Source organism: Carica papaya, chromosome 4 (genome assembly GCF_054855325.1).
Source record: "Carica papaya isolate Zhongbai chromosome 4, ASM5485532v1, whole genome shotgun sequence".
Classification (NCBI taxonomy): Eukaryota; Viridiplantae; Streptophyta; class Magnoliopsida; order Brassicales; family Caricaceae; genus Carica; species Carica papaya.
The window spans coordinates 21,199,236-21,260,220 of NC_142312.1; the positions used below are offsets into that span (position 1 = coordinate 21,199,236).

A 60,985-nucleotide genomic window follows, 5' to 3' on the forward strand; every position below is an offset into this window, starting at 1 on the left:
TTTGTATCTGAATGTGTTAAGCTTTGCTAGTGGTGAAAATGTCTCTTGATAACCAATTCAATAAAATTGAGTAAAGTATTTGGCTACTAATCGATCTTTGAACCTCTTGATATTTCCATTAGCATTATGCTAGATTGTGAACACCGATTTATAGCTAATTGGGTGTTTTTCAGGTTATAATTATTATATTCCCAAGTTTCATTCTTTTTAAGGATTGAATTTCCTCCATGAGTATAGTTTTCCATTTGGGAACTTTTAACACTTCATGTATCATCCTTGGTATCTGTATTTTATCAATATTACTAAAAAATACTTAGTGAATTAATGGCAGTCCTTTGGATGAAATAAAATTGTGAATTGGACGATCAGTGCATCTTGTTTTTGTTCTCTTAAAATAATAAGTTTATCATCATACACATTATTAAGGGAGAGATTTGAACATGGATTACCTAAAGTATTCAGTGATGTTGGGTGTAGATCTGGATTGGATTCATGACTTTGATACGTGGTTGTGGCTTTTTCTCTTGCTGGTTCTTGTTTCTTATGGTGTAGACTCAAAGTTTAGGTTTTTTGGTGTGATGAATAGGTTCAGGGTCAAGTGTCTCGTCTCGATAAATGTGTTCTAAAAACTAAAAAAATTTAGTTGGAGGAGGATTAGGATATCCAATGCTAAAGCCTCAAAACTAGAATTCTTGTTTATTTTTCTCTCCCTAAATACCAATTTAGCATGATTGGTTTTCATGAAATGTAACAATCATAGAATTGTAGAACTTCTAGATGACTGGCGAATAACACTTATACCCCTTTTGGTTTGATGAATACTCAATAAAAATGCATTTTATTGATTTTAGGTCTAGTTTGCTTCTATGATGGTTGTTTATATGAATAAAAGCTGAACAATCAAAAATTTTAATAGGTAAGATAGATAGAAGTTAGGTGGTAGGAAAATATTGGAGTACAACTTAATAGGGTGTTTGAAACTCGAGAACCGAGATTGCATTCTATTGACGAGGTATTAACTTCATGTCCTTAGTTCATCAATGCAATATCAAATCCCATAAAAGGTGCACGAAAGACAAACATTGTTGGCAAACCATTCCCCAGAGTGGAGGTTAGTAAGCTATGCCGAATTGTAGGATCCAACATTAACTGGCATTAAATGGAATGTTATGAAGATAATAAGAAAGTCTATGCCTATGCAGACTAATAACAGTTCATCTTCATGGTTCTTTACTAAAACATACTATTTATGATAATCTACAAAAATTTTATTGTTTGGATTTATTATATTACTGATCTTATCAGCTGTATAATATTCTAACTTTTTTTAAAGTACTAATGATCCCTGTTCTCTACAACATTTTCTTTTAATAAAGCTTCTACATTTCCCTTTTGTAGGTCAAAATTGTAGAAGATGAGAGTGAAGGTGATAAAAGTGGAGTGGGTGAGGTCTATGTTAGAAGCCCATCACTGTTTAGGGAATACTAGAGACTTCCTGAAGTAACTAAGGAATCATTTACTCATGATGGCTTCTTCAAGACTGGAGATGCTGGTCGAGTCGATGAAGATGGATACTACATCATTTTGGGACGTAAAGAGATCTAAGTCCCAGTATGCATAGTATTTTCATCATTTATTGTTTCTTTATCACAGGGCAAACATGCCATGTATAATCTGTGTAGTATGCTTGTAAACCTAGAATTTTGATAGTGGAGGACAAATTAGGATTCATTGGCTTCTTTAGAGATTTTAGGATGAAAACATAGACATTATACCTAGTATCTGTTCTAGACATCATATCTAAAAAGTGTTAAGCATCACATTTCATGGTTTAATAGCATTACACAGCTAGAAAATTGAGAAAAATCTCAAAATTATTTTAGTAAATAACCAAAATCTATTTGAAAGTGAGATTAGGGAGATATTCACAATGTTTTTGAAGTAGTACTTCTTTAATAACATTCCATTAAGAAATACTAATATTAATAGAATTAGAAAATAATATTACTATAACAAATAAGAAAACTAAATACCAAAAAAATTAAAATTTTAAAGTTACAAAATTATAATTATATGCTCTTAAATAGGGCAATAGTTTTATATTTGAGAGGATTATAATTTTTAATCTATTTAGCAATTTAGATTTGACCTATCCCGCATCATTCTCTCCTCATTGAAAAAACTCGGCCTTAAGTTTTAAAGTAACTAATAATGTAAAACTTTGATCTTTGAATTATCCTATAAAAATTTAGCATAGTTCTGCTATATCATTCTTTTCAATATGAAAAATAATTTAGGAGTATATAATTTTGTTGGTAGAATGAAGTGAATATATTGACCAATTGAGTTATCAAGTTTCTTCTTGCATAGAGCTTCCATGGAGGTTTCTTTTAGGAAAGAATCTTTAATAGGAACATATGATGTTCTTTTTCCTTCTCCACTTTGTGTCTTGCAAGTGTGCACCTTACTACAGACAAGAGAACAAAAGAGAGTTATTTACTTATTCACTGGCAACTAAATAATCATCCTTATAAGATTCATAACCATCATCTCTTTCCTGCCTCTACCTCTTTTATTGCATTCACTGCACTGTAGCCACAATCTTCGGGTAACCGTGGAAGCTTTTAATGGGAAAGATTTCACTAATGCTCATTGGGTCAAATAGTGCCTAACGGGGCGAAGAAGACAACACCTGACTCGACCGGGCTCCATTTAATGAATTCTGAAATTCAAAATTCAGCCTCCCTGAGCGGGCACCAAATCTTCTCAAAGTGGGCTGGGGATGGCAACCTTGGTCCATTGTTGAAAGAGGCCATGGGGAAGCACATGTTCACCTAGCAAGAGAAGGGAAAATGGGTTGATCAGCCTGGCTGAGCAGGGAAGCAAAGATGTTAAAAAACCCAAAGAAAGAAGCCTTAAGGTTAAATGGATGTTGAGGCCTAAGAAGAAACTCTAAACCCTCTCTTCGAGCCCGATTAGGAAAGACCATGTCTCTCATTCTCTAGACTTGGTTAGTTAGGTAGAGGCAAATTCCCATGAGAGACAAAATTGATCTGATGTCGATAGAAAACTCTAGCAAAGAAGAAACTTCTGACATGGCTATCAATTTGATGCGTTTTGACAACTAGATCGTGGATTCCTTTGACCAGATGGATCCCGTCTTAAACCTAGAGACTGACAATTGTCTCCTCTCGCAGCCAATGGTTCCTTCCACGAGTTTAGAGATCGTGTTTTAACAGACCTACGATGGTGGTGTCTTCTTAGGGAAGCCATTTGACCAAAGCATTTGTGATGTATCACTATTGCATTCTGAGATTATCCCTTTGGATTCTGTAAAAGACCCACACAATGAAGCAAAATCATATTCAAAATGGGTTATACAAAACATTTTAAGCATCAATAGATCTCTGGGTGAGTCCTTTGAGGGTTTTGAAGCTCAATCTATTTCTATATCTTCTGAATTAGAAAAAAGAATGGAAGGTGAGAAACCTGGGGATGAGTCATCCAAACGGGTTAAGAAAAACAGTCGGTAGGGGGAGCAAGGGAACTAAAACGGTTACAATGTTATGCGAACTACAAAGGAAGAAGCAAGAAAAATAAGGGAAATGAGGGGATGGCAAAAATCATCAAATGATTGGCAAACTTATTTTTTGGAATGTTCGTGGAATCAACGACACGAGGAAGAAAAATATTATCAGGAGTTGTCTGAATCATTGGAAACCTGTCATTGCCTATCTCCAAAAAACAAAATTTGAATCCATTAATGAAACCACTATAAAAAATCTTTGGAGTGCAGCTCGGATAGGAAAACAGTTCTTACCAGTCAAAGGAACTGCAAGTGGTATCCTTCTTGTGTGGAAGAAAGACAGTGTGGTGTTCCAGGATGTTCATATCAGTAAGATCACTCTTTCCTGCCAGTTCTCTAACATTAGCAATGGTGCTTTTTGGTATTTTTCTGGTGTTTATTGTAAAGATAATGAGCTGGAACACTCCTTATTATGGGAAGAATTGGCTTCATCAAATGGGGTAAGAAAGTAGTGGTTGGAGGAGACTTCAACATGGTTCTCAGACTTTTCGAAAGATCTGGAGACCAATTCTCTTTTCATTGGCAGAAGAGTTCAAAAAAATATTGATAAATTAGAGCTGGTGGATCTTCCCCTGAAGGGAGGGAATTGGACCTGGAGTAATCAACGTGATCCCTCTTCTTTCTCCAGGTTAGATCACTTCTTGATCTCCATTAATTTTCTGCTAGAACTTCTGGACCTCAGTCAAAAGATACTCTCTACACCAATCTCTGATCATTTTTCAATCTGTCTAGTCTAGGATGAGATTTATTAGGGGCCTATTCCCTTCTAGCAAGACAATAAATGACTCTATGTTGATAGTTTTAATTCATTAATTGCGGATTCTTGGAAAATTTTCACAGTTAAAGTCACTGCCAGTTTTATATTAGCCAAGAAACTCAAAAACTTGAAATCAGAGATAAAAAATAGGTCAAAGACTTTGAGCTAAGTGGTGATATGAGCACCAGTGTTTTATTGGCTGAGATTCATATTCTTGACAAACAGGAGGGGCTTACTGGACTGACTCCTGCAAACATAGAGAAATGAGAATTGCTTAAACTGAACTTGGCAAATTATTTATATAAGGAAGCTGTCACTTGGAACAAAAAGTTAGGAAAAAATGGCTCAAAGAGGGGGATAAAAATGATAAATATTTTCACTATTTAGCTAATCATAGGAGAAGAATCAATTATGTTAAGGAACTTATTGTTAATGAAAACAGTGTCAAAGCGAATGATAACATGAGAAAAAGTGTCAAATCTTATTTCAAAAGATTGTACACTAAGAAGTTTGACCAAAGGCCTAAGTTGGATGACCTACTATTTAACAGATTACAGGATTTGGATAGTATACAACTTGAGGCTGCTTTCACCGAAGAAGAGATTCTTAGCTGTCTTTGGGACTGCAATGGGGAAAAAATAGACCAGTTGGCTTTAACTTAAAATTTATATAAAATCGTTGGGAAGTTGTTAAAGATAATGTTTTCAGTTTCTTTAGGGATTTCCACAAGAATAGCTCCTTTGTGAGATCTCTAAATTCCACATTCTTTCTAATGATCCCAAAAAAATTTTGTGCCAAGAACATCAAAGATTTTTGCCCCATAAGCTTGGTAGGATGTGTTTATAAATTCATGTCTAAAGTTCTGACTAATAGATTATCTAAAGTCATCAATTTGATCATTGGGGAAAGACAGATTACGGATGCCATTTTCATTGCCAATGAAGAAGTGGATGATGTCTTCAAAAATAAAAAAAAGTGGAGTCTTTTGCAAATTGGATATGGAGAAGGCCTTTGATCATATTTCTTGAAATTTTGTTGACTACAAGCTTGAGAGAATGGATTTCAGTAAGAAATGGAGAGAAAGGATTTCAGTAAGAAATGGAGAAAATGGATTCGCACTTGCATCTCCACATCCAGTTTTGTTGTCATGGTAAATGGTGGACCATCTTCTTTCTTAAAAGCTTCAAGGGCTTTGAGACAAGGTGTGAGGGTCACCTTTGGTAAAAGGTAAGGATGTTAAAAGGTACTAATGTTGGCAACTTTGGTAAACAAATGGAAATCACTCATATATTTCTTGCAGACAATACTTTACTCTTCTATCAAGCGTATGTTAACTCACTTCTTATGCTAAAATATATTTTTCTCTGTTTTCAAGCAGTTTTCAGTCTCAAAATTAACTTGAATGAATCTGAACTAGTTGGGATTGGTACCACTAATAATGGACATTTCCCCTCTCGTGTATTAGGCTATAAAGCAAATCAACTCCCTACCAAGTATTTGGATATGCCTCTCGGTGCTAAGTTTAAAGATGGAAGCAGTTGGGAGCCAATCATTGATATTTTTGAAAACTGGCCAGTAAGATAGAAAAGAAAATTCATTTCAAAAGGGGGTAGATTGACTCTAATCAAAAGCACCTTGTCTAATCTCCCATTTTATTACTTATTCGTGCTCCATATTCCAACAAAAGGTGTTAAGAAACTTGAGTTGATCCAATGCCGGTTTCTATGGGGAGATGATGAAAATGATGGGTGTCGAATCCACTAAAAATAATTTTCTATTATAACAACAATTTAACACTCGTTGTAGTGGCGAATAAGGTTGAATTCTCAGGGAATTGGGAACCAATATTTTTTCATGCTAGTGATAAAAATAAAGGTTGGGGGATTTTGTTCCAACACAATACAAAAATTAAAATGAATCAATAAAACTTAAAACATAAAGACAGAGAATATTATCAGTAAGTTATTGAAGTAGCAAACAGTTATAAATGGATTCCGATTAAAAGAGTAGTTTTGATTCTAGTTAGAATAGATAGAGCAAATCACTAACAACTAAAATAACTAAACTTCACAATAAAAAGAACAAAAATCGAATTTGTTGCCTCTCATTAAACGTGCTTGTTTATTGTCCTAGGCTAGACACAACCCATTTCTGTTTGGCACTTTCTTTAAGAATGCTCAGGGTGAGTTCTTCAACCTGTTGTACAGAGAACCCCTCATAAAAGGGCTTCAGCTGATTGCCATTTACTTTGAAAATTTTGTGTGTCCAGACTTTTGATATCGACTGCACGATGAGGGAATGTGTTGATAACAATAAATGGGCCTAACCACCTTGAATGTAGCTTATCGGGAAACAGCTTAAGAAAAGAGTCGTAAAGTAAGACCTTTTATCCTATTTAGAATTATTTTATGGAGATCATCCGATCATAGAAAGCCTTGGTCTTTTTCTTTATAGATCCTCGAGTTCTCATAAGCATCATTTCTTATTTTTTCAAGTTCTTACAGTTGTAACTTCCCGGGTTCCCCAGCTGCTTCTTATTGCATGTTGCAGCTTTTAATCGCCCAATAGGCTCTGTACTCTAGTTCAATAGGAAGACGACAAGTTTTGCCAAAGATCAGACGGTATGGCGACATTCCTATTGGGATTTTGAAAGCTGGTTGGTATGCGCATAAAACATCATCTAGTCGTAGGCTCCAATCCTTCCTGTTAGGATTGACTGTCTTTTCTAGGATCGACTTCACTTCTTTGTTGGAAATTTTCTACTTGCATGCTAGTTTGCGTGTGGTAGGCAATGGAGATGCAGTGGGTGAGATGATATTTCTTAAAGAGAGCTTCGACAACTTGATTACAAAAGTGCATTCCTTGGTCACTTATCATCGCTCAAGTTATTCCGAACCTAATAAAGATACGCGTTTTGATAAAACTTACAACACTTTTAGTATCCTCAGTTCTGGTAGTCTTGGCTTTTATCCATTTAGAGACGTAGTCAACTACAAGTAGAATGTAGGAGTTACCAAACGAAGAAGGGAACGGTCCCATGAAATCTATGCCCCATACATCGAAGATTTCACAAATTAGGATGGGCATTTGTTGCATTTGGTCTCTGCGACTTAAGTTGCCATTCTTTTGGCATTTTTCACATGTTTTGCAATAGATGTATATTTCATGAAACAGGGAGGACCAAAACAAACACATTCCAACACCTTGGGGGTTGTTCATTTAGGGCCGAAGTGCCCCCCGCAAGCATGAGAGTGATAGAAGTTCATAATGGAGGAGATTTCAACTTCAGGTACACAGTGGCGAATGATCTGATCGGCATAATATTTCTACAAATAGGGATTGTCCCACACATAATGTCTAGCTTCTTTCTTGATCATATCTCTATTTGTTCTGGACAGCTCACGAGAGAGTGTGTTGGTGACTAAATAATTGACGATATTTGTGTACCATGGTGTTGATTGTCAGACTCAGAAAAAATGTTCATCCTTAAGTCATCCTTTAATGGCGAAGGCTTTTCACTCAGTGGTAGGTGGCTGAGGTGGTCAGCAACATGATTCTCCATGCCCTTTTTATCTCGTATTTCTGTATCAAACTCCTGTAGCAGGAGTATCCAATTAATCAACCTCGGTTTTGCCTCTTTATTTTTGAGTAAGTATTTTAATGCTGCATGGTATGAAAGCACAATCACCTTAATACTAAGCAAGTAAGAACAGAATTTTTTTGAGACAAATACGACAGCCAAGAACTCCTTTTCTATAATTGAGCAATTGATCTAGGCACTATTAACAGTTCTTGAGGCATAATAGATCACATGTGAGTCTCTACCTATCCTTTTCCCAAGGATTGCACCCACAGCTTGGTTGCTGGCATCACACATAATCTTAAATGGCAGCTCCTAGTTCGGTGGATGCATGATAGGTGCTGTCACCAACTTCTCTTTGAGTACGTCAAACGCGTCCTTGCAAGATACATCAAATTCGAATACAACTTCCTTTTACAGCAGCCACTATAGAGGTTGGGTAATCTTGAAGAAATCCTTGATGAACTACCTATAGAACTCTACATGTCTAAGGAAAGATCGCACTTCTCGAACACTCGTGGGGTAAGGTAGGGATTTAATCACATCAACCTTTGCCTTATCCACCTCTATTCCTTTTGAAGACACCACATGTTCCAAGATCAATCCTTAATCATCCATTAAATAAAACTTTTCATAGTTCAAGACAATGTTAGACTCAAGGCATTTTTTAATAATTTTGTGAGGTTGGCGAGACACTCATCAAAAGAGTTACTGTAAATCGTAAAATCATCTACGAAAACTTTTATTATGCGCTCCACAAAATCGGAAAAAATACTGACCATGCATCTCTAGAATGTTGCTGGGGCGTTGGAAAGGTCAAAAGACATCCTCCTCTAGGTAAAGGTGCCAAAAGGACATGTAAATGTAGTTTTTTCTTGATCTTCAGGTGCAAACGAGATCTAGTAGAAGTCAAAATAGCCATCCAGACAGCAGTAATGCATTCATCCGGCTAATCGTTTCAGCATTTGATCAATGAAACAGAGTGGGAAGTGATCTTTTCTGGTAGAAGCATCCAGCTTTTGGTAATCTATGCAAACCCTCCAACCATTCTGCACCCTAGTGGATACCTACTTACCATCCTGATTTTCAAACACCGTTATCCTTGTTTTCTTAGGCACCACCTGCACCAGACTTATACATTTGCTATCTGAAATTGGGTAAATAACCCTGACATCAAGTAGTTTCAAGACTTCTTTCTTCATAACCTCCATCATTGGCGGGTTTAGGCGACTCTGTGCTTGTCTGCTAGGCTTGATATCCCTTCAATATCAGCAATAATCCATCCAACTACTTCCTTGTGCTCCTGGAGCACTCTGATTAACCTGTCTTCTTCTGTTATGCTCAACTTGTTGGAAATTATTACCAGAAGAGTCTCTCATTCTCCCAAAAACATGTATTTCAAATGTTTGGGTAGTGGCTTAAGCTTCAGCTTGGGTGCCTGCAAAACATAAGGTAAAAGCCTCATGTGAGAAATAAGAAATTCAATATTTGGTGCATTACATTTTTGTTGTTTAAGCGCTTTTAGTTCAAACACAGTCTCCTGCAAATTCCTCTCAGCAACATAATCTTCCTTCAAAATCTCTAAGCTATCTACATTTATACCATTACAGAATACAACATTTAACTCATCACCATGGCACAAGTTAAAGCATTTCTGATTTATAGAATCTATAATATTGTTGATAAGGATTCTATAGTAAGTAGAGTATTAGGGTAGTTAAAGTTCTAATAGTAAATATATATCATGTAATTAGAATCCTCTTAGAATAAGGATAATTACTCTATACATATCTCTTAAGTGTAAACGCAAAGCATATAAGAAATAAAATTAGAAGATTATTTTCTCCAAAATCTTCATAGTATCAGAGCTAAAGTAAGACTATTTTAGGGTTAATTTCAAAATTTTTTCAAAACCCTAAAATAAGTAAAATAGGCTAAGTTGGTACTCAACTATCAAAAAAACCAAACCCAACATCACCCAAACAGAGTCACTGCTAAACCCCGGCTTGCACAACCATAGTTTTTGTGCGCGTTAGCCAGACACGCCGCCGGCAGCAGTGATAAAAACTACTATTGTAGTAGTGGTAAATAGGATCAAATACTTAGGGAATTTAAAACCACTATCCTTTTATAACAGTGATAAAAATAAAGGCTATGGGTTTTTGTTCCAACACAATACAAAGAATTAAAATGAATCAATAAAATTTAAAACAGAAAAATAGAGAATATTATCAATAAGTAATTGAAGTAGTAAACAGTTATGAATGGATATCAATTAAAGAAGTAGTTTGATTCCAGTTACAGGATTGATCATTGATGCAATGATCACTCACATCAACCTTCAGTAAACCAGTTCTAGTTATTTGAAGCACTCCTAACAACCAATCTTTTTTTAATCCTATATTAACTAAGAGACACTTGTTAGTTAATTCTTGTTGATAAATATAAAGAGTTAGGGAAGAAAAATACTACATATTTCTTGTATTTTATTCCATAGGTTTAAGGGTATATATACATAGAAGAGAGATCTAGATGTAGAAACATAAATCACCCTATTAATACTAGGAAATCAACTAATAATTACATAAGAATATTTTGTAATATATTTCGTAATATATTTTGAAATATTCTAATACTCTCCCTCAAGCTGAAGCATAAATATTAATCATGTCCAGTTTGTTATGAAGATATGTTAATTTAGATTCCATTCAAAGCATTTGTGAATATATCACCTAATTGTTCCCTTACTTTCACATAACCTTTAAAAATTAAGTTATCATGAATCTTCTCACGAATGAAGTGACAATTAATCTTAATATATTTTGTTCTTTCATGGTACACTGGATTTGAGACAATATGAAGGGCAGTTTGATTATCACACCAGAGTTTTACAGGTAATATGAGATTCAAACCCACTTCCTCTGAGAAGTGTTGTATCTATAAGATTTCACATGTGAACTGGGTCATAACTCTGTATTCGGACTCTGCACTGGACCGGGACACAACGGTCTTCTTTTTACTCCATAATATTAGGTTCCTACCAACGAAAATACAATAATCTGTAATGGATCTTTTATCAATTTTAGATTCAGCCCAACCAACATTTGCAAAATATTCAATGTGAGTGTGCCCATGATTGCTAAACAATATACCAAGTACTAGAGCACCTTTTAGGTTGCACAAAATTTGTTCCAAAGTTTCCCAATATTTGATTGTAGGTGCAGACATAAATTGACTAACAACACTAACAAACATGCAATATCTGGACGAGTCACTGTGAGATAATTTAGTTTTCCAACTAATTGTCTGTAATTTTTTAGATCATCAAGGGGGTCACCATTATTTTTAGTAAGGTATACATTTAGTATCATTGGTGTGTTACATGGTTTAGATCTCAACTTTTCAATTTTTTACAAGTAGGTCAAGTACATACTTCCTCTGAGACAAGAAAATCAATTTCTTGCTTTTTGTTACTTCTACTCCCAAGAAGTATTTTAACTTATGCAAGTCTTTGGTGTGAAACTTGGTATGTAAGAATGACTTGAGAAAGGATATTCCTACACAGTTATCTCCTATAATAACAATATCAATAACATAGATAACAAGACGTATAAGACCAATTGCTGACTGTCTATAAAAAATCGAGTGATCATACTCAAATTCCAAAACTATTTCTCTAAATTTCCCAAACTATGCACGAGGACTCTACTTCGAGCCATACAAAGATTTCTTCAAATGACGGACTTTCTCATACTCCTCTTGTGCAACAAATCCAAGTGGTTGTTTCGTATATACTTCTTCTAAGAGATCGCGTTGAAGGAATGCATTCTTGATATCTAACCGGTGTAAGGACCAATATCAAGATGTTGCAATAAAGATGAATAAACGGACAGATGTAAGTTTGACTACAAGAGAGAAGGTATCAGAATAATCTACCCTATAATTTTGAGCATAGCCATTTGCTATAAGTCTAGCTTTAAGTCTTGCTACTGAGACATCTAGGTTTACTTTGACTAAAAAGACCCATTTGCATCCCACAATTTTTTTTTCTTTGATAAATCCACCAAATCCCAAATATAATTTTCATCAAGAGCATTTATCTCCTCAAACATCACATTATGCAAGATAGGATGATTCAAAACTTCTTTAATTGTCTTTAGTGTGGAAATTGAATCTATAAAAGCAATGGGGGGTTTGAGGCTGATTCATGAACCTAAGCCCACTATATCTAACTATTGGGAAATTGATTTTTAAATCATGCACAATCACAAACAAAGTAAAAGTAGAAAAAAAAAACAACACAGGATTTTTTGTGGTTCGGTAGTGTGCTTACATATAGGGACAAGACCAGCAAGAAAATATTTCACTATGATCAAAAGATAGTACATCACACATAGCTTAATAAATGTATATGTAGGGAGGTTATTAGGGTTTTTTTAAGTTATCATAATATACATAAAATTAATCCCTAGGATAATTACAAAAATATATTCATGATTAAAATCATCATAATTTAAGCCACATCAACAGATCTTCCCTTTGCTTAAATTCTCTTCAACATTAAATGAAATGACCTTATAATTTTGTCTTGTCATGATGCCTGCTCAGGGGCACTAGTGAGTATTACAAACTTCAACCAAGTTTAGGCAGTGCCTAAACTTGCTAACTGGGATTGCCTTCGTCATCATATCCACGACAGTTTCCTGTAAAGATACCTTACGCACAACTATGATACCTTATGATATAATATCCCGGATGAAGTAATATCTTACATCAATATGATTTTTTCGCTCATGGTGCATCTTGTTCTTGGTGAGATGTACGACACTTTGACTATCATAAAACACAGTAAACTTTTTATGTGTTAACCCAAGATCACTCATCAAACCCTAAAGCCAAATAGCCTCTTTTACTACTTCTCTTATAGCCATATATTCAGACTTTATGGTAAACAAAGGTACTGTAGCTTGCAACATTGCCTTTCAACTAATAACACTTCCAGATAGAGTAAACAGATAATCTGTCATAGATCTCCTCCTATCCAAATCCTCTACATTATTTGAATCCACATAGCCTACAACTGAGTCACTCATCTTGGCTTTGTCAAACATCATACCCATATATGATGTATCTTTTAAGTACCTTAGAATCCATTTCATTGCCTACCAATGTTGTTTCCCAAGATACATCATGTATCTACTCATTATACTAACTGCATCTGAAATATCAGAACGAGTACAAACCATGACATACATGATGTTACTTACAACACTCGAGTATGGAACATTGAACATATGCTCCATGTCTTCATCTGTCTATGGTGACATGTTTGGAGATAACTTGAAGTGAGCACCAAGTGGATCAGTTATGAGTTTTGTATTGCTCATATTGAAATGCTATAGTAACTTCTCAACATATGATTGCTAAGACAAGAAAAGTTTTCTAGTACTTCTATCCCGAGTTATCTCTATTCCTAGTATCCTCCTTGCAATACCCAAATCTTTTATCTTAAACTCTTCACCCAACTTCCTTTTCAGAGTATCAATATGTGATATACTTTTATAAGTAATAAACATGTCATGTACATATAATAGACATAACCATCTGAAAGTCTCTTATGATACACACAACTGTTATAGGTACTACGAATGAAGCCATTATGTCTCATGAATGTATCAAATCTCTTGTACCATTGTTTAGGCGAGTATTTTAAACCATATAAAGGTTTCTTAAGTAGACAAACATTTTTTTCCATATCTGAAATGACAAATCCCTCAGCCTGATTCATATAAATCTCTTCCTCCAATTCACCATATAGAAATGCAATTTTTACATCTAAATGCTCCAACTCTAAATCATAAAGAGTAAGCATAGCAAGTAAGACTCTGATCGAATTGTGATAGTTCAAAAATACCCTCGAGTTAATTTTTTAAGTTTGATATATTTAATTTAGCCTTTATATGTGTTTGAAAATGTATAATAATATTAGTAACATAGTTTGGAGTCAAACGGAAAAAAGATTGATAAGGATGAAAGAGCTAGAATAAGCATGAATATGTATGGAAAAAGGTGGAAACCTTTTAGATAAAGTAGTTTTAAATGAAGTGATATAACGAAAAGTTACAACTTTTAGATGAAGTGGCATGTGAAAAGTAGTAACCTTTTAGATGAAATAACATGTAAAAAGTAGTAACATTTTAGATAAAGAGGCATGTGAAAGTAGTACACTTTTAGATGAAGTGACAGGATGAAAGGTAGTACACTTTTAAATGAAATAGTATGACAGGATGGTGGCAACCTTTCTTTCATGGCTCCCCACTCTGATAAATAAGGGGATGGGAGAAGGGAGGAAGAGACATTCCAGATGAGAGAAAAATAGTGAGAAGCATAGAGGTGGGGAGAGAAGGAATACAAAGTGTGTGATTTTTTAGAGTATTATGAGGTTTTAGATAAAGACCTTAGGGAAAGTCTGTTAAATTTGTGAGAGTAAAGGAAGAGGAAGAGAAGAGGATGAAGGCTTACAGTCAAAAGAAGGTTATAAATCGTTAAAAATGTAAGTCTTTTCTTAAGTTTTGAACTTTTATTTCTCTTTAAATTTTAGAGTTAGTTTTTGAGTATTGTGTTGGATATTTTTTAGTTAAAAAAGTGATCAAAAATTAGTACGAAACTCTGCTGAATTTTGAGAGAAAAATATCATAAATAAAGGCAGAATTCTACTAGAATTAAGATTACGACTGCTAAGGACCTAAGGTAATTGGATATTATAGATTCATTAGACTATGTAGTTTTGAAGTATTTTACGTATTTTCAGTATAAAAATTTGAAAGTGTCTGAATTGTCTTTTATATTTTCTAAATAGGTATTTGTTAAAGTTTTACTTTAATATAAGTATTATTTCATTTTTTATTTTCGAAATTTGATTTTAATAAATATGCATCACTCATTATGAAAATGAGTTTTTCTAAAAATATTTGCATTATGCTAGGCTTCAATGTGGCCATACATAACCATTATTGTGTTTGGGTGTATTAGCAAAGTGATAAGTGTATATCTATACATAACCATTCTGTGTTCGAGTGTATGAAAAAATAGTCTAATTTGTGTGCCATAACCGTTCCGTGTTCGGGGGGTAATAGTATTTCAAGGTATTCATGTATGTTGTTACGTGTTCGAATACATGGAGAACTAGTGATAAGTACATGTCCCTACACATAATGTATAGTAACTTATTGATCCTCCATAATAGTGATGAAGTATACAACGAAGCAATTGTGAATCTGTTTTTTGATTTGTGCATTTATCTTATGATTCGTATATCTGTCTTGGAAAGATTATATGATATATTTTTATTTTATGTAAGGAAACTGTATATTGCATATACTATGTTGTGATTTCATAATATCGCTTATTGAAAGATTTTATCTCACCCCCCATATCACCCTCCAAATACCGAAGATATTGCTATAGAGTAAGCGGTGATATAGAGAAAAGTTTTTAAGATAGACTTTGAAATTCAGGTTATTATTTCATACTTTTGTTTACTAATGTAAGCCAAAAAATTTAGAGTCTCGAATATATATTTATGTTTTACATTTAAGGGATGTAATACTTTTTTTACTCTATTATGATTAATAAAGTTAAATTATTTTACTTAACTCGAGTCTATGTAATTTAAGCAAGTATACTCTGATTATTACCCAATAAAATGGGGTATGATCCGTGACAGGAACTGTGTTTCACAACTAGAGATAACATTTCATTAAAGTCGATCCCTTTTTGTTGAGTAAAACCTTTAGTTATTAATCTAGTCTTGTATCGAGGTGTTTCTGCCCTCGGGATGCCTTCCTTCTTATTGAAAACCCATTTACAGCCTATTACCTTTTGTTCTTTTAGAAATGGTATGAGCTTCCAAGTTTGATTCTTATTAAGTAACTCAATTTCTTCACCCATAGCACCAAAACATTGATCTGCATCTGAACTAGAAATAACTTCACTATGACTTGGTTCTTGTAAAATAACTATCTCTACAACTGTTAAGGCAACCCAACCAGATTTTCATACCCCTGTGGTGGTCTAATTTGTCTTCTCTCCCTGTTTGTTGCAATGCTATAAGATTATTGTTGATCAGTTGTACTACCTTGTACTATGTTTGACTGAGCTGCTAGAGTCTCAACCTCCACCTCTACTTGTTCTCTAACACTGAGATCTGATTGTGCTATTGTATTTTTTTTTAAATTATCTACAGAAGAATACTCATTAAATATCACATCTCTGCTGATAATAAACCCTGGAGACTTTGAATCACTATACTATAATATGTAAATTTTCACTCCCTATGCATACCCTAAAAATATATTTTTTTTCCTTCAGCTCAAGTTTGCCATCGCTTACATGAGCATAAGCAAGAAAATCAAACACCCTCAACTGAGAATAGTAAGCAAATGAACCAAACCTTACTTCAAAAGGCGTTTTGCACTCAATAGTTGTGAATGGAGATCTATTAACTAAGAAACAAGTGGTATTCACAGCTTCTGCTCAAAATTCTTGTCCCAAGCCTAAATGAGATATCATGTTTCGTGCTTTATCACAAAGTGTTATATTCATGCATTCTGCAATACCATTCTATTGTAGTGACCTAACACAAATGCGGTATCTCATTATGCCTTTTGTACTACATAAATTATTAAACTCATGATTATAAAATTCTAACGCACTGTTAGTTCTAAGACATTTGATCTTTCTCTCTGTCTTCTTCTCAATTGTGGTCTTCTATTTGACAAAAGTTTAAAATACATCTTCCTTATACTTTTAAAAATATACCCAAACCATCTTATAATAATCATCAATCAGAGTCATAAAATACCTGGTACCATATTTGGAAGGAGTTCTCTATGGACCCCATAAGTCATAATGGATATAGTCCAACTTATCCTTGGTCTTGCGCATTGCCTGTTTGTTGAACTTCAACCTGGCCACCTTCTCAAACACACAATGTTCACATAAATCCATGACTTCTTTTTTATAACTGTCCAATAGATTCTGTCTGCTAAACACAAATAGTCCATTGTCACTCATATGCCTAGGCCCATATGCCACAACTTGTCTGATTTTGATCACTGTTTTCTGATGCTACAGTAGCTTCCCCTAAAACTATATTGCCTTGAAGAGTATATAATCTAGATTTCAAACTGCCTTTCATGAATACCATTGAGCCTTTGCCTACTTTAAGAATACAATTCTCTGCATGAAATTTGTATCCTAGAGAATCCAAAGTAGGAAGAGAAATCAAGTTCCTCTTCTTCTGAAAAACATACCAACACTCGATGGTTCTGATAGCTCCATCAAACATTTTTAATCTGATGTCACCAATTCCATCTACAATCAACTGACTATTATTGTCCATGTATACAGTACCATTCATCTATTTGTATGTAGCAAACCAATGCTTGTGTGGACACATATAGAATGTAACACCAGTATCAAGAATTCAAGAATTCTTTCCATGACCAAAACTCACAGATAAGACTTCTCCATCACTACTGCTACCACTATCATAAGAATCGTTAACATCTGCTAAATTAGCATAGTTCTCTTGCTTCTTTCCTTTTTTCTCTCTCAACTTGGGATAATTTCTCTTAAAGTGACCCTGCTCCCTACATTCAAAACAGTTTGACTTCTTAGCTCTTGATTTAGATCTACCCTTTGACTTATTCATTCTCTGTGTTTTTGCCATGTTCATTAAACTCTCTCCTTTTGATCTATACTGTGGGAAGTTCTTTTTCAACTCCTTTGATTTTAATGCATTACTAACATTGTTTAGTAAAATATTGTCTTTCTCGTATAGTAGAGTATCAACAAAGTTCTCATATGATGGTGGTAGTGAACACAGTACAATTAGGATCTAATCCTCATTATCAATCTTGATATCTATATTATTCAATTCTATAATGATAGAATTAAAACATCAAAATCCTGTTGAGTAAACGTTCACTCATTTTCATATTATACAGTATTTTCTTCAGTTAAAGGCAATTCATTAGCGACCTACAGAATATAATTCTTCTAATTTCTTCCACACAACTGAAGTGGAAACTTCCCCAATAATTTTCCGTAGAATATTATCAGTTACACTCAAGAAAATCACACATAGGGTTCTATCTTGCATATCTGTCTTTTTGTCTTTCTCATACCATATGGGAATCTTTCTTCAACTGCCTTCCATAATCCTTGTAGTACAAAAAATGAACTCATTCTAATTTTTCATAAGCTGAAACTCGTTTTACCATCAAATATTTTTACCTTATACTTTTTGGATACCATTTTGTATCCCTAAACTGTGTACAAAAACAGAAAAATAGAAAGAAATAATACTGTAAAAAAAATTAAAAAAATACTCATAGGGAAGAAACATCACGCAGAAAAATGCCAGAGCACCGCATGTGCCTCGACCTGCCTCTACGTGCCTCCACACATCATCACACACGGGCACCTCTCGCTATTACCGGAAAACACCACAACACAACAGAAAATGCTGGCGATTCCAAAACTGGCACAAATATGTTGACATTCTGTCAAAACAATATCGAAAAAATGCTTTCGTGCAAAGCCGAGCGCCACGACTTTTCTTATTTTCCGATGCACTTTCGCCGTTCGATCTATCTCTGAGTCTTCTGGTTTTACGCACAGACAAGGTCGAGAAGTGGTTCACGCGAGGATTGGGCTCCTTCTACAGCCTCCATGTATTGGCAGGTGCAGTCTTCTTCCTTGTTGGTGTACACCTACAACTTCGTTTAGTTTTCTTTCGTCGCTAGATGCCGCACGTTTCGTGTTAACAGATCTGGCTTTTTGTCTCTTGCTACAATATCTTTACCATGAACTGTCATCACCATGCGGTTTGTCTTCTTCAAACTGTGTTTGGCCAAAAACTGATCTTATTTTTTCTTTTTTTATTTTTTCTCACTAAAAGATATGTTTTCTCTCTCTAACCCAGCTCAAACTCGAGCTCTGATACCACTTGTTGGAAAATTGATCCCTAAATCATGCACAATCATAAACAAAGTAAAAGCATAAAAAAGTACAATATAAGATTTTACATGGTTCGACAATGTGCATATATCCACAAGCAAGACCAGTAAAAAAATATTATACTATGATTAAAAGAGAGTACATCACCAATAGGTTAGCAAACCTATATATAGGGAGGCTACTATGATTTTTTTAAGTCCCCAGAATATAAATAACATTAATCCCTATGATAATTATAAAAATACCCTTATGATTAAAAGCATCATAATTTAAGTCACATCAATCACTAACACAACTCAAACTCGCCACAATCACGCAGTGGGTTTGATTCTTCTTACTTTTTCTAGTTGTATCAGACTTGCAAATTATCCAACTTATATTTGGCTCAATCATATTTTCATGATGGTTCTGTATTTGCATGCTTGTAGCTGTTGGTGTTTGTTAGAGCATAGACTTGAAGAGTAAAAACAAATGCATACACAATTAATTAAAGATGAAGAAGATGAGTAAATTTATAGATGTAGTGTGCCATGCACGATCGAGCTAATAATAATTGATGATGGAGTGAAAAAGAAGAGGAAAAGGACTTGGTGTTACTTTTGACTAGAGGAATAGAGATAGAGGCTTGTTTTGGTAACCGATTAAAAATTATATATATATCATTTATATTAATAAGAAAAATAATATGACATATATATTAATTTGGTTAAGTTTGAGTATGTTTTGGCATGCCAAACCCAGAATCCAATTTGACCCAAACCTATTACTGATTGGTAAAACTGCAATAGATCATGTTGGGTATGTTTGAGTCAAAAATATCATCCTTGTTAACACACAAGATATAAACCATTTTCTACATCTCTTACAAAAAATTCATTTATTTATTACTTCCTCTAAAAGCCACCGACCAGCTGAGTCATATACTTTTTTAAAATCCACTTTAAACATAATGCCACTATCACTCTTTACCAAATTCACAACCTCCAAAGTAGTCGAAACACAATCTAAAAACAATATCCCTGAACAAAATTAAATTATGACTTTTCCACCATATCATCCACCAAGCCCTCAATCTAGTAGCTAACACTTTGGTAAAATTTCATGCATAATCATAACAACGGATTTTGGTCGAAAGTCTCTTAGTCAAGTTGAGTTATCAAATTTAGGGATTAGGAAAAGATAATGTATTCAATGACTTTACAAACTTACCTATCTTGAAATGCTCTTGTACAAAACAGATCATATCATCTTTGATTGTCTTCAAGTTCTCCATTATAAAATATATATATTTAACCCATTGATGGGTGTCAAATATACTAAAAATAAATTCCTAATTAACCAATAAAATAATATTGTAATAGTGGTAAGAAGGTTCGAATCCACAGAGAATTGAAAACTAATTTTCTTCCTTGACCAACAATTAAAAAACAAACAAGGGGGGTCTTGTAGAATCCAATACGTAAAATATAAAACAAACAAACTCTTGGCTACAAATTAGAAACTAAAACAATCATAAGAAGGATTACTAATTGACAAAATAGTTAGTTCTAGTAATTTAATTGATCATAGATGCAGAGATTCATTTTACCCAAAATATGGTAAATCAATTATAGTTGTCGAAAATTTTCCGACAACCAATCCTTTCTTATTCGTGAACAAACCAAGAAACGTTTATTAGTTGGTTCTTTGCTGTCAAGCAGTCCTAGGACCGTTCACAAGATTTAACTTGTCAATGGCCTTGAGAGCTAGAAGGACCTGATTCAACTTACCAGATTCATCCGCATGAACTGGTCAACTAGATTATTTACCTCATCAGTGCGGCACTGATCACTACTAGGTAGGTTTCTCTTCTCGCATGATGGATCATTTTTAAATGGATTCAAAACAATAAATATATATAAGTGCAGGATGTAAATAAATACCATATTTGAAATAAAACTCAAATTAATTCGATTAGATTTCACAAATACATTATTAGAGTTTACTAGATCTATCAACTAGGAAAAAATAAATATATCAGCCACTCATAGTGGACTTTTTAATACAATTGAGTTCTTGGAGAGTAGAAGAAAGAAGAGAGATGATGATTCTGCTTTGATAGCCACCATCTTTGTAGAAAAGGAGTTAGATTTTTCTTCTTTTGTTGGTTAAGATCATTTTTCTTGATTTTCTACTTATCCCAACCCTTTCAAAATAGTTTCTCCTTAATTTTCAGTCCCAAATCATAGCTGTAATAATATCATTTTCCATATTTGAAAAGCACACGTTTTAATTTAAATCTTCTACTGTGCGCGACTCTTAGCCTTGCCCAAGGCTAAGTTGTCTGTTTGCTGGACCAAGGCTTGCCCAATACTTGTTTCTGGGCTGATGACTCTTTTCACAAACTTTTCTTCTTTTTATGTTGTTTTTCCTTGTTCAGTACTAATCTCTTGTCCTGCAATAAAATATAGAAAATAACTCGGATTAGATAGCATGCCATCAAGTTTAACAACTCGAAAGTATGTGATAATGATGTCGTTTTTAGGCACTATCAAACTCCCCCACACTTATCCTGTGCTTGCCCTCAAGCACTACATAATACACTTTATCAATCTCCATCTCTTTACCTTCAACTCACTTACTCTTAATCATTTCATCACAACCCGCATGTTATACCTCAACCCTCAAGTTGTAAGAATAACCATCAACTAGTAATTTGTAAGCTTGAGTTTTATGGAACTACACCAATGAATAACCACTTTGACAATATCTAAACATGACATTAGAGAGTTTTGAAAATTTAGCACACAAAAATTTCATTGAGGGGAATAGCCAATACCTAGTAGAACAACCACCAAACTTGTCCAGATATAAGAATTCATGCAATTGGTTCATGCCAAAAATAGAAATGCTTGAGCACTTTTGCTCACTTGAAATGTCACAAACCTTTTGACACAATGGCAAACATTTGTGATGAATGCATCCGATTACTCAGTTGGTCACAGTTTCAAGTGGCTACTAGCACTACTCGTAGTCATTTGACTAAAGGAGAAAATTATTATTCGTGTTCTCTTATTTTTGTCCTTCCATTATGAGTGCGTTTTATGTTCTATTTCACACTTTTACTCCAACTATTTTTAAAAGTAATATGTTTTACACTTCATCTCACTCACTGCATGATAACTAATTTGATTTATTCATTTAAAGCACATAATTCCAGACAAGTTGTAGAAGAGTTCTTTTTTAGTATTGACATTCACCCAAAAATAAGAAATTATTATTATTATTATTATTAGTTTTTTGAATAGGCAACTCTCAAACAAGTCATATTCAATATGTAATCAAAAATAACCATTAAAGGTGTAAAAAGACGAAAAACAAGCTACAGTTCTTAAGAGATGGTTGTAAGTGCAAATCAACTTTTAAAATGCCCCATTAGAGTTGTTTAAAAATAATAGAGATAATTGTGAATATTGGAGCAAAAAAAATTTGTTGGAGGTGTATATGTGGTGTGGTAAAAATTAGGTAAGATTTAAATACCTAAAATGAGATGTTAAAAAGAAAAATTAGCTATCTAAGATGTAGAATGTAGAATAAGAATGCTTCTTCCCCACACTTCAACTACACATTGTCCCCACTGTGATGCAAATAGAGAAAAAATTAAAAAAAAATGAAGTGACAGATTAATTCCCCTAGTTACTTAACTTGGAGGTGGGGTGCATTAGAAAACATCACATTTTGAGAACCACCAAATGTGTTATTAGGTGATATAAGCCGTGGGCAAGGCTTATGTGGGAATGGCACACAATCATGGTTTTCTCATAATTCCATTGATTTTTTATTATAGACACGACACGACCGTGTTTGGCAAGCACTCGACTGAGTTTACTTCACAAAAATGCTTTTGTGGTAACACACAGCCGTGACTTAAGGGTTTGGTAGAAGCCTTGGGCAAGGCTTGTTCGGTTGTTCCAGAAATTGACTTTTTTCTTGACTCCAGCTCCTGAATTCCCTATTCCTGTACTCTAATCACCATAAAACTCATATTAACTCAGGAAAAAATGTTGTAAATAAATTTAAATCAGTAATGAAAATAACGAAAATAAGAAAAGAATGAAGAAAAATGGATGGGTTGCCTCCTATCAAGCATTCTTGTTTAATGTCCTAGACTAGGCATTGTCAATTTTTAAGCACTTAAATCAATTTATCTTCTTATAGCCTACATAGCTCGTTAGAACTTATCACCAGAAGGGTCTCTTATCCTCACAAGAACACATATTTCAAATATTTAAGCGGCGGTTTGGGCTCCAGTTTTGGTGTCTGCAAAATAGAAGGTAGACATTTTGTGGAAGAAATAGGAAGATCAACACACGATACATTGCTCCTTTGAGGTTTCAGTCCTCTAATTCGAACACCATATCTTATGGATTCTTTTTAGCAACAAGATCCCTTTCTAAAATTTTTAAGCTAACTATATCAAAATCATTAGAAAACACAATGTTCAGCTTATCATCATAACTTAAATCAAAATATTTTTTACTTAGAGGATCTACAATATCAATACTATACACACAAGACACATTACTAGGATACTTCATATCATCATAAACATTAAATTGTTTCATTTCTCCATCAAATTTCATAGTGAGTGTACCATCCTGCACATTTATCTTTGTTTTGGCACAAAATATCAGAGGGGTTAGATGATTTATCATCTTCCATGTTTAACATTAAAAAATTAACAAAAAAAAATGAGATTATCAACTTTGACAAGCATATCCTCTAGAACTCTTTCAGGATAAACAACGGATCTATCAGTTAGCTGAATTATAACACCTATTTCTTTCAATGGACCAGTATTTAACCTTGAATAAATGGACAAAGGCATCACATTTATTGATGCTCCTAAATCACACATGATTTTTTTCATTTTTAAAGTGTCTATCTTACAAAAAATAGCAAACATACCCTGGTCCTTGCATTTGGGGGGTTGTTTCATTTTAATTACAATTGAAACATTTTTTCTCACACTTATCCTTTCATTACAACTAAGCTTTTTCTTGTTGGTGCACAGCTCCTTTAAAAACTTGACATATCGAGGTACCTGCTTAATTACATTGAGTAAATGAATGTTTGTCTCGACTTTGTGAAAAAATTTTAGGATCTCTTTCTCTTCTTTTTCCTTTCTTAATTGTGCAAATCTTTGTGGAAATGGTGGAGGAATTATAAACGATGTTGGTTGGTCTGAAATTTGGGTTTATTTTATGTGTCGTGCCATCAACTGCAGCTTTTGATTATGTGCTTTTCTTTAACCCTCACCCAAGGCTTACTCGACTGGAATTTTTTAGAAATTTTTTAGCACTTCTCAATGTGATAGCACTTATATTTTACCTTGGATTTACCTCAGTTTTAGATGGTAATTTGCTTTGGGATTCTAGCCTACTCATGGATACTGCTAATTGGCTTACTTGGGTATCCAAATTTAGAATTCTTGCTCTTATTTCCTGTTAAAATTGTTGGGTGTTAACAGCAAGTGATTTAACAATTTCTTCAATAGAAATACCTTGTTTTAGAGATGCTAGTTGTTGTTGTGGAGGTGGTCTTGGCTAATAATGTTAGAAATTTTGTTGCCTTACTCCATAGCCAAAGTTAACATGATCCCTCCATCCTGAGTTATAAATGTTGGAAAATTGGTCATATCTCCCTTGCAGCTTGCTAGAGAATCCTCCAATCCCATTAAATTGATACTAGTCATCATCTTGAAGTGTAGGGCACATGTCTGTAGGATGCCTAGGATGCGCACAAATTTCACAAACTCTTACCCGATGTTTATTCCCTGCAATCATATTCCTCACCAAATAATTTAATTTAGAAATTTGAGACTCAATGGAAGAAATACTTACCTCATTCACTCTCCGGGGGGTGGAATCGAATATCTGGGAAGTGGCTGCCATGATCGCTATCAATTCTCTAGTTTCTCAAGGTGTTTTGTTCACTATGGCACCACCATTTGTTGCATCTAACATTCTTCTTTTTGTGGACAGCAATCCTTCATAAAGATAGTGAATTAGATATTGTTCTAAGATATCATATTGCGGACAACTTGCGAATAACCGTTTGAACCTGTTCTAATAATCATGTAAGTTCTCAGAATCCCTTTGACATATTCCACATATTTCTCTCCTAACGTTGGTTGTTCAAGATGCTGGGAAGAAGCAATCTGAGAAAACTTTTACTATTTTTGCCCAACCCGGGAGATAGGTAAAACAACCCATCCTTGGCTGCATCATCTAAAAAAAAGGGAATGCTCTCAATTTTGTCAGCTATTGGGACATTCTATACGACTTCATACTTGAGCACACGACATGAAATTCTTTGCGGTGCTTGTGCAGGTTTTCATTCTCTAAAACTCTGAACTTGGGAACCAAGTGAATTAGGCCAGATTTCAGCTCGAAAGCTATGTCCAGATCTGGACAAGTGATGCAGAGAGGCTGCTGGTTAGTAGGTGGTGTTGTAAAATACCTCAAGGTGCGTTCCTCAACCATATGCTCTGTTTCTGCTTCTATTTCGATTGATGTGTTGTTTTCTTTAAAACTTGTACTCTATTGACACGTTTTCTTCTTCATCTTGGTTTGTTTCCTTATATTCTTGGCATATTTCTTAATTTCTTGATAATAAAGAATAAGTTCTCCACGATCAAACCCGGTCATAAAAACAAAGAAAAAAAAAATTAGTAACTCTCAATTCCCCAGCAATTGTGTCGAAATTTGATGAGTGTCGAATCTACCAGAAATAAATTCCTAAGTAACCAATAAAACAATATTGTAGTTGTGGTAAGAAGAGTCAAATCCACAGAGAATTGGAAAATAATTTTCTTCCTTGACCAACGAATAAAAATGAATAAGAGAGGTTTTGTAGAATCTAATATGCAAAATATAAAATATACAACGAGCTGAGTAATATTAAAAAAAACTCTTGGCTATAAATTAGAAACTAAAACAATTATAAGAAGGATTATTAGTTGACGAAATAGTTAGTTCCAGTAATTTAATTGATCATAGATGTAAAAATTCATTTTACTCAAAATATGGCAAATCAATTATAGTTGTCAGAAACGTTCTGATAACTAATTCTTTCTTATTCGTGAACCAACCAAGAAACGTTCGTTAGTTGGTTAGCAGTCTTAAGAATGTTTAGAAAATTTAACTTGTCGATGGCCTTGAGAGTTAGAAAGACCTAATTCAAGTTGTCTGATTTAAAATATGTTTTATATTTATTCAAAGTTGAATAAAAATTATTCTAATAAGATTTACATTAGTGGAAATTTTGTTTAGATATATATTTTTTTTAGCTTAAAAGAAAACCGAACTGGTTAAAGTTAAATATTGTTTAATTCTAATCTCGACCCATGTATAAAAATATAAAAGAATTCAATATAGTTTTCAATCTAGATTAGACAAGACTAAATTACAAGAAAATATCAACTTTTATTTTTAAGCACTAAATGTTGAAAAAAAAATAAAAAACTATATTTATGTGATGATAACTGAAGAAAAGCCTAATGACAAACAGGAGGTTCCTACGAAAATTGAAGGGCGAAAAAGGTTAAGCCATAGTGTGCTTCCTTGACAGACTCATAAGGATTCCCAAAAAGAAAGTACCTAAGATGAATTCACCCAGGCACACGACCAAGGTAGTGAATCAGGGATAAAAAAAGAGTAACTGGATCCAAGCCTTGGCCTAAAAAGAGGAAGAATTAGAAAAAATGGGAAACAAGAAAATTATTGGGTCTCATGGCCAAGAAAAGACTCGATCCATGAATCTTGGCCCAAAAGGAAGCCCAAAACATGATTTGGGCATGGATACCCATTAAGTACACCTGTGTAGCCCTTCACACATATGAACCATAGCCCTTCACATATGTGAACCATAGCCCTCACACATGCGACCACTTTACCCTAATGGAAAAGCATGTGGGGCATGCGTGCAACAACACCCACACACCACATAGCGCGCACAAAGGCACATGACTGCCCAGCTGCATACGCAACAACTACACCTATACGGACAGGTCAACCTACACAAAATAGCATGCGTACACATGCACGCGGGCAACCAAGCACACGTGCAACCCATACACATGTTCAGGCCGCATCAGGTAAAGGATTTCTGCGTGCCCATTCCACGCGACCCACGCACTTGCGCAGTTCCAGCATCTGACCCGTGCGTCTCTAATAAGCTATCCGCACGAGCCACCTAATTTTGAGTTCTTTTGGACTTCTTTTCTTGCTTTTCCAAGTTTTTCAAGGATTCTAAGACTTCTACAATTTACCCCATCTGTTTAAGGAGAATTTCAACTTAAATTGGAAGTCCAAGGAAGATCAAGCTACTTGAAAATTTGGATAAGAAGAAAATAATGTTTTATTAATTATTTTTATTAAGTTAGGATAAGAACAAATTATTTTAATAGTCTAAGAATGTGGATAAGAATTTATAATCTTATTCTACTAGAATTAGTCAATAAAATTCTATATAAAGGCTTTAGTCCTTAGGATATAATCATGACTTTTGAGATTAATAAATTAAGCTTTTGTTTTCTTTAAAATTAGCTTTGGCTAATTTCTTTGATTGTTCTTCAAAGTTAGGGAGCTTTCAAAAGTTTTCTTTAGTTGAAGAGTTGCAATCGACTTATCAAGTAAGTCGTGACATCTTTTCTTCTTCTTTTATTTTCTCTATTGTCTTGTTTTTACATGTTATTTAGGTGAGTATAAATTCAAGTAGGGAGGGAGAATTAGATGGTTAAATCTTCTAATTGTATGCATTGATTGAGGTTCTCGGAGTCAAAACGATCCTCCCCATACCTTTCCGTGTCAGTTAGTATAAGAGCTTGGGCTCTTAATGAACCTATTATCTTTATAGTTTTATCATTCTTGTTCATAAATTAGCAATTCAACTTTATTGATTGCTAGTTCATTTTGTATATCGCTTGGATTCATATTATCTATTTAATTGAAGTAGTTTTATGTTTTTTTCATTAGTAAAAAAAATACAAATCAAAAACTCAAAAAATATCTCAATTGTACCTTATAAGGCAATTGGCAAATTGTTTGTATTTAAGAAATACAAAAGAAGAGTAACTACCTTGTTGTGTGATGGAAAACCTTTAAAGTGTGAAAGGAAGAGTAAATCACCTACCAAGTATGCATGAAAACTTTTGTTTTCATTCTGGTGCATAAAGTAAAGAAAGATTAACTCACGTCGGTGAACAAAAACCATTGTTTCACGTTTATTTTTTGTTTTACATTCTAAAATTTTACAACAATGTTGTATAAACAAACTTGACCAGTCGTAGAGCGTAGTCATCATCGAGGTAGTATAACTAGGAGACACCTTCCAATTATATCCATCGGGATTGATCGGATCCTTTATGCTTTAAGTCCGTACTTTTTTCTTTGTGATCTACGTTTTTATCCTTTCAGAGTGCTTTTGTTCCAGTACATACTTAAGTGACTAACCATTTCTAATTACTCAACCAATAAAAAAAGCACACCATTATTATTTTTTTTGTTTGTTTCTTAGCTTTTGTAGAAATCAAATTCCCTTATGATTCCTTATTATGTCATTAAGACTAACCTATAGATCTTAATCTAAGTGGATCCGATTTCGAACGCTCAACTCGACAGAAGAAGTTGTAGTGTGAGAGATTGTGAGGTAAACATGCACGAAGATGAGGGACAGTTTATTTAGTTTCAATAACCTTTGTCTTTACAGGAACATCGCTATGTCTCACCAAAGTGCCAATAGTAGACCCGTCACCATGAAAGAGAGGATCATAAACATGTTTACCAAGCTGAGTGTCCATATGGGGAACATGACTGCACGAATAGATCGGGCAGAATGGGGAAGCAGCTGCACCTGTGCTCAACGCCAAATAATGCAGAATGAGATAAGATCTTGTAGGGATGATATGGGTAACAGCTGAGGAGATCGACGATAAGAAGTGGGAGGAGATTTCATTACCTTTAAGCTGTAAATACTAGCTTTCCAATGGATAATAATGTTGAGGTCTACCTAAAATGGGAACAAAAGGTCGATCGCATCTTTGGTTGCCGCAACTACAGTGAAGAGAAAAATCTTAAGTTGGCAACCTTTGAATTTACTGAATATGTCTCAATCTAGTGGAATAAGTTAGTTGCTCTCAAAGAATGAGATGGAGATGAATCTATCTAAATCTGAAGAGAGTTAAGATCCATCATGAAGAAATAGTTTGTACCATCCCATTTTGATAGGGACATGAACCTGAAGCTACAGCGTCTGACTCAGGGTTCCAAGATAATAAAAAAATATCATAAGGAGATGGAGATCACCATGATTTGAGGTAGGGTTGAAGAACAACCAGAAGCTACTATGTTTCGGATCTTAGAGGCCCTAAACAAGGAGATTGTCAATATCCTTAAACTACAAAACTATGTCGACTTTGAATAAATGGTACATAAGATTACCAAAATTGGAAGGTACTTGAAAGGTAGAGTAGCTACTAGGGGGTTTATCAGTGCCACCCCTCAAGTCACTCAGAGATGGGTTAGAAGGGCTGAGAAAGAGGATTGAGGAAAAGAAGGGTAAGTAACCTTTTAGGAACACAACAGGTAACCCTAAGGCACATGCTACAAAATAGAGCAACATTAAGTGTTTTAAGTGTTTGAGGGTTGGACATATTTTATTTCAATATTCCAATCAACGTGCAATGATCATACGAGATGATGAGATGTCATCAGTGATCATAAGAGTGGCAGTGAATAGGAAGACATGCCATCATTTGGAGCTAGTGAAAAAATTATTTGTGACATCTCCAATACTAAAATAGAGCATAAGGATGTCAAGTACAGAAACAGATTACGAGTGCATTTAAAAATAATTTTATGTAACATAATAAATATATTACAATCCCTTATAAAATAAGTTTATGTTCTAAATGTTACAATACTGAGGCAACACAAAAATAAATACACGCCTCTCCAAAAGTGGACTCATCAGAGTGCAGAACAAAACATGCGCTCATAATGGTTCATGGATCCACGGGATCCTCGAAGGCTTTAATGGGTAAGTCAACGAGTGGTTCCTCATTATTGTCCTTATCTTGGAGGGGCATGGAAAAGGGTGAGTTCTGTAAACTCAGTAAGAAAAATTTTATTTAAACAACATTACTAAGATTTTAAAGGTTCATTAAATTAAAAATGTACCGCTAATCAGTTACCGTCGCATGGTCATATCATGGGTTCATTTCAAATATAAGAAAACATTTCTTTTTATTTTAATTAGAAAGAGGTCAACATCAAGACAATCATATCATGGTCATAATCACATCATATATAAAATAAAGAAAATTAAACAAACCATGTCATGATTTCTTTCATATTTTACCTATTCTTCGCATGAAACCGTTTCGACTTATATCTATTGACAGCAATACGGATTTCTGACTACCACTGTGGAATGACAAAGTTCATTTTATTTTTAGCAAATTTACAACTTGCTAAACCATAGCACATTTATAGCTTTCCAAACTATGACACATTCTATGAACACGGGTCGTGCCAGCCACAGTGATCCTACATGTAAACTATAGTCACAACTGTATGTCGCTACAGTGACCCCTACAATCGTATCACGTAACCACTCTCATTAGAGGGTACGCTTCCATCCACAGGGAGTAGTCTTCTCACGTCTTTTCAGAGCATATGGGGGAGAAACAGAACCCCTCAAAGATAAAAAGCCTAACATATCATATTTAATTTACATGTCATGCATACATGTTCAACCTTTATTTTACATGTTTGTCAATTAATATCATCCTTGATGAATACAAATCTCAACGTATTATTTCTCATTGTATCATCATAATCATATTATTCAATTATTTTATTTTAGCATTAATATGACACTAATCATGCAAATATCATAGAACTTATAAACATATGTATTTATAGATTTTCTTAACAAATTAAGCATGTATCCTATCATTTCATTTATTAATCTAAAAATACCCCTTAAAACATATAAATAAATACCAAACTTCTCTTACTGAAAGCTTGTAGTTTTCCTATGTTTTTCTTTTCTTATTTTCTTTCCTTATCTCTCTTTAGCTCTATCTCTCTCTAGAATTGCTTTCGTGAGTGGAAATGAAGATGAAGTGATGAAGGAATGGTGGAAAGAGGTCCATCTTTATTGAAAAAATTGGACTATTAGATTTTTTTCAACTGGCACAAATCCATGAAGAGAGAGGGAGGGAAAAAGTTGACCGACGCGACACAACAACTGACGGACGTGATTAACAAATGGCCGACGAGACAGCAACATGATAGCATCATGAAGGCTGAGGGCACGCCGGCCAAGGGACGATGCACGCCTCCCAAACAGTTGTGGTACGCAGGGCCCGCACAGGCAAGGAAAATTTCTCGCATCTTTTCTACAAGATTTCTCCACCATTTTCTTCCTCTGTTTTTTCTAAAATTTTAAAATTAATGATAAATTAAAATAATAAGTGAATAAAAATAAACTTTAATTTAAACCCAAAATCATACGGAAATTAAAAACATAAATTTAAATAGTTAACGGCCTTAGGGCCCGAATAAATAGAGGTTTTACACAACACAATTAAGCGCAAAGGTTTCGGGGTGTTACAGTATTGCTCAACTAGTTCAGAGAGATGTGTTTGTGATGTAACGAACTCTAAACATATAGATTAAGTCAAAAGACATGATTAGAGGGAAACCATCTTCCACTCTAGATGCATGGTTAACAGAAAAGTTTTTAGTGTGATTATTAATGGAGGTAGTTGTACCATTGTTGCCAGCACCTTATTGGTTGATATGGTTGACTTGCATACCGTAGCCTAATCCCTACAACTGGTTAGATAATAATGAGGAGATTAGCATCACCAAACAGGTATGAGTTCTATTTTTTTTTTTTGGTAAGTATGAGGATAAGATATTGTGTGATATTATTCCTATGCAAGTAGGATACTTATTTCTAAGAAGACTATGGCAATACAACCGAGATGTTACTCACACTGGTGGAAATAACCATTATTCAGTACGTATGGGAGGTCTTACTCATGTCCTGACTCCCTTATTAAGAAGGGAAGCGTATGAAGACTAGCTTAAAATTAAAAAATCTTATGATGAGTTCGTAGGATGGCAGACAGAGGGAGACAATGTCCCCACAGGAACTAAGAATTATTTCCTTGTGCAGGAACAAACAGATGTTCCAAGCTACTCCATTGATTGCTTGGTATTTTTTGTAGCCTCTTTGTATTTGGATAAGAAGTTACATAAAGTGCAGATTCGATGATAAATCCTCTCAAAGAAAGGGGGATAATATGATAATAACTGAGGAAAAGGCTAGTGACAAACAAGAAGTTCATATGAAAACCAATGGGTAAAAAAGGTTAAGCAATAATGTGTTTACCGAACACACTCAGAAGTATTCCTGAATAAAAAGTATCCAAGATAAATCCACCCAGGTACAGGCCCAAGGTAGTGAATCAGGGACTCAAAAATGATTAACTAGATCCAGTCCTCGGCCTAAGAAGTTAGAAAATAGATAAATTATTGGGTCTCATAGCCAAGGAAAGACTCGGTCTATGAATCCCGACCTAAAAGGAAGCTCAAAACATGATTTAGGCATGGATACCCATTAGCTACATGTGTATAGCCCTTCACATGTGCGAACCATGACCCTCGCACATGCGGCCACTTCACTCATATAGACAAGCAGCAGATTATCCCAAGTTCTCCAAGGATTCTAAGACTTCTACAAATTATCCCATGTGTTTAAAATGCAAATTAAAGAAGAATTTCAACTCAAATTAGAAGACCAAAGAAGATCAAGCTACTTGAAAATTTGGGTAAGAAGAAAAGAATATTTTATTAATAATTTTAATTATTTTTATTATTTTAATTAAGTTAGGATAAGACTCAATGATTTTAATATTTTTATATTTGTTTTCTACTTAATTATAGTCTAAGAGTTTGGATAGGAATTTGTAATCCTATTCCGATTAGAATTAGTTAATAAAAGTCTATGCAAAGGCTTCAATCCTTAGGATGTAATCACAACTTTTGATATTAATAAAATTATGCTTTTCTTTTCTTCATAATTAGCTTTGTCTAATTTCTTTGAGTATTATTCAAATTCATCAAAGTTAAAGAGCTTTTAGAAGTCTTGTTGAGTCGAAGAGTGGGGATCGATTTATCGAGTAAGCCGTGACATCTTTTCTTCTTCTTTTATTTTTTCATATTATCTTGTTTTTGCATCTCATATAGGTGGGTGTAGATTCAAGTAAGGAAAGGAAATTAGGTGATTAAATATTCTGATTGCATGCATTGGTTGAGGTTTTGGGAGTCAAAACGATCCTCTTATACCCTCCCGCATCATATACAGTACATACTAAATGAATTAATGAATGAATATAAATATGGATTGAACTATAGTAGCATTGAATATTGAATGACTGGACTGAGATATCATTATGAGTTTTTTATGATAATAAATAATTTTTCGAAGAATTTTATATTAACCGAAACATATTAATTTAATAAATAATTTTCTAATAATATTAGAGAAATAATTGGTTGTTTATTAAATTTTTTAACTGATGAACGGATAAATGATTTATGATTTATGAATTTATTGTTATTTTTAACTTTTATTAATTTATATTCATTTTTTGGATAAATTATTATTTATTTATTTAATTTTATTAATTATAAGTTAGGTGAATAATCTATTATTTATAAATTTATACTAGCTTTAATTATATTAATTTTTTAATTTAAATTTTTTTTATTAGATCTACTTTAGTTTAAGTTGTACTCAAATTTATATGTATATGTATTCTATTAGAGTCGTATAACATCGCATCTGTACTCGAATTGTTAATTAATAAAATTCTCCTGTTAAATTAATTTTCCTAATTTTCTTCATTATTATTTTAATTTATTTTGCATAATTTTTGCAAAATAGAAATTATTTCTAACTAATCGGTTTAATCTTCAATAAATATTTGAGGACTAGATGCGAAAAATTTTGAAATTTTGAAATTTTGCCTTAAAAATAATAAATTAAGGGTTTAGGGACCCAAATGAAATAAATCGGGACATTTGAGAGTCTTTTATAAATTGAAATTGAGCCTAGGGACCTAGATGAAAGAGAATCGTTGATTTAAGAGCCTTCTATAATTTTAAAGAAACAGGACATGTTAGGGCATGGCATATACAGAGATCCTATTCGAGCGCACTGTTTGGGTGACATGTGTAATAGTTCAAAAATAACTTCAAGTTAATTTATTGTGTTTAATATATTTATTTAGTATTTATATGTGTTTGAAAATATATAATAAGGTTAAGGATATAGTTTAGACTCAAACGGGAAGAAAAACTGAGAGACACGTAGAGAGGTTTATAATGGTTTGTTCTTTGAGCCTTATGGGTTTATATGGGCCTAAAGGAGTCTAATGGGCTCTATTTCAACTCAAATTTGGAGTCAAATGAAAAAAGGATGAATAAAGATAACGAAGCAAATGGAAGAGTGTGGAAGAATCTAGAATAAATATGAGGAGACACAAAAAAAAAGTGAAAACCTTTTAGATGAAGTGATATAATGAAAAGTGGTAACTTTTAAATAAAGTGGCATAATAAAAAAATGATAACTTTTATATGAAGTGCCTAATAAAAAGTGACAACTTTTAGATGAAGTAACAACTTTTAGATGAAGTGACATGGTGGAAAAGAGGCAATTTTTCTCTCGTGGCTCCCCACTTCTGTAAGTAGGGGATGAGGGAATGGAGGAGGGGACATTGTGGATGGTAGAGAAAGAATGAGAAATATAGAGGCAAGGGAAGAAGAAAGAATTCAAAGCGTGTGATTTAGTTTTTTAGATAAAAACCTTGGGAGAAACTCGGTTGGAAAACAAAGTAAAAGTAAAAGAAAAGGAAGAAAGCTTAAGGTCAAAAAGAGGTTATAACCCATGATAAAGAAAGAAAGTGATTCAAATCATCCCGGAATGCCGCAAAAGGAATTCGTAAAGCGATAGATAAAAAGAAAATATTTGAAATACAAATGCTTAAGACCTAAGGTAAATGGGTATTATAGATTCATTAGTCTACGTAGTTTTGAAGTATTTTATGTATTTTTATGATAAAAAAAGCACAATGATAGCGTTTAAAAATGACATCATTATCACCTACTTTTGAGTTATTAAACTTGATAATATGCTATCTACTCCGAGTTATTTTCTATGTTTTATTGCAAGAGAAGATATAAAGACAAAATGAGAAAAAATAACATGAAAGAAGAAGAGTTCGTGAAAAGAGTCATCAACTGAGAAACAAGCCTTGGGTAAGGTTTGGGTCCAGTAGACAAACAACTTAGTCATGGGCAAGGCTAAGAGTCCCGCACAGTAGCAGATTTAAATTAAAACAACATGCACTTTTTAAATCTGGAAATATATATCATTCCAGCCAAGATCTATGGCCAAAAATCAAGAAACAAATATTCTGAAAAGCTTGGGATAAGCCAAAAATTACGAAAAATGATCCTAATCAACAAAAGAAAAAAAAACCCCAGCCCCTCTTCTATGAAGAGAGTGGCTGCCAAGTAGGTTCATCACTCCTCTTCGTCCTGACGCCGCACACAACAGCTTATGCTGCTTTTGCAATTTTTTCTTCTTCATTTTTCTTCTTCTCTTTACTTTACAAGAACTTATTTGTGTTAAAAAGTCCATCATGAGTGGTTAATTATTATTTTTTCCTAGTTGATAGATCTAACAAACTTCAGCAATGTATTTGTGAGATTTAATCGAATTGGTTTTATTTTTATTTCAGAGCTGATATTTATTTACTTTTTGTACCTATATATATTTGTTGTTTTGAATCCGTTTGAATAGGGTCCGTCATATGAGAAGAGAAACTGCGAGCAGCTAGCCGAACTCCTCAAATCCGTAATTGTTTGAGTAGTTTTGGCACCCAGTAGCGATCAATACTGCATTGAGGAGGTAAGTAATCTAATTGACCGGTTCATGTGGATAAATCAAGCAACTTGAATCATATCCTTCGAACTCCAAAGGTCTTTACCAAGTTAAATCCTGTGGACATTTTTAGGACTGTTTGGCAGTGAAGAACCAACTAATGAACATTTCTTGATTAGTTTAGGCATAAGAAATGATTGGTTGTTATAATGTTTTAGATAATTATAACTGTTTTACCATATTTTGGATAAAATGAATCCTTGTATCTATGATTAATTACCTTATTGGAGCTAACTATTTCATCAACTAGGAACTTTTTTAATAATTGCTTTAATTTATAACTTATAGCCAAGAGTTTGTTTAACATTATTCTGCTTATTGTTTATCTTATATTTTGTGTATTAGATTCTACAAAATCTCCTGCTTTTTTATTTACATTTTGTTTGTCGGTCAAGAAAGAAAATTAGTTTCTAATTTCCTATGGATTCGATCCTATTTACCATTACTACACTCTTATTTTATTGGTTAATTAGAAATTAATTTTTAGTGGATTCGACACTCATCATGCAAGTAGTTGTTGTGATATTATGGCTTACATATTGTCAGAAAATATTACATTTGTACTTTCGCATGTTCTAAGCAATTATTTGTTAAAGTTTTACTTCGATATAAGTGTTATGTCACATTTTGTTTTCAAAATGTGATTTTTTTATGTTTGCATCACTCATTATGGAAATGAGTTGTTCCAAAAACACGTGCATTATGTTAGGCTTCAATGTGGCCATATATGTCATTTCATGTTCAAGTGTATTAGCAAAGTAATAAGTGTGTATTCATAGATGACTGTTTCGTATTTTATGTATGAAAAATTAGTGTGATCTACGTGCCCTGACCGTTTCGTGTTCGGGGGGTAGCAATGTTTTAAGATAGTCATGTATTTCATTTCATGTTTGGATGCATAGGGAACCAATGATAAGTATGTGTGTCTATGCATAATGTATGGTAATTTATTGATCTTCCATAATAGTGTTGAAGTATACAATGAAGCAATATGAATCCGTTTTCTAATTTCATTAGTCTAATTTAGGTGTTATGTGTTTATTCAATTATGATGCAAGTGCTATGTGACTTTAAAAGTGTTTCCATTTGGTGTACATCATTAATTAAAGAGATGAGTTGTTCTATTCCACCTCCATCATACTAGGACTCAATGTAATTTTGGTGTCCTGTCGTTTCATGTTCGGGGGGTCTCAATGTTATAATTTCCCCATACATGTTGTTTTGTGTTTGGGTGTGTGGTGAATCATGTGATCTACATTTCCTGATTGTTCCATGTTTGGGGGTGGTAGTGTTTCGAGATATCCATTTATGTCATTCTGTATTCGGGTGCATGGAAAACAGATAATAAGTATGTGTGTCTATGCATGATATATGGTAACTGATCAGTCATCCATAATAGTGATGAAGTGTAGTTCATTATACAGTGTAGCAATGTGAATTCGTTTTCAATTCATATATCTGTTTTATGAAAATATATAATATATATGTTTTCGTTGTATATAAAAGCTATATGTTGCATCTATTAGTCTGTGATTTCATAATATTGTCTTATTGGGATTATATATCTCACCCTTCTATCACCTTTCAAATACCAAAGAGATCGCTGCAAAGTAAGCGGTGATACGGACAAAAGTATTTGAAGCTAGACTCTAAGTTTGAGGCTGCTATGTTGTTTTGTGTTTGTATCATTAGAAAGGAAAAATTTTAGAGTCTCGTATCATATGTTTCTATTGTATGTTCAAGGAATGTAATGCTTCTACGAGTCAGTTATGACTAATAAAATTAAGTTATTCAAAATTAAGTTAAGTGTATTTTATGTAAGTAAGTGTGTTATGGTATTATTTCATAAGAAGATGTGTGGTCCATGACAACACAGGGGCACATGTCTATGAGAAGGATTACCCTGATAGTCGGGCTATCACCATGCATGCCTAAGATGTCGTTTAAATGGCAAGGAGTTAATTGCGAAAATCAGAGATGCATAAATAGATGGTTAGGATTCATACGTAGAAAAATAGAGCGACAAAGAATCAACATCCCAAATCATATACGAGGAAGATCCAACGGTTAAGATCCAAAATACGAGTGAAAAGACGATTTTGCCCCTCAAGTTAAATTGATCAAATGGCCAAGATGCATTGCATGGTGACAGACGACCAAGACCTTTTTTCTTCTTTTTACCCCCAATTATATAAGTGTCTTCTTCTTCCTTCGATTGCGAAAACAGCCCAATATGAGAGGGAACCCAATTGTAGTGAGAGAAAGAGCTGGAGGAGAGAAACCCTATTATAAGAGAAAGAATATAAGAGAGTACATATGTGTTTCTTATGAATGGGAAGTTATAGATGGCCAAGGGGAAGCCAAAAACCTGTGGAACTCGATGAACCTTTTCGGGTCATTATGAAACTAGCCTTTAAGAAAATGGTAAGTTCTTCCTTCCCCCCTCTACCATTATTTATGGCTCCTAATGGTTATGCATCGAGTAAATACATGTGTTTACAGGACTTCAACATGTTCACCTAGACTCAGAGCCAAGAGGGAACCTTTCAACATACAAGAACCCAAACTGCCCTCACTAAGCTCTCAAAATCGTGACTTCAAGAATCTTTTTGTATCATTTCTTATTAGCTTCAATTAGTATGATGTATATTAATGTAGCTTAGTGATAGTATAATACTTAAACGATAAGAAAAATGGATAAAAATAATCATGCATCTATTTAAACTATAGAGAAACCTCAGGTTCGTTCATTGACTTGAGAAGATAAGGTCCTGTACATGTCATTTTTGGATGATTTTTAGGGTGTTTAAACAAGGTTGGTGAAGGATTTGCGTGAAAAAACTTATAAGTAATTTTGGTACTCTAAATCCAAAGAAAAATTAGGATTTATGGTAAAAATTTTGCTAACTTGGTGTTGAAAATGGAAACATGTGCAGGTGGAAGAAAAAACCAACTGAAAATGAGACCTGGACATTTTTGAGGCAATACAAATTGTCAGGATAGGGTCTAGGCTGATAATTTCCAAAAATTCCTTGTTGTGTTTACATTCTATTTACCTAGATATGATTTTTGCTTGCTTACTTTAATTTTTCCTTGCATGAGAAATCGATTATGCTTGCATTTTGCCTCTTGCATGGTGTAAATGAAGTTTGCATAAGAAGGACATGGTAAGCTAAGTGACACATAATAAAGGCTTTAAGAAATTTGAAAGAATATGTAAAGTGGACTCATGGTTATATACTAATGTGGTTTAAAATATAAAATTTCAATCAATTTAAAAATGTGGGTTAATCGGCATGCATGATAACTAAATTATGGTTTATGAAAATAATTTGGAAAGGACTAGTAAGAAAGTTTTTAAAGATGGTTAGATTAGCTTATAATAGGATCAACAAAATTTTAAAATAATGGATAAAAAGGGGCTTGTAGTTTAATTGAAATTAATACTTTAAGGGTGATTTAATTATTTAGTAGATAGAATCGGATATATTAAATTGGATGAGTGAGTTGAAAAACAAAAAGTATCAGTAATTGCGATATCCCAAGTGCTAATCAAGACAAATAGATGTCAGATATAGAAACAGACGAACGAGTGCATGATAAAAGTTTATGTAGCGGAACCAATTAATACAAATCCCTTACAAATATATATGAGTTCTAATTACATACATATAATTGAGGCTAGAAATGGCTACTATTACAAAATTAAAACACAAAAGAATGTCACTTCTTTCACTATGCTATTGGACTTATCAGAGTGCGGAAACTATTATGCCCTCAAGTTTTGTGGATCCACAGGATCCTCATAGACTTCCAGGGATAGGCCAGCCTGCAGTTCTTCATTTTCTTCCTCATCTGGAGGGCATGGAAAGAGTAAGTTCCATATACTCAATAAGGAACACAGTATTTAAATAAAATCATAAAGTTTTAAAAGAAAATTATTTTAACAAAAATACTTACTATTTGGCTACTTCGTAGACCTATCTTATATTATGAAAATAATTTATTTATTAAGAAAACAGTATGTTAACATAATCAAAACAGACACACATCAAACTAGATAATAGAAAAAATTAAATAAATTATGAAATGCTCAAATTTTCATTTTATGCTTCGCGAAGTCATTGTAACTTCCATCTCTGAATGCAGATACTAATTTTCAACTACCCATGTGGAATCACTATATCAGATACAGATAATAGTAATTTCTTTAGGCACAATTTTGGTTAGCCAAACCATAGTACGATCTACGACCACAATCGTACCAACCATAGTGGTCCTATTAGATATCTACAGTCACAATAGTACTTAGCCAAAAGTGACCCCTAACAAATATTCGTGTTACTACTCTCGTCAGAGGGTACGCCATCATCCACAGGGAGCGGTCTTCTTACGTCTTTCCAGACCATATGGGGGACGAGGACACAGATACCCCGGATGGGGTTAGGGGAACAGATACTCCTCAGAGATAAAAAGCCTAACGAGACACTTGATGTATTATGCATGTCAGTAGAGATACATACTTTGGACCATTCATGCTTCATTCTACTTTTTCTTTTTTTTGTTTCTTTTATCTTTCCAGATAACAATACCGAATTCATATTAATTTTATTACATATAAAATATCAAGTGTCTATAAATCACATAGTATGCTTGAAAATAAGAACAGTTCAGCTTATAAGACCTACAAACACATAAGCATGCAAAACAAGCAAAGTAGTAGTTATCATAACTTAATAATTTTTTCTTTATCTAACAATACTCTTTAAGAAGTTGAAAGAAATATTAAATTCCTTATCGAAACCTTGATATGTTCTCATTCACCGTTCTTTTTTTCTTTCCCTCCTTCTCTCTCTAAATCACTCTCTTTCTCTTTCTCTCTCTTTAAGTCTTGAAAAATGGAAGAATTGAAGTGTGGGGAAGAGTGGGAAGGAAATGCCTATTTATAGAAATTTAGAACTGTTGGATTCGCGCTAAGTGGCAAAATCCAGTGAAAAGAGAGAGGAAAAATATGTTCGGCACGAAAAAACAGGGAGAAAGGCCTCCTCCGCCTGCAGTGGCAAGGCGCCGCCCGAGGCGACGACGACGCACTCCTTAAGGTGGCAGTGGCCCGCCCAGTGCGCTGTAGGCTCGCCTGCAGGTGCACAGGCCACCTGCCACGTGTGTAGGGCTTATGCACACTGAGCGCCATGCGTGCAGGCCTACTGCGCCCAGACCCCAAACGCACAGGGGCCTATCCACGTAGGCCTACTGCATGGACAACGTGCACAAAGTGTGCAGTGCCTGTCCCCGCTTAACGTGACGCCCAGACAACCACTCCTTGAGGTGGTAGTGGCCCTCTCAGCGCACTACAAGCTAGCCTACGAGCGTACAGGTCACTTACCACACGCTCAAGGACTAGGCGTGCTGAGTGCCGCGCGTGCAGGCCTACCGCGTGTAGACCCCAGGCGCAAAGGGGTCAATCCGCATAGGCCTACTGCGCGAACAGTGCGTGCACAGTGTGCAGCGCGTGAGGTGACGCGTGGACAGCGTGCCTGCACGCGATAAGACGCACACAGGGTCTAACCCCGCACCCCACGCGTGGATGGGACGTGTGCGCTATGTGCAAGTCTTGCATCCACTGTGCGCGTGTGCGCGCGCGAACAGTGCATAGGCATCCCACCCGGGCAGCTTTCCTTCCCTACAAGATTTTTTCTGCGGAATTGTTTTTCTCGTTTCATCGTTTTTTTCCGAATTTTCCATTTGTTTACTAAAATAAAATAAAAAATATAAATGCAATTAAATTAAAATTAAATAAAAATAATTAAAATAAAATGATATTAAATTAAATTAAATTAATAAAAACTTAGCAAGATTCACATTTTATGATAAATAATATGCGAAGTAAATTAAATGAGTTCAATGTGGCCTAAAGGTCCAAATAAATAGGGTTTTTTAAATTAATTAAGTACAGTGACAGGAGGCGTTCTACAATCCCTCCACCTTAGAAAACTTTGATCCCTAAATTTGTTTCGAAGAAGTCCGAATACTTCTCCATTATCTCACTTTCTAACTCCCACGTTGCTTCTTCTGGGGTATGATGCTGTCATCATACCTTCACCATGGGAATCGTCTTGTTTCACAAGACCTTGTCGGTCCACCCAAGAATCTCCACGAGAACCTCCTCATAGGTCATATCGGCTTATACCTGCACCTCATCGCGAAGAATAATATGAGAAGGGTCAGAGTGGTACCTCTTTAGCATCGAGACGTAAAAACCATCATGTAGACCCGTAAACTCTTGGGATAAAGTGAGGCAGTATGCCACGGGTTTAATTCCTCGATGATCCAAATCGCATTTTTCCAAATCGAGTGCTTAACTTCCCCCTTTTTCCAAAGCTCATTTTTCCTTTATAGGGAAAAACCTTGAGAATACCTGGTCTCCCACGACAAATTCCAAGGGTCGTCTAGGATTATTGGAACAACTCTTCTAATGGCTCTGAGCAGTGTCCAAGTTCTTACAGATGATTGCGACATTCTCAATGGTTTCTTGAATGAAGTCTGGTCCCAAATGGCGCTGTTTTCTGACCTCACTCCAATAAGTGAGAGAACGACAAGGCCTTCCATACAATGCTTTATACTGAGTGATGCCGATGCTGGAATGATAACTGTTATTGTAAGAAAATTCACATGGGAGAAGTTACTCATACCAGTTATCGCTAAAGTCAAGAACACAAGCACGCAACATATCTTCTAATGTCTAGATCGTGCGTTACGACTGACCATCCGTTTGGGGATGATAAATGGTACTGAAATACAATCCAAACCCCATAGCTTCCTGGAAGCTGTCCCACAAATGGGAGGTGAATCAAGGATCACGGTCAGACACAATGGATGAGGGAACACCATGAAGTCGAACAATCTCATCAACAGATAGGCGGGCTAATTTGCTGGTGGAGTCAGTAGTTCTGATAGGCAGAAAATGGGTAGTCTTGGTTAGTCTATCAACAATAACCTAGATACCATTTTAACCAGAACAAGTTCTGGGCAATTCTGTGACAAAATCCATAGTTACATGCTCCCATTTTCATTTAGGAATCGGCAAACCTTGTAATAAATCACCAGGTCTCTGATGTTCTATCTTAACCCTTAGACAAGTAAGGCATCAGAAGACGTAATCGATTATATCATTCTTCATTCTCGGCCACCAGTACTAACGCTTCAAGTCTCAGTACATCTTGGTATTACCGGGATAGATGGATAGCTTAAAAGTATGGGTGGTCTTGAAAACATCCGCCTTAACAGTGCGGGGACCCAAATTCGGTTCTAAAATCTGAAATGTCTATCATCTTAAAATCTTAAATCAGGAGATTTATCATAAGTGAACTTACCTAGATTCTTGGTGAATTTTGAGTCGGTGGACTGAGCTTCTCAGATTTTCATGAAGAGATATGGCAAGGCTCGAATCTAAGCAAGATAAGTGCCTTTACCATAGTAGTGAAGGCAGAGAGACTGCTAACGTCCATCAATTTCCAACTAGAGGCCATGATTTGAGCCAACACTGCAAACTCTTTTCGACTTAGTGCATCAGCGACTATATTTTCTCCACCGGGGTGATAGATGATATTGCAGTCATAATCGATCTTGCAGTCATAATCCTTCAGGACATCCATCCAGCATCTCAATCTCATATTTAGCTCCATTTGCAAGAGGATATACTTCAAACTCTTGTGATTAGTGTAAATCTCAAAAGTCTGTCCAAACAGCTAGTGACATTATATTTTTAAAGTAAAGATAATGGTTGTCAACTCCAGGTTGTGGGTAGTGTAGTTCCACTCATGAGGCTTCAGCTGTCAGGACTCATAAGCATCAAGACACACCCTAAGCCAATATTAGATGCACCGCAATATACCTGAAATATTCTTGTATTGTTAGAGATGATCAACACAAAGAGCATAGGTAAGATGACACCTCAATTCCATAAAGCTCTCAGTACATTCATAGTTCCAGACAAATGGTACACCCTTCTAGGTGAGTCGGGACAATGAAGTGGAAATCTTAGCAAATTCGTTGATGAATCACAGGTAGTATCCTCCCAAACCAACGAAACTATGTACCTCAGCCACATTGGTGGGCGGATTCCAGTTAACTACTGTTTCAACCTTAAACGGATCCACAAAAACTCTTTCACTCGAAATTACATAACCGAAAGGAACTCGATCCAACCAAAAGGAGAATTTACTAAGTTTAGCATATAGTTGGTTCCCATGAAGGGTCTCCAACACTTCAGTCAAGTGCATTACATGTTCTCCCAGGCTCTTGGAGTACACTAATATGTCATCAATGAATACGATGATGTACTGATCTAGTGCATACCAGAAAACTCTATTCAAGAGGTCCATGAAGACTATAGGAGCATTGATTAACCTGAACGACATTACTCTGAACTCATACATACTGTACCTGCATCAGAAAGCAGTCTTCAGAATATCTTCTTCTTTGACTCTCAGTTGGTGGTATCCCATTCTGAGGTCAATCTTAGAGAAGACTGTGGCTCCATGCAATTGATCAAAGAGGTTATCGATTCAAGGTGAGGGGTACTTATTTTTAACTATCACTCGGTTGAGTTCCCGGTAATTCATACAAAGTCTGAAAGAACCATCTTTCTTTTTCACGAACAACACTGGAGTGCCCTGAGGAGAATGGTTAGGGTAGATAAACTTTCGGGCAATAAGTTTAAAAAGCTGATGTTCCAACTCTGTTAACTCAGCTCGATTCATATGATAGGGGGGCTTCGAAATTTGCTGGGTTCCGGGCAACAACTCAATTAAGAACTCTACTTCTCACAGGTGAGGTAGACTAGGAAGTTTGATGGGAAAAACATTTGAAAAGTTGCAAACAGTTGGTATGAAACATACAGCAGGATCAACACCCATATTCTTGTTTATCCAATTATTAGGAAAAATAATAACAATAATGTTATTCATTTTTCAGGGATCATAAAGTTATAATTTTACTTTCACGATTGATTATTGCTCTATATTTCTCTAACAAGTCCATTCCTAATATCGCATTAAATCCTACAAAATCTAACAGCATTAGATTCACAAATACTTTTATTCCTGAAGCTTTTATTTTATAAACTTTATATACATAGTGAGCTTTTAATAATCCCCTAGAGGGAGTCTCTACCGTCGATGTTTCTGCTAAAGGTTCTGGCCTAAAATCAACATTACCAGCAAATGCACAGGAAATAAAAGAATGAGTAGCACTTGTATTGTTCAAAGCCTTGGTAGAAGTATCATGGATAGAAAGCATACCCTAGATGAGAGCATGAGTGGGGAGAACACCGAGTTCATCTAGGTGGTACACGCATCCCTAAGCTACAGGCCTAGCTACATCTTTCGGTCCCTGAGGGTAGTTTTTTATAAGATGTTGGGAACTTATACACCGATGGCAAGCGTGATTGATACGCTGACAAGGCAGGTCACTATGCGGGCGACCACAATGCTGACAAGGTTGATTAGGTTGAGTAGGTTAGACTGCAAGTGGTGGCAAGGTAGGGTGAAGAGCAACTCTAGTTTGTTTATCTGGGTGGCTACTTACTGGATTAGGCAATCTCCTCCTAAGCTGTTAGGGTTGTTGTTCGGTACGAACTCGGGCAATACATTAGTGTTTAGCCAAGATGAGGTCTTCAACCAACTGAGCATGTTTTAGCACCTTCGCATACGAGCTGAGTCTCAGCATCGCCACCCGGTCATAGATGTCGGCACGAAGGCCCTTTAGAAACTTCCTAACTTTTTGGCTTTCAAGAGTGACCATTAAAGGAGTAAACCTAAACAGTTGGACAAAATCAGCTGCATACTGGGCAACCGTCAGATTTTCTTAGCAGAGATCCTGAAATTCCACCTCCTTCTTTTCTCGGACCTAAGCAAGGAAGAAGTTATCAAACAATGCATCCATAAAAACTTCTCAGGTTGTAGGGGTAGGTAGAACCTTTTTCTTGAGTCACCACCAGTGTTCGGCTTCACCGTTTACCATAAAAGCTTCTAGGGGAACTTTTTGTTCCTCAGTCAGGTCTAGGACAGAGAAAAACTTCTCTATCTATAGAATCCAGACTTCGGCTACTAAGGGGTCAAGGCCATCTTTAAAATATAACGGATTAAGCTTCATAAACTCCATTATGTTGTGGGAAATGGATCTCTTGGCTATTCGGTATTTGGGGGCAGGAGGTGGACAAGGGTTGGCTTGATTTTGTCCTACAGCCACAATCAATCCTTGGATGGCTCAGAAGAGTTCGGCAAATTCAGCCTTGGTCGGGTGATCTGGGTCTTCATGTCACTCAGTATGCTCTACAGATAGTCTTCCTCGCGTCATTCCTACAGAAAAAAGGAAGACACGAGTTGGTGGTCTAAAATTTTTTGATAAGAAGACTTATTCTTCCTAGTTACTTCTAAGGGTCTTTCTACCTAAGCCTCAGTGTAAGGGATTTTATCCTTGATCCGCGTAAAATCTAACTCTGATACCATCTGGGACATCCCAAGTGCGAATCAAGGCAAATGGGTGTCAGATATAGAAATAGAACAACGAGTACATGATAAAAGTTTATGCAGTGGAACCAGTTAATACAAATCCATTACAAATATATGTGAGTTTAAATTACATATATATAACTGAGGCCAGAAGTAGCTACAATTACAAAATCGAAACACAAAAAAAAATCACTTCTTTCACTATGTTATTGGACTCATCAGAGTGCGGGGACTGTCATATACTCAAGTTTTGTGGATCCACAGGATCCTAATAGACTTTCAGGGGTAGGTCAGCCTGCGGTTCCTCATTTTCTTCCTCATCTTGGGGGGGCATGAAAAGAGTGAGTTCTATATACTCAGTAAGGAAAACAATATTTAAATAATATCGTAAGGTTTTAAAGGTGAATTATTTTAACAAAAACACTTACTATTTGGCTACTTTATAGACTTATCTAACATTATGAAAATAATTTATTTATTAAAAAAACAATACATTAACATAATCAAAAAAGACACACATCAAACCAGATAATAGAGAAAATCAAATAAATTATGAAATATTGAGATTTTTGTGTCATGTTTCATGAAGTCGTTACAACTACCATCTCTGAAGGCAGATATAGATTTCCAACTATCCATATGGAATGCCTAAATCATATAAAGACAATGGAAATTTGCTCAGGCACAATTTCGGCTTGCCAAACCATGGTATGATCTACGACCACGATCGTACCAACAATAGTGGTCCTTTTAGATATCTATAATCACGACAGTAGTTAGTCAAAGGTGACCCCTAACATATATTCGCATACCACTCTCGTCAGATGGTACACTGTGACATCCTAAGTACTAATTAAGACAAATGTGGGACAGATACAGATTCAGAATAACGAGTGCATGATGAAATTTATGCATTAGAACAAAATTATTACAAATCGCTTACAAATACATATGAATTCCAATACATACATATACTGAGGCTAGCAGTTGCTATAAAATACAAAATAAAATATAAGGGTCACTTTTCACTAAGCTATTGGACTCATCAGAGTGCGGGAATAGTCATGCACCCAGACTTGTGGATCCACGAGATCCTTATAGACTTCTAATGGTAGGTCAGTCTGCGCTTCCTCACTTTCTTCCTCATCTAGGGGGCATAGAAAGTGTGAGTTTTATATACTCAATGAGGAAAACATTATTAAATTAACACCGTAAGATTTCAAAAGTTAGTTATTTTATCTTACCATTTAATTTTCTCGCTTACCTATCTCATCTTATTGAAAATTATTTATTTGTTAAGAAAACGATGCCTTAATACAAACAATCAAATATACATCACACTAGATAATAGATGTGATATTCCAAGTGCTAATTGAGGTAAATAAGTATCAGATACAGATTTAAAATAACGAGTGCATGATAAAATTTATGCAGCAGAATCAAACCATAACAAATCCTTTACAAATATATATAATGTTCTAAATACATACATAAACTGAGGCAAAAAATGGTTACAAAATAAAAAATATAATGACCACTTCTTTCACTATGCTACTGGATTCATAAGAGTGTGAAAATAATCATGCACTCAGACTTGTGAATCCACGGGATCCTCATAGACTTCCAAGGGTACATCTGCCTACGGTTCCTCATTTTCTTCCTCATCTTCGGGGGGCATGGAGAGAGTGAGTTCCATATGCTCAGTAAAAAAAATAGTATTAAATTAGTATCATAAGATTTCAAAAATTTATTATTTTATCTTATCGTTAGCTTCCTCATTTACCTATCTCACCATTATGAAAATCATTTGTTTGAATAAAAAAATGGTACGTTAGCATAGAAGATCAAATATATATCATATCAGACAATAGAGAAAATAAAAAAAAATAATAAAATGCATAGATTTTTCGTTCCATGCTTCGCGAAGTCATTTCAAACTTCCATCTCTGATGGCATATACAGATTTCTAACTACCCAAGTGGAATGACTAGATTAGATATAGATACGAAAATTTGCTCAGTCTCCCTTCCGACTGGCCAAACCATAGTATGATCTATGACCATGACCATACCAACCATAGTGGCCATAACAGATATCTATAGTCACGACATTACTTAGTCACGGGTGACCCATACAGATAGTACGATGCCACTCTCGTTAGATGGCATACAGTCATCCGCTGGCAGCAGTTCTCTTATGTCTTTCTAGACTAGATAAGGGAGGAGGAAACAGATACCCTGAAACGTAAGGACAATAGATACCCTTCAAAGATAAAAAGTCTAACGAGACACTTGATATAATATGCATGTCAATATAGATACACTTCGGACTATACAGGCTTCATTCCACTTTTTTCTTTTTCTTTTCTTTTTACTTTTGCTATTACAGATTACATATTACATTTATTGCATGCAAATTTATCAAGTGTCTATAATTCACATAGCCTACTTGAAAATAAGAATAATTCGACTCATTTGAACACAGAAGCATATAAAAAAGGTAAAATAATAATCATATTAAATTTACTTATCTAAAAATATTTCTTAAGACATCGAAAGTAATACTAGATTCCTTACCGAAACCTTGATATTTTGTTCTTCATCGTTCTCCTTTCTTTCTCTTATTCTCTCACTAATTTATTATCTCTCTCTCTCTCTAAACTTTTGAAAATGGAAGAAATGGAAGTGTGGAGAGGAAAGGTAATTTATAAAATTTCAGAACCGTTTGATTTGCGCCAAGTGGTAAAATTCGATGAAGAGAGAGGAGAAAAAGCTTCTTGGCATGAAAAACGAGGGAAGAGGGCCTCCTCCATCGGCAGCAATGGCACACTGCCTACGGTAGTAGTGGCACATTGTTCGAGGTGGCAGAACTTCGACTGACATGCTACAGGCTAGTCTGCAGGCACACAGACCTACTACCGCGCGCACAGGGGCTAGCCTACGCGCCCATAGGCTAGGGCCTAGGCGCGCTGGGCACCACATGCACAAGCCTACTGCGTGGAGGCCTTAGGTGCACTGGCCTTTTCGCGCAGGCCTGTTGTGCGAACGACGCGCACACAATGTGTTGTACAGTCCGTGTGCGACGTGACACATGGACGGCTCGCCTGCACGCGACAAGACGTGTGCATAGGTCTTGACCTTGCGCCATGTGCGCAGAAGGGACGTGCGCGCATGCGAAAGTGATGTGCGCGCTGGGCGCATGTCCCGTACGTTAGTGCGGAGGTGATGTGCGCGCTGTGCGCACGTTCCATACGTGCTAACCTGCAGATTAGTCGTGCGCACTGTGCGCATGCCCCACAATCAATGTGCGTGCATGTTCACAGTGCCCCATAATCACTATGCGTGCATGCGCGTGCGCACAGTGCCTAGCACCTGTGTGGGCAAACCACCTTCTCACGAGATTTTTCCCGCAGGTAGTTTTTTCCCGTTTCACTGTTTTTTGACTTTTTTCTAAATTTTTCTTTTAATTTAAAAAAAATAAAAAATTTAATATAAAATAAAATAAAAATTAATAAAAATAAAAATAAATTAAAATCACGAAACATGAGAAATATGAAACAACGTAAATTAATTAAGTTTAAGGAGGCCAAATACTCGAATAAATAGAGTTTTTAAATTATTTTAACACAGTGATGGGCGAGGTGTTACATCCCTCCCAGCTAAAAAAAATTGGTCCCCAAATTTGTCTTGAATAACTCTAGATACGTTTTCCTCATTTCGTCCTCCAACTCCCACGTCACTTCTTCTAGGGTGTGATGCTGCCAACTTACCTTTACCATAGGAATCATCTTGTTACGTAAGACCTTATCAGTCCACCCGAGAATTTCCACAGGAACCTCCTCATAGGCCATATCAGTCTGTACCTGCACCTCATCACGAGGAATGACTTGAGAAGGATCAAGGTGGTACCTCTTGAGCATCGAGACATGAAAGACATCATGCAAACCCGTAAATTCTCAGGATAGAGTGAGGTGGTATGCCACGGGTCCAATGTGCTCGATGATCGAAAAAGGTCCCACATAACGAGGGCACAACTTTCCTCTCTTTCCAAGCTGCATCTTGCCTTTGTAGGGGTAGACTTTTAGGAAAACTTAATCTCCTACGGCAAACTCTAAGGGTCGCCTACGATTATCGGCCTAATTATTTTGACAGCTTTGGGCAGTTGCCATTTTTTTGCGAATGATTATGACCTTCTCTACGGTCTCCTGAATAAAGTTTGGTCTTAAATGGCGCTAGTTCCCGACTTAACTCTAGCAAGTAGGGGAACGACAAGGCCTTCCATACAAAGCTTCATACAGGGCTATACTGATGCTAGAATGGTAGCTATTATTATAAGCAAATTCACAAAGAGGAAGATATTCATACCAGTTATTACCAAAGTCGAAAACCTAAGCACATAATATGTCTTCCAATGTCTGATTTGTACGTTCTGACTGACCATCCGTCTTGGGATGATAAGCGGTGCTGAAGTACAACCCAGACCCTAGAGCTTCTTGGAAGCTGTCCAAAAAGTGAAAAGTGAATTGGGGGTTGTGGTCGGATATAATGGATGAGGGAACTCCATGAAGTCGAACAATCTCATTAGCATATAGGCGGACTAACTTACTAGTGGAGTCCGTGGTTCGAATAGGTAGAAAATGGGCAGTTTTGGTCAGCTTATCCACAATGACGCAAATAGCATTTCGACCAGAACAGATCCTGGGCAATCCGATGACAAAATCAATAGTCACGTGCTCTTATTTCCATTCAGGAATTGGAAGACCCTGTACCAAGCCATCAGGTCTCTGATGTTCTGCCTTTATCCGTTGACAAGTAAGGCATCGGGAGACGTAGTCAACTATATCCTTCTTCATTCATGGCCACCAATATTGTTGTTTCAAGTCCCAGTACATTTTGGTACTTTGGGAATGAATGGATAACTTAGAAGCATGGGCGGTCTTGAGTACATTTGTACGTACAGCAATGGGGACCCAAATTCGGTTCCAGAATCTAAACAATTTGTCATCAGAGATCTTGAAATCGGAAGATTCGTTAGAAGTGAACTTACTTAGATTCTTGATGAGTTTTGGGTCCGTGGCCTGTGCTTTCTAAATCTTTATAAAGAGATCCAGTAGGGCTCAGATCTGGGCGAGATAAGTATTTTTGTCATAATAGTTAAGGTAAAATGATTGTACAGTGTCCATCATTTTCCAACTGAAGGCCATGGTTTGGGACAGCACAATAGGCTCCCTTCGACTTAGAGCATCAGCAACTACATTTTCTCTTTTAAGGTGATAAATGATCTGGCAATCATAATCCTTCAGAAGATCCATCCAACATCTTTACCTCATGTTTAACTATCGTTGAGAAAAGATGTATTTGAGACTCTTATTGTTAGTGTAGATTTCAAAAGTTTGATCATACAGGTAATGTCGCTATATCTTCAGGGCAAAGATAATGGCTGCCAGCTCTAAGTCGTGGGTAGGGTAGTTCTGCTAATGAACTTTGAGTTGTTGGGATCCAAAGGCGACTACTCTGTCATGTTGCATCAAGACACACCCCAAACCAATATGAGATACATCACAGTAGACTTGGAATCCCCCTTCAGTCTCAGGGAGGATTAACACAGGGGTGGAGGTGATATGGCGCTTTAGTTCCATGAAGCTTTTACTGCACCCATAATTCCAAATGAAGGGTACCCCCTTTCTGATGAGTCGAGTCATATGGGCAGCAATCTTGGCGAATCCGTCAATGAATCATCGGTGGTAGCCTACTAAGCCAAGAAAACTACGTACCTCGGCCACATTTGTAGGCAAACTCCAGCTGATCACCGATTCTAGCTTAGACGGGTCAATAAAAACCCCTTCACTTGAAATTATATGATCGAGAAAAGAAACTCGATCTAACCAAAAAAAACACTTGCTTAGTTTCGCATACAGTTAGTTTTGGCAAAGAGTCTCCAACACTTCAGCCAAATGCACAATATATTCCTCATGCCTTTTGGAATATACCAGAATGTCATCAATAAAGACGATGACATACCGATCCAATGCGTGTCGAAAAACTGGGTTCATTAGGTCTATGAAAGTTGCTGGGGTATTGGTCAATCCGAACAACATCACTCTGAGGTCATACTATCCATATATACACCAAAAGGAAGTATTTGGAATATTTTCTTCTTTAACTCTCAACTAGTGATACCTGGTTCTGAGATCGATCTTAAAGAAGACCGTGGCTCTTTGTAGTTGATCAAAGAGATCATCGATCTGGGATAAGGGGTACTTGCTTTTAATGATCACTCGATTAAGTTCCCTATAGTCCACGCAAAGTCAGAGAGAACCATCTTTTTTTAATGAACAACACCAGAGCGCCCCAATGAGAATGGCTAGGGTAAATGAAGTTTCAGATGATAAGATGAGAAAGCTGATGTTTCAGCTCCGTTAGCTCAGTACAACTTATATAATACGCGGGCTTCGAGATCAAGTGGGTTCCAAGCAATAATTCAATCAGAAATTCTACCTCACGTGGGGGAGGTAGGCCAGGAAGTTCGATGGAAAAGACATTAAAAAAATTACAAATAATTGGTATGGAACACATAGCAGGATCAACGTCCATATTCATGTTCATTCAATTGTTAGAAAAATGATCATAACGACTTTCATTTCTTTTTCGGGAATCGTAAGGTTATAATTTCACTTTCACAATCTATTATAACTCTATACTTTTTCAACTAATCCACTCCTAATATTACATCAAATCCTATAAAATCTAATAGTATCAGGTTTATACATACCTCTATCCCTAAAGTTTTTATCATATAGTCATTATACACAATGAGCCTCTAGTAGTCCTTTAGAGGGAGTTTCTACTATTAGCATTTTTTAAAAAACTTCTTGTCTAAATTTTAGGTTACAAGTAAATGCATAGGAAATAAAAGAGTGAGTTGCACCAGTATCAATCAAATTCTTAGCATAAGTATTATAAATAGAAAGCATACCTTAAATGAGAACAGGAGTAAGAAGGAAATCAGATTCATCTAAATGGTACACTCGATCTCGTGCTATGGCTCGGACTATATCCTTTGGTCGCTAAGAGCAGTCCTTTATAAGGTGTTGGGTGCTTCCACACTGATAATAGGTGTTATTGATACGCCGAGAGGACAGGTCACCATACAAGTGACTACAATGTTGACAAGGTTGGTTAGCTCGAGCACATGGAGCTGTAGGTGGGGGCAGGGCAAGAGGAAGGGCAATTTTGGATTGTTTGTTTGGAGGGTTACTTACTAGGTTAGACAATTTTTTCTAAGCTGTTGGAGTTGTTGTTAGGCAAGAAATTGGGCAAAGTGTTGGTACTTAACTGAGATAAAATCTTCAGCCAACTGGCATGTTCAAGCACTTCTGCATACGAGCTGGGTCTCAACATCGTGACCTAGTCATAAATGGTGGCACGAAGGCCTTTAAGGAACTTCCTACCATTTCTGCTTTTGGGGGTGACCATCAAAGTGGTAAACCTAGACATTTGAACAAATTGAGCTATATATTGGGCTATAGACAAGCTTCCTTAGTGGAGATCTTGGAATTCCTCCTCTTTCTTTTCCCGAACATAAGTAAGGAAGAAGTTATCAAAGAAAACATCCATGAAAACTTCCCAAGTAGTAGGGGCAGGCAGGACTTCTTTCTTAAGTCGCCACCAGTGTTCGGCTTCACCGTTTAACATGAAAGATGCAAGAGAGACTTTTTATTCTTCGGTCAGGTCCAATCAAAGAAGAGCTTTTCTATTTATAAGATCCAGACTTCGGTTACTAAAGGATCAGGAGCACCTTCAAAGTGTGGGGGGTTATGTTTTCTAAACTCCGCTATGTTGTGGGAGATAGATCGATCTACATTTCAGAATTCAGGGGCAGGGGGTGGACAAGGGTTGGCTTGGTTCTATCCTACGACTGTAGTTAATCCTTGAATAACTCGAAAAAATTCTGTAAATTCAGCCCTAAAAGGTTTCAAGTCGGATGATCTGGGGCTTCAAGTCGTTTAATATGCTCTACAGATGGTCTTCTCCACATCATTCCTATAAAAGAAAGGGAGACACGAGTTGGAGATTTAATCTTTAAAAATAGCACATTTTTCTTCCTAATGTACTCTAAAAGGTTTATCTACCCTAGGTCTCATCACGAGGGATTTGTTCTGCGAAATTCTACTTTGATACCATCTGTGACATCCCAAGTGCTAATTAAGCCAAATGGGTATCAGATACAAATTCAGAATAACGAGTGCATGATAAAATTTATGCAGTAGAATCAAACCATAACAAACCCTTAAAAATATATATAATGTTCCAAATACATACATAAATTTAGAATAGAAGTGGCTACAAAATACAAAACATAAAGGCCACTTCTTTCACTATGCTATTGAATTCATTAGAGTGTGGGACCAGTCATGCACTCTGACTTGTGGATCCACGAGATCCTCATAGACTTCCAAGGGTACGTCTGTCTGTGGTTCCTCATTTTCTTCCTCACCTGGGGGGATATGAAAAGAGTGAGTTCCATATGCTTAGTAAGAAAAATAGTATTAAATTATCATCGTAAGATTTCAAAAGTTTATTATTTTATCTTACCGTTTAGCTCCCTCGTTTACCTATCTCACCATTATGAAAACCATTTATTTGAATACGAAAATTGTATGTCAGTACAGAAGATCAAATATACATCATGCCAGATAATAGAGAAAATCAAATAAATCATGAAATACACAGATTTTTCGTGTCATGCTTTGCAAAGTCGTTATAAACTTTCATCTCTAAGGGCAGATACAGATTTTCAACTACCCAAATGAAATAACCAGATCAAATACAAATACGAAAATTTACTTAGACCCATTTCCGGCTGGCCAAACCATGGTACGATCTATGACCACAATCGTACCAACCATAATGGTCTTAACAGATATCTATAATCACGAACATTACTTAGCCACGGGTGACTCCTACAGATAGTACGATATCACTCTCGTTAGAGGGTACGCCATCATCCACTAGGAGTGGTCCTCTTACATCTTTCTATACCAAATAGGAGAGGGGAAACAGATATCCTGAAGGGTAAGGGGAACAGATATCCCGAAGGGTAAGGGGAACAGATACCCCTTAGAGATAAAAAGTCTAACGAGACACTTGATGCAATATGCATGTCAATACAGATATACTTCGGACCATACAGGCTTCATTCCACTTTTCTCTTTTTTTTTCTTTTTACTTTTACTATTATGGATTATGGATTACATATTACATTTATTATATGCAAATTCATCAAGTGTCTATAATTCACATAGCATGCTTGAAAACGAGAACAATTCGACTCATTTGAAAATAGAGTCATATAAAACAGGCAAAATAATAATCATATTAAATTTGCTTATCTAAAAAATACTCCTTAAAATGTTGAAAATAATACTAGATTTCTTACCGAAACCTTGATGTTTTCTTCTTCATCGTTCTCTTTTCTTTCTCTTCTTTTCTCATTAATTTATAATCTCCCTCTCTCTCTCTCTAAACCTTTGAAAAATAGAAGAAATAGAAGTGTGGAGGGGAAAGGAAGGGGAAGGGCAATTTATAAAATTTTAGAACAGTTGGATTCGTGCCAAGTGGCAAAATTCGGTGACGAGAAAGGAGAAAAAGATTCTTTGCACAAAAAATAAGGGAGGAGGTCCTCCTCCACCGGCGGCGCGCCACCCAAGGTAGTGGCGACACACTGCCCGAGGCAGCAATTCTTCTGCTAGCGCATAAGCCTACTGTCGCACATGCAGACACTAGTTGCACAGGGCCTATCTGCACAACCCTGCTGCGCGGACGACGCGCATACACTGTGTGGCGCTAATCCATGTGCAAGGTGATGCGCGGATAGCTAGCTTGCTCACGACAAGACACGCGCGCAAGTCCTGACCTCGCATCGTGCGCGCTATGCACACATCCCGTGCAAGCATGCAGAGGGGAGGTGTGCGTTGTGCGCACGTCCCATGCGCGTTGGCGTATGGAGGCGACGTGAGCACTGCGCTCACGCCCAGCAGCCACTATGCGCGCACATTGCCCAGCACCCACTAGGCAAACCACCCTATCGTGGGATTTTCCCCCCCATGCAGTTTTTTTTCGTTTTGCCGTTTTCTAATTTTTTTCTAAATTTTTCTTTTAATTTAAAAATAAAACAAAATAATTTAAACTATGTAAAATAATTTAAAATAAAATAAAATAAAAATAAAAATAAATCAAAATCACGAATCATGAGAAATGTTAAATAGCATAAATTAATTAAGTTTAAGGCGTTCAAAGGCCCAAATAAATATAGTTTCCAAATCGTTTTAGCATAGTGATGGGTAGGGTGTTATAATAGAGAAAATCAAATAAATCATGAAATGCTTAAATTTTCATGTCATACTTCACGAAGTCATTACAACTTCAATCTCTCAAGGTAGATACAGATTTTCAACTACCCAAGTGGAATGACAAAATTAGATACAAATATTGCAATTTGCTTAGGCCTATTTCCAGTTGGCCAAACCATGGTACGATCTATGACCACGACCGCACCAGCCATAATGTCCCTAACAGATATCTATAATCACGACATTACTTAGTCACGGGTGACCCCTACATATAGTGCGATACCACTCTCGTCAGAGGGTACACTGTCATCTACTAGGAGTGGCCATCTTACATCTTTCCATACTAGATAGGGGAGGGGAGAACAAATACCCCAAAGGGCAAGAGGAACACATACCCCTCAGAGATAAAAAGTCTAACAAGACACTTGATATAATATGCATATCAATACAGATACACTTCAGACCATACAGGCTTCATTCCACTTTTCTCTTTTTCTTTTCTTTTATACTTTTTACTTTTGCTGATTACATATTATATTTATTACATGCAAATTCATCAAGTGTTTATAATTCACATATCATGCTTGAAAACAAGAATAATTCAATTCATCTGAAAACAGAGACATATAAAACAGACAAAATCACAATCATATTAAATTAGCTTATCTAAAATACTCCTTAAGACATCGAAATAAATACTAGATTCCTTACCGAAACTTGATATTTTCTCCTTCACCGTTCTTCTTTCTTTCTCTTCTTCTCCCACTAGACTACTATATATATATCTCTCTAAACCTTTGAAAAATAAAAGAATGGAAGTGTGGAGAGGAAGGGAAGGGGGATGACAATTTATAGAGTTTTAGAACCATCGGATTCGCACCAAGTGGCAATCTAGTGAAGAGAGAGGAGAAAAAGAATCTCGACATAAAAAACGAGGGAAGAGGGCCTCCTCCACCGGCGGCGACGGTGTGCTGCCCAAGGCAGCGGCGGCGCATTGCCCAAGGTGGTAGTGCCCCGGCTAGTGCGCAGCAGGTTAACCTGCAGGTGCACAGGCATCTTGCCGCGTGCGCAGGGCCTAGGCACTTTAGGTGCCGTGCACGTAGGCTCCAGGCGTAAAGGGATTATCTGCATGCGAGGTGACGCGCAGATGACCCACCTACGCATGACAGGACGTGGGCAGGTCCTGATCCCGCGCCATGTGCACGGATGGGACGTGCGAGCTGTGTGCACATCCCACGGGCACTGTGCACGCAGGCACACGCGCACAGTGCCCAGCACCCGCGCGAGCAACCTGACTCCCTATGGGATTTTTTTCCCGATTCGCCGTTTTTTAGTTTTTTTTCTCAATTTTCCTATTTAATTTAAATGGGTTAGAGTAAAATTATTTAAAATAAAATAAAATAAAATTAATAAAAATCAACCAAAATTACGAATTACGATAAATATCAAGCAGTGTAAATTAATTAAGTTTAACACGGTCAAAGGTCCGAATGAATTAGATTTCTAAATTATTTTAATGCAGTGATGGGTAGGGTGTTACATACACTGTCATCCACAGGGAGTGATCATCTTACGTTTTTCCAGACCAGATCGAATAGAGCAACACAGATACCCTTGAGAGATAAAAAGTCTAACGAAATACTTGATGGATTATGCATGTCAGTATAGAAACATACTTCGGAGCATTCATGCTTCATTTCACTATTTTTTGTTGTTTCTTTTATCTTTCTAGATAACAATACTGAGTTTATATTTATTTTATTACATGTAAAACATCAAATATTTATAAATCACATAGCATGCTTGAAAATAAGAAAGTTCAACTTATAAGACCTATAAACACACAAACATACAAAACAAGCAAAGTCATAATTATCATAATTTAATAATTTTTTTATAAATCACATAGCATGCTTGAAAATAAGAAAGTTCAACTTATAAGACCTATAAACACACAAACATACAAAACAAGCAAAGTCATAATTATCATAATTTAATAATTTTTTTAATCTAAAAATACTTCTCAAAACATCGAAAGAAATACTAAATTCTTTACTGAAACCTTGATATGTCATCTTTCACCGTTCTTCTTTTCTTTTCCTCCTTAACTATCTAAATCACTCCCTCTCTTTCTCTCTCTCTAAGCCTTAAAAAATAGAATAATTGAAATATGGGGAAGAGTAGGAAGGAAAGACCTATTTATAGAAATTTGAAATCGTTAGATTCGTGCCAAGTGGCAAAATCCTGTGAAGAGATAGAAAAAAAATATGCTTGGCACGAAAAACAAGGGAGGAAGGCCTCCTCTGCTAGTGACGACAGTGCGCCGTCCAAGGCAACAACGGCGCACTGCCTGAGGTGATAGTGGCATGCCCGGCATGTTGCAGGCTAGCTTGCGCGTACACAGACCACTTACCACGCGCACATAATGTGCCACGCCTGTCCGTGCACGAGGTGATGCGCGGACGACCCATCGTGACCCCGCGTTATGTGCGCAGATGGGACGTGCGCACGTTCCGCATCTACTGGGCACACAGGCATGTACGTACTGTGTGCAGGCATCCCACGCTGGCAAATTTCCTTCCCCGCAAGAAAAATCCCACGAATTTTTTTTTTTTTTACCATTTCGCCGTTCTCTGAATTTTTCAATTTTTTACTAAAATAAAATAAATAATATGAATGCAATTAAATTAAAATTAAATAAAAATAACTAAAATAAAATAATATTAAATAAAATCAAAATAATAAAAAATTAGTAAAATTTATATTTTACAATAAATAATATGTGAAGTAAATTAAATAAGTTCAATGCGGCCTAAATACCTGAATAAATAGAATTTTTTAAATTAATTAATGACAGGCGAGGTGTTACAGTAATGGTAAATGTAGTTTTTAGGGTAAACCTAAAATCAAGACTAAAAAAAAATAATAAATTTCAATATGAAAGGTTTTGGTAAATAAATACAAGTAAAATTAATAAAACTACTAAACTAAATTAAATTAACTTGATAAAGCTAGAATATATAACTATAAGAGTTATCCTTAAATAAATAAGGAATAAGATAAAATTTTAATTATGATGATTAGGGAAAGCTAAATGAGATCAATGACAAGTTGAATAAGAATGACAAATTATTATAATATAAAATAAAGGCTATTATACATAGGTGAAAACATAACCAAACTTAGCAAAAGTTTTGTTTAGTAAAAGTTTAAGTATTAAAATAAGTAAGAAACAAATTAAATACATTAGTAAAATAAATTAAGACATTTTATAAGAAAAGTGGTGAGTGAATCATCAAGAAAACCTAACTCGTTTAATTATGAATTATGAAGAGGTGGATGTGTGTGTAGCTAAAATTTGATGGGTTTTGTGATGAACCCCACTCATAGACAGATTACCTGAACTTACTCCAAACGTGGATAGGTATGTATGTATTATAATATGATAAGAGATCATCTAGCGATGTACTGTCGTAACCAGTATGATAAATTTGATATGTGAGTGTCTACTATGTCCATGTAGTGAGAGGGATCTTTTCTGCCTCTCATTGATCATAGTATAAACGACATCGTGCAATAAAAATCCTAAATAAGCTTTGAAAGGTTTAATATGTGAATGTGTAAAGTCCGAGGATATAAATGGTGTATGTATACATGAAATTCAATCTAAATCTAATTCAAAATGCGATCTGAATATGATATATAAAAACTCCATTTTATGAAATGTATGAATATGAATCCAATAAGTAAGACTTAGGCAAACATGGTTTATAAGTTAGAAAAGAAATTTGTAATAAACGTGGATAGAGAGAGAAGAAGACAACGAGATTAATAGCATATACGAATAAAATGAAAATGAAATCCGAAATAAAAAAATAGATATGGAAATAAGTAAAGTGAATAAGATTCATAATAAGGGAAATAAAAATCAGACTAAAATTTTGTTAAGAAGTTTTCATTTCGATATTCCTATTTATAAATTTGTATATACTTTATCCATTTTATAATTTATCTGTAGTACTGCATTGATTATATGATTGTGTAATTGCATTTTACATGCTTAGGATATTAGAATATTAATTATACTTATTGAGACAATGAAGTTCACCTT

The 60,985-nt window shown here is 35.5% G+C and overlaps 1 long non-coding RNA gene across 2 annotated transcripts; it reads left to right on the plus strand.

Moving 5' to 3' along the window:
* The first annotated feature begins 2,232 nt into the window (after nt 1-2,232).
* LOC148266447 (uncharacterized) lies at nt 2,233-36,293 on the plus strand. Of its 2 annotated transcripts, XR_015818528.1 has the most exons (3): nt 2,251-4,214; nt 25,320-25,455; nt 35,872-36,293. It is a non-coding gene; the product is annotated as an uncharacterized LOC148266447 (long non-coding RNA). The 2 variants fall into 2 exon arrangements; XR_015818529.1 differs by lacking the exons at nt 25,320-25,455; nt 35,872-36,293 and adding an exon at nt 5,257-15,205 and having other exon boundaries at nt 2,233-4,214.
* The last annotated feature ends 24,692 nt before the right edge of the window (nt 36,294-60,985 follow it).